General features: G+C 38.4%; 4 protein-coding genes across 6 annotated transcripts; 3 read left to right on the forward strand and 1 right to left on the reverse strand.

The window, feature by feature from the left end:
* Positions 1-5,715: 5,715 nt before the first annotated feature.
* LOC142182671 (uncharacterized) lies at positions 5,716-21,071 on the forward strand. Of its 3 annotated transcripts, XM_075257105.1 has the most exons (11): positions 5,757-5,853; positions 6,679-6,759; positions 7,025-7,133; positions 7,233-7,338; positions 7,722-7,865; positions 9,698-9,756; positions 14,423-14,490; positions 14,579-14,630; positions 15,595-15,756; positions 15,846-16,442; positions 20,696-21,071. In XM_075257105.1, the coding sequence occupies exons 4-11, from the start codon at positions 7,308-7,310 to the stop codon at positions 20,909-20,911; spliced, it is 1,329 nt and encodes a 442-aa protein (XP_075113206.1). In that variant the 5' UTR covers positions 5,757-5,853; positions 6,679-6,759; positions 7,025-7,133; positions 7,233-7,307; the 3' UTR covers positions 20,912-21,071. The 3 variants fall into 3 exon arrangements, with proteins under 3 accessions (XP_075113205.1, XP_075113206.1, XP_075113207.1); XM_075257104.1 differs by lacking the exon at positions 6,679-6,759 and having other exon boundaries at positions 5,716-5,853; XM_075257106.1 differs by lacking the exon at positions 6,679-6,759 and having other exon boundaries at positions 5,768-5,853; positions 7,768-7,865.
* A 425-nt stretch (positions 21,072-21,496) lies between these two features.
* On the reverse strand, positions 21,497-33,826 carry LOC107782079 (uncharacterized). The gene is made up of 13 exons (XM_075257107.1): positions 33,285-33,826; positions 32,270-32,419; positions 31,312-31,482; positions 28,827-28,970; positions 28,617-28,722; positions 28,258-28,406; positions 28,045-28,170; positions 27,582-27,725; positions 27,267-27,354; positions 25,859-26,232; positions 24,370-24,690; positions 23,183-23,401; positions 21,497-21,848 (listed from the first exon to the last, which is right to left on the reverse strand). The coding sequence occupies exons 1-13, from the start codon at positions 33,519-33,521 to the stop codon at positions 21,705-21,707; spliced, it is 2,373 nt and encodes a 790-aa protein (XP_075113208.1). The 5' UTR covers positions 33,522-33,826; the 3' UTR covers positions 21,497-21,704.
* A 1,023-nt stretch (positions 33,827-34,849) lies between these two features.
* LOC107782077 (uncharacterized) lies at positions 34,850-43,122 on the forward strand. Its single transcript, XM_016602906.2, has 8 exons — positions 34,850-35,060; positions 40,177-40,257; positions 40,343-40,431; positions 40,521-40,595; positions 40,716-40,810; positions 41,107-41,202; positions 41,441-41,593; positions 42,723-43,122. The coding sequence occupies exons 1-8, from the start codon at positions 34,935-34,937 to the stop codon at positions 42,830-42,832; spliced, it is 825 nt and encodes a 274-aa protein (XP_016458392.1). The 5' UTR covers positions 34,850-34,934; the 3' UTR covers positions 42,833-43,122.
* Positions 43,123-45,824: 2,702 nt separating this feature from the next.
* LOC107782078 (protein SULFUR DEFICIENCY-INDUCED 1) lies at positions 45,825-49,699 on the forward strand. Its single transcript, XM_016602907.2, has 4 exons — positions 45,825-46,097; positions 47,334-47,546; positions 48,474-48,629; positions 49,050-49,699. Exons 1-4 carry the CDS (start codon positions 45,975-45,977, stop codon positions 49,446-49,448), a joined length of 891 nt encoding a protein of 296 aa, XP_016458393.1. The 5' UTR covers positions 45,825-45,974; the 3' UTR covers positions 49,449-49,699.
* The last annotated feature ends 22,390 nt before the right edge of the window (positions 49,700-72,089 follow it).

The raw sequence follows: 72,089 nt of genomic DNA on the forward strand, positions 1-72,089 counted from the left end.
TTCCTCAGCGTGTATATGTATCCCTTTACGTTGGGTCTTGTAAGTCCTGCTTCTCTATCGATAGACCTAGTGATTCTAGATTTTTGCCGAGAATATCGAGTGACGCTCGGTCAGATTTATCCTTCTTTTTGGAGAATTGTCTATTTGCTTAGACATTTTTCGAACATGGTTGAGGGGATGTATTTCACCCTTGATCACCTGGTCAGGTTGTATAGTCCTTGACTCTATCGAGAGGGCTTAGTCAAACTGCGACTTCGATCTGCCAAAGCATTTTTCGCCAACACTGACGAAGATAAAGATCGAGGGTGGATGAGCCACTTCGTTCGAGTCAGAACTTTGGACCTCATCCCTGCCAAGAAGATGCCATTCCCGGAGGAATGGAATATGAGGCATAAATGTTGTTACACCGAGCATGTTTTATCATCTGAATGTCCTTTTGTCTTCTTTCGAACTAATTCCTTTATTGTTTAAATTGTTTTTCTCTGGTTGCTTTAGCCACCGTGTGGTTCCCTGGTGTGGTCAACGACCTCCTGGGTTGGGTTAGACTTTTAGACTCCGTCTTTCCATATGACAAGTGCACTTGGCGTGATCTGGCCAAAGCTCGATGGGAAACCAAAAATCATGGTACGCCCTCACCTAAATTCCTTATGAATGGATTTCTTGGCGGTATGTTTGACATTTTATGCCTGTGCAGGCCTCGGGGAAGCCGTTTCAATGAGACCGCCTCCTCCTGGCGATGAGGAGACCTAAAGGCCCCCCAAAGATAGGAAGAGAAAAAAAGGAGATGTAGGCGGAGTCCCTGAAACCAAAGAGAACTAAGGCGCAAAAACCCAGGACTGATGCAACGGTCCTAACATCGGTAGAGGCTGAGAGTCTTCGTGCTGAAGACAATGATGGCTGCCCACTGATACGTAGTGGCCAGATGAAGCTCTGATGCTTCGACGGTTGTCGGGCAGAAGACTGCCGAGTTAGAGGTTGCCGATGCGGTCCCACCTCATATTGAGGAGCCCCTCAAGAAGGATTGGGGTACAGTCCCCGAGTCGATCACTGAACAGGATACAACTTGTGCTGATGATCACTTGGTTGAAAACTTTATCATTTGGTGAAGGGTTGATGGCACTGCCCTCATACGGTGTGTCCACGGCCTTCCAAGTAAAGCATTGTATCTCATGTCACCTTCGATGACATGAAACTTGGTATCTTGGATTGTACCAGCCATGTTGACCAGGAGGATGACCTCTCCTTTCATTGTCTCACTCGCCATGTTGAATCCATTAAGGACTCGAGAGGCGGGTACGATCTGGTTCGAGCAGCCCGAGCTTCTTCACCACCCTCGACCTGATTATGTTGGCCGAGCTACCTGGATCCACAAGCACACGTTTAATTTAAAACTTATTTAAAAGAAAAGAAATACCAGTGCGTCATCATGAGGCTGAGACAGGGTCTCGATGTCCTCTTCGCTGAATGCAAGAGCATCTTCTGGTATGTAGCTCCGAGTTCGTTTCTTCCTGGCGATGGATATTTTCATTTGATTGACAACGGGCCCCTGTGGGTCATCGACCTCTCCAACGATCATGTGGATGACGTGCTGTTTTCGCCTCTCTTTCCCGAAATTGATTTTTAGCCCAATCATTGAGGAACTCTCGAAGGAGCCCTTCATTGATCAGTCGGGCTACCTCTTCTCGAAGCTGCATGCAATCTTCGGTCCTATGACCGTGAGTGCCGTGATATTTGCATACCAATTTAGGGTTCATTTGTGAAGGATTTGATAGTATGGGTTTTGGCCACCTGGTATCTTTGAGTTTTCCTATGGTTAATACAATGTCCAGACATCGATGTTGAAGTTGTACTCGGATAACCTAGGTGCTTCTACCGGCCCAGTGTGCCTATCGAACCCAACTTTGCTTATGAGTCCTCGAGAATTTTGACTTCGACCTATCATTTGATCTGCTCGAGGTGCATTACACCTCGGGGCATTTCTTTGATCTTCTACATATGGCTGATATCTTTCCTTGTTTGATCTCGATTCTTTTTCTGTAAACCTTTGTTCATTTGTTAAGAGCCTGCTAGGGTATACTAAACCAGAGCGGGCTCCCAATTGGTCGTCCTCGACCCTGATCTTTGATTGATATCGGTTATGCATATCCGCCCACGTCACAACGGGATACTCAATCAAGTTCTGCTTTAGTTGCTTCGAGGCTATCGAGCTTTGCTCGTTCAAGCCCTAAGTGAAAGCGTGTACTGCCCAGTCATCGGAGACCGATGGCAATTCCATTTGCTCCATCTGTAAATGAGATACAAATTCCCTTAGCATCTCGTTCACCCTTTGTTTAATCTTGAAGATGTCGGACTTCCTTGTAGCAACCTTAATGGCACCAGCGTGCGCCTTTACAAAAGAATCTGCCAACATGGCAAACGAGTCCGTCGAGTTCGGGGGTAGGTTGTGATACTACATCATGACCCTCTTTGACAGTGTCTCTCCGAATTTCTTCAGTAGGACAGATTCAATTTCGTCGTCTTTTAAGTCATTTCCTTTTACGGCACAAGTGTAAGCAGTTATGTGCTCATTGGGGTCCGTGATCCCATTATACTTTAGGATATCGGGCATTTTAAATTTCTTTAGGATGGGCTTCAGAGCCGCACTCGATGGGAATGGTTTCTGCACGAACTTTTTTGAATCTATACCCTTTAGAATTTGGGGTGCGCCTGGGATCTAATCGACCCTCGAGTTATAAGTCTCTACCTTTTTATCGTTAGCCTCTATCTTCTTTTTCCCTGACACGATTCTTTTAATCAGTTCCTCGAGCATTTTTATGATTGAGGGGTCAGTCCCTGAGCCGCTTTCATCGGGCCTTTCTAGCACTGGCTCGTGCTGCATGTTTACTGGTTCGGCGGTGTTAGGGGTTCTGTTCTGGATTTGAAGCTGAGCAATAGCCACTTGTTGTATTTGCAACATTTCAAAAATGACTTGGAGGCTGACTCCTCCTCCTTCCACTCCTCGTGCTTCTTGGCCTCCAGCTTGGTCTTCCATGCGTCTGTTCCTTACGGGGTCTGCGCCTGCTTCCGTGTTTAGAACATTGTGGGAGCTGATATCAACTGGCTCCACGTTTGGTACTCCCTCAGGGTTTACAAGTGGTACACACAACCCATGCCGTTATTTTCTCCAAGTTTTTCACTATTGTGAAGAGGTTCATTTTGTGTGTTATACATGATTAAGCCTGAAATCAAAGAATCATTGACAAGAAAAAGTGTGAAGAGTAACGTGTGTTATCAGAAAACTAGCACACTCCACCAAAACAATCACTATTATTTTTAGCCCCATGGTGGGCGCCAATTTGTTTACCTCGAAAATGGTAATTACAATTATATTTGATTTTGTGGTTCTAAAAATACGTGATTTATCTTAACACTAGTTGTTCTGCAATAGATGCTAAGTGTAAGTAAAGAAAATAAGAAATGCAAACCAATAGGATCACAAGGCTGGGCCTCGAGCTGACTGGAGCATGGCCTCGAGGTTTAAAAAGGGTTAATAGCAACGAACAATTGATGAAGAATCAATGATAATGAAGGCCTCAAAGATGGCCCTTTACGGTTAATAATGAGCAATAAGTGAAGAACAATAAATGAACAATGAATGAACAACGAAAGAATAAGTAATAAATGTGAAGAATAATTGTGTTAGCTAAAAGAATGTTGTACTATATTCAATATGCTGTGTAATAATCCGAATCCTTTTACAAGATGACAAGGGTCCCCTTTATATAGAAGGGGGGAATCCCAACATAGTACATGTCTAATAATGATGAGGAAATGCTACTGGTACAACTGTATAATGACTTATTACGTACTTGTAATATTCTTGCAGACCTGGTCAGCTCTAACCACGTGTCTTTGGGAGCTTTCCCGCTTTTTTATGACGGTCATCGATTTGTTCTGCTCCGAAATTGACCTTCGATGTGCTCCCTCGAGGGAAGCACCTCGGGGGCATACTTCAAATTCTCCTTCGAGCTCCTCGACGCTGGGCATGAAATGTCAAAATAACCTCAAAGTTGAACTCTTACGATTTTTGCCATATACAGCTGGAACTCCAGTATATTATGGTGGAGTTCTAGTATACTTATGCTGGAACTCCATTATATTATGCTAGAGTTATAATATACTTTTGCTGGAACTCCAGTATAATATACTGGAGTATTTTTCGGATTTTAAACAGTGTTTTCGTTCAGATTTATCTTTACATGAAAAGTGACTAAATTTCGATTACTTTTGAAAGTGTGACTATTTTTAAATGACCACTTGTAAATTTGGCTATTTTTGAATTTCTCCCGTGGCTACATAGTGTCATTTCTATTTTTTTGATAAAATAGCACGGTATAGCCAGTTTTCGGACTGGTCATCCAAAAATAGCCAGCGTTTACCAAGTCAATAAAAAATAGCCACTATTTTACTGCAGCAGAGACCGGTCCAGCATAATATACTGGAGTTCGGTGCACCTGTGTATGAACTCTAGCATATTATGCTGGAGCAGTATACTTTGCTGGCTCCAGTATAATATACTGGAGACTGGAGCACCGGTGATCCAAACTCCAGTATATTATGCTGGACCGGCATACTTGCTGGAACTCCAGTATAATATGTTGGAGTTCAAGTATACTTATGCTGGAACTCCAGCATAATATACTGGCGAATTTTTATCTTGGAACTCCAGTATAATATGGTGGAGTTCAAGTATACTTATGCTGGAACTCCAGCATAATATACTGGCGTATTTTTCGGGTTTTGAACAGTGTTTTCGCTCAGATTTATCTTTACATGAAAAGTGGCTAAATTTCCATTACTTTTGAAACTGAGCTGTTTTTGAACGACCACATTTACATATGGCTATTTTTGAATTTCACCCCTTTTTTTCCCAACATTGGGCGTAGATGTTAATCCAGCAGATTTGGGCCCAGACTAAATAGGCCGAATAAAACTGTCTGCAAACTCTCAAAAACAAGTGTGAAGCAAATTAATTGCTGCTGTTGGGGGTGGCAAATGGGCGGGTTGAGCTGAATTTGGGCGGGTCAAGATGGGTTAGGTCAATAAATGAGTCATTGCCCAACCCAACCCAAAGTGTACTTGGGCTAAGATGGGCTGGGTCAAGATGGGCTAAACAATAGGTCATAACCCAACCCGTCCAATTTAACCCATGTTTTAGAATCATGCTCATCTTGTATAAAAAAGCCTTTTACCTTAAAATGTGTAAGTTAAAAAAAATTTGCGGGTGGGTGGTGCAAAAAAACAAAAAAAAAACAGAAAACATAAAACTGAAAGTTAAAATAAATAAATTTTGAGGGGTTTGCGCGGGGGAGGGGGGGGTTAGAGGGGGTGCAGAAAAATAAAAAAAATAGAAAATTTAAAATACAAAAAAGAAAAAGTAAATAATTTTTTGAGGGGTTTGCGGGGGTGGGTGCAGAAGAAAAACACAGAAAATTAAAAATACCAAAAAGGGTAATTTTTTTTTTTGAGGGGGTTTGTCGGGGAAGAAGGAGGGGAGTGGGTGGATGGTGCAAAAAAACAAAAGAATAGAAAATTAAAAAGTATAAAAAAATGTAAAATTGGGGCAACTAAATAAATTTTTACCTAAGTCGGATAAAGATATCTTTTGTTTTGGATAATTTTCATGTGTTGTATTTGGGCTGATTAATGAGTTAAAATAAACTACAAAAAATAATGGGTTAAGTTGCCCAGCCCAAGATAAAATGTTTGTAACCAACCCGAGTTAGATGAGTTTGAGGTCAAATTGCAATCCCTAGCTGCTGCTCCTGCTTCTTCTTCTGCTCCTCCACGTAGCAACATAGCAAGCATGAACAGGTACCGCAATTTTCTTTCATGTATTTTTCAGAAATTTAAAACAAATTGATCTGTTTATAACTTACATATAGAAACATTCAATTTGTATTACAGTTAGTTTAAACATACCCCATATGAATTTTATTATCAAGATTGTTTTTTTTTTCTTTTCCTGAAATTTATGACAGTTAGAACTTCAATATAGGTATTTGTCTGTGATTACTTTCCATTCTGTGTTTTTTTATGAAGTAAGGTGTTTCATTAAAAGAAGGCATTGGGAAGATGCTATAGTAGAACCGTACAGAGGAAGTAAAAAGCAGTTAGATCCATAACAATATATCAAGCTATAATTAGGGATCTAACAAAGTCCAAAAAATGGTCAGTACTAATTACATGGTTTTAACTCTGTCCAACTAAAAAGATTGAGTAAACATCTAGCTTTGAGGGAGTGATTTGGAGTTGAGATATCAAGTTATTCTGTGTGTTTTTCTTGTAATGTTTTTCCCAAGTTTGGAATTTTAGGCAGTATTTGGATCAGCTGCATATTGGTGTGTGTGTGTGTGTGTGTCATTTTTCATGGAAAATGTTCTCGGGAGTTGGGGAAAATGTTAAGATAATTGTAAGAAAGATCTTTTCTGATAATCGTATACCAAAATAATGACTTCCTCGTGGATTTTTTTTCTTTTTCCTGTTTATGAATGTTAGAACATCAACATAGGTATGTGTATGCGTTTTTATGTTATTGGTATGCATACTTCTAATCGTGTGTTTTCTTGAAATTTGTCACTTGCCTTTTCTTTCTTTTTTCTGTTTATTTTTAAAAATTCTTTTGTATATTCTTGTAAGGTTTTTTCAAAGTTTGGAATTTTAGGCAGTATTTGGAAAGGCTGCACGTTTGGATATGTGTATGTGATTTCATGTTATCGGGTATGCATTCTTTATTCTGTAAGTTTTTTCGGAAAACTGTCAATTGTTTTTTCGTTCTCTTTTAACAGGAGATTGAGAATTTACTCATGAAAGAGTGCAGTGTTGTTTATATCACTGTTTAGATCAACTCCAGTCTCACATATTTATTCCACATTGTTGTTGTAGTACCCATAGCAATTTTAAAAGAAGTACCATTTAGTAGGTGCTGACAGTGAAGTATACAACATTTTGTCATATTTGATCATTTGTCATATGCCTGTAATAGGCTATCTGTTGCCAGAAGAATTGCGTCGAACATTCATGGATTCAGATCTGTGCACAGGACTTTATGCAGTAATACAGGTGTTAAAATTCCTGGTTTGGTCAGTGAAAAGGTACATTCTTGTACTATGATATATCAATATGTTCTGCTTTCTTATGGTTTTCGTGATTGACTTTATATGAATTTTGCTTTTCAAAATTTCTTATGTTAGGAAAAGTTCTCTTTGACCGAGCCTGAGTTAACAGATGACATACCCCAATATGATATTGCTATTGTTGGAGGTGGTATGGTCGGGATGGCTGTAACATGCTCCTTAGGTAAGTACGTTTCGTTTAACCTCTTTGGAATGGGAAGTTTTAACGCTTAAATACTGCTGAAGGTGTTCTCTGCTATAATAATTGAAACTTGAGATGGTCTAGAAAATCCTTTATTAGAAATTCCAGTCGTATGCTCGATTTGCATTTGCTACTCTGTTTTTTCCTTGAAAGCTTGCCCCTGCTAGTGATTACCTGCAATGTTAATCAGCCTGTGGTAAATAGTTGACTAGTCTATATAAAGTAAGTTTATCAACTGGGGACAGCAGATGAATTAATGGTAACAAATGGTCCTGGTTGTATGCGAATTATTTGAGTATCTAGTCTACCAAACTAAACAGTGTTTCAACATGATAACTCTTCATAACTCGTAAACTATTGTGCAGCAACTATGCCATTGACAAAGCAACTAAATGTTGCCATCATTGACAGTAATCCTGCTTTGGTGAATAATTTTCACATCAAGAAAGAGGACCCCCCAGATCCACGGGTCAGTACGGTCACACCTGCAACCATTTCTTTCTTCAGAGGTATCCTAGTACTTATCTTTCTATATTGCTTTTGCCGGAGGTTTCTGTCTGTACTTTAAATGGTTTAATCTGTTGTCTCTGTCATTACATTAACCGGCTGCATATAGAAGGGAAGATTTCTTTTATATGCCGAAAATGCTGATGAAATCCTCATACTGGTAAAGCAATTGAAAAATGTTCAGTAAAAGATGAAAGACCTGTGTTATGTTTATTTCTTGGCGAATCAGAAGAAGCATATGTGATGCCTCCTGTGTTTCTTCTCAGTTGAAGTTGGATAAAATACTCCTCTGTCTCCACTCGTTGGATCTATGTCTTCACTCCTTTTCTTTCTTCCGTTAAGGTTTACTCTCACTGATTTTACAGGAGAACAGAGTCGAAAATGGCAACAATTTGTATGGGTATTAGATTTGAATTTCAGTGCTAAACATCACAAAGGGTTCAGTCTGTCGATAAAAAAACATTATGCTGATTGATAGGTGATCTTCCTAAATCTGTTGGGGGTCGAAATCTAGTGGTTTTGTCTAAATATGCTTGCTAATTTACCGCCATGAGGGTTCATTTGCATCTTAGATGCTCTTTTTGCTGTTATTGGCTTAGACGAACATGGTCGATTACATCAACTAGCTTGATGGTCCAAGGGGTGACAAACGGATCCGAGCTAATTACCTAGAATCTACTCGAGGTTACCTATCAGGAGAGGTTAAACTTGTCATATACACACTTGTTACCTTGTGGATAGTTGGACAATCAAGTACTGAGCCTATGTTTCTGTGGAGAAATTGGTTTTGCCCATGATATATCCATAAAATTCTGTGTGTGTAACAGAAAAAAAGTCGAATGGCCCTAAACACATCAAGAAAAAGACACAGACTTTGAATGTCTTACTAGAAGTGTTTATGGGTCCATCACGTCTATAAAATATCTTCTCTATAAGTTGCCTTAGGCCCAAAGCACGGGTTCATGGTTGGCGCTATGATATATAACATGTGGGGTGGTTGCCGTTCTTGGTTAACCATTTTGTGAGAGTCTTCCTTGTTGACATATAGAGTTGATGGACCTTGTGAGTTGTGAACTTGCCACCAATCAACTACTTGAATTTTATTTTTCCAGTTGAAAGAGAGCCCCTTTCACCTGCTTGAAAACAGTAGTCAGTTTTCACAAGTCATCAGAAAAAGTAAAATGACTCGGACTTTTGGCTCCTACAGAGGCCTCTTTTTATGCAGGCAACACACGCATGTGAACAGATATCATGCTGCCAAGAAACTTATGCTGCGGTTTGGGAATTAGGAAGTAAGCGAAAATGAACAATGGAAGGAGGAAAATTTGAAGAATAGAGAGAACTTGGTCGGGCCATAAACAAGATTTTATCCTCTCTCTGCTTTTCTTCTTTTTCTTTTGTTGAACTAAGCAAGGAAGAGAAAATTTTCCACTTCCCTTTATATTAATTTCCTCTGCCTGCATACCAAGCATAGATCTATGCTTTCCGTACAACAACTCCAACTACGCCTTGGGACTGAGTTTTACCTGACTATCTTGAGCTTTGCCATTGTTCTCATGTGTTCACAGCCTTCCCCCATGGTTTCTTAACTATATATGTCTCGTTTCTCGCCATCTTTGCATACCATAACCTAAAGATAATATTACCATTACTTCATATTTAATTTAGTTTATGTGGAAAAGAATAGTGGACCTATTAAGGAACTGTGTGCCATTGGTCCTTGGGGAATTATCGGTTATCAATAATCCAGTGTACCAGAAGTTGCTACAGTCTACTTAAACATGTTTGATTTGCATGAAAACTTCATAACCTGTTGAATTAAACTATGTTACAGATATGGGTGCATGGAAGTTTGTTCAACATCACCGTCATGCTTACTTTGATAAAATGCAGGTAATTTTGTTAACTATGTTCATTCTTGTAAGTTCTGTTAGGAGTAATTTATAGTATTTTTACAACAATTATTGTAATGCAAATATTAGGGACTTGGTGTTGATATAAATACCTGAAAGCACCATCACCTAGTATTAACTCTCTACAGTCATTTTCTTTATCATATGCAGGGGAAGGTTTAGTTTAGTGCAATATATATCTGTTAGTTAATCCATTTATGTGTTCCTCAAGTTCTTCTCTTTGGAGCACTGCCATTTATATTCTCATATTCATGCATATCGGAAGTTTATTACAGCATAAGGAGTGTATCATACCATACCGCAAGCGTGCTCTTTGACTTCTTTTTTCTGTCTCCCTAAATAACTTTCAACGATGTGAGTCAAGTAGCAGATTTTTCAATGTGTACAAGCTTGCGGTCTACTTTTTCAAATTAAAGCGATTAAGATTTACACATTTATGTTATGGATCTGTTCCTAATGTATGCTAAGGAAATGTTTTTATTTGGTTATTTGAATCTTGTTCTCTCTCTCTCTCTCCCTACTCATCCTTGTCATGGTATGGCAGCAGACAGTAACATGGATAGCTTTTAACTAAGAGACACTTAAAGTAAATGAAAAGTACGTCTGAGCTAAAACTGTTAAATTTGTCATGCTTTACTTCTCAGCTGCCTATGGACTTTCAACCATCAAGATATCCCTGTTTTCAGTACTGTAAAGGTTGGACGAAAATTGCTGCTACCAATTTCTTGTTCTCATGTATTTATCAAGAAAAGTCTTCATGTTTAACCTAGGAAATTGTTGCTTCTGAGTATTCAAATTTGTCTTTGAGGGGGATGAATGACCCAAACAAAAGGGCCATCATCAAGGTGGGAGTTAGAGAGTGGGGTGCCAATCTAGTTTGTCTTCAGGAAACCAAAATGGAAGTCGTGTCGGACGCAATTGTTAGGAGTGTTTGGGGAGGTAGTTGGGTAAAATATGATTGGGTCCCATCAGCGGGAAGTGCAAGGGGTATTTCTTATGTGGGATGATAGAAGTTTGGAGGTAAAGGAGGTCAAGAAGGGAGGCTTTTCCTTAGCGGCTCTTGTAAAAGATAGGGTGACTGGGGTGGAGTAGGGATTTTGGGGAGTGTACGGACCGGTAGGAGAAGGGTCCAAGGTACTTTTCTGGGAAGAACTAGCAAATGTTATGGGGGAGTGGGACATTCCATGGGTTCTAGGGGGAGATTTTAACACTATTAGATTTCCGGAGGAGAGAATAGGCTGCAATTTGATTTCGAGGGCCATGGAGGAGTTTTCTGACTTCATCAATGATCATCTTCTTATTGACCTTCCTCTGTCAGGGGAAAGGTTCACCTGGGCCAGGGCGGAGGATTTCAACTCAAGGTCAAGACTTGATAGATTCCTGATATCGCCCTCATGGGACGAGCTAGTGCCAAATGTGCTGCAGATTCCTTTACCTAGGCTGACTTCAGATCATATGCCTATTTTGCTAGATGGGTGCAGAGGAAGAGGAGCACACGCTCCTTTTCGATTTGAGAACATGTTGACAGTGCCAGGTTTTGGAGATAAAGTGAAAGAATGGTGGACAAGCTACGGGGTGTCAGAGACACCTTTATTCCGCCTTTCAAAGAAACTCAAATTGCTCAAGGGAGATATTATTAGATGGAATAAGGAGGTTTTTGGGAGGGTAGAGGTTAAAATGATGGAGCTTATGCATGAACAGGGGGAGTTAGAGAGAGGGGAAGGGGTGAGAGAGTTAGATGAATCCGAGAAACAAAGATTGGGGGAGATTAAAAGGGAAATAGTTGAGTTAGCAGTAGCTCAGGAGGTTAGTTGGAGACAAAAATCACGGGCGCTGTGGTGAAAGGAAGGAGATTTAAACACCAAGTTTTCCACAGGGTCGTGGTTGCAAATCGAAGGAGGAATTTCATACAATCTGTAGTGGTGGATGGGTGAGAATGGAGGGAGAGGAAGAGGTCAAAGGGGCGATAGTGGGGTTTTATGAAAAATTGTACAAGGAGGAAGCTAGCTGGAGGCCTACTTTAGAGGGAATAGAGTTCAACCATATAGGGGAGGGAGACAGTGTGGCTAGAGAGGGCTTTCGAGGAGGAGGAGGTGCACGAAGCTGTGTCGAGTTGTGCTGGTGATAAGGCCCCTGGGCCTGATGGTTTTTCCTTGGACTTTTCCAGATTTTTTGGGACACCGTTAAGGAGGAATTAATGGAAGCCATTGAATACTTCCACTTGAATGGTGCTTTCGAGAGAAGCATCAATGCTTCTTTTATTACCATTGTGCCTAAGAAATATGGTGCAACTTCTATCACAGACTACATACCTATTAGCCTAGTGGGGAGCATTTACAAGATTATTTCTAAAGTGCTATCCAATAGGCTCAAGAGGGTTCTTGACGTGATAGTGTCGTCCTCCCAGAATGCGTTTGTGGAAGGAAGGCAGATCCTGGATGCAACTTTGGTGGCAAATGAATTGGTAGACTCCAGAAGGAAAAATAGAGAACCTGGCTTACTATGCAAGTTGGACCTTGAGAAGACTTTCGACCATGTGAATTGGAATTTCCTGGATTTCATCATGATGCAAATGGGATTTGGGGCTAGATGGAGGGGATGGATCAAGTACTGCATTTCCTCAGTCAGATTTTCTGTTATGGTTAATGGTAGCCCATGTGGTTTCTTTGGCAGCTCCAGGGGTCTCAGGCAAGGTGACCCACTATCACCCATGCTATTCATTTTAGTGATGGATGCTCTGAGTAAAATGATGGATCGCGCGACATGCGGAGGTTTCTTGCGAGGATTCTCAGCTCCGATCGGGGTGCCCAGTGCACGAAGAGTCTCTCATTTGCCTTTTGCGGATGACACACTGGTTTTCTGCGACGCGGATATAGAGCAACTGACCTACCTGAAACATGTACTGCAGTGGTTCCAGATAGTATCAGGCCTAAAGATCAACCTTGGCAAGTGTGAGATTTTTCCAGTGGGTGACGTTGCTAACATTAATGCTTTGTCTCTCGTTCTCAAATGTAAGGTGTGCTCTCTCCCCACTAATTATTTGGGCCTCCCTTTGGGAGCTTTGCACAAGAATACTTCGGTTTGGAACCCGGTAATCGAAAGGGTGGAAAAAAGATTAGCAGGATGGCAAAAATGCTACTTATCAAGAGGCGGTAAGGAAGTGCTTATTAAAAGCACCTTATCGTCCATGCCCACGTATTACTTGTCCCTGCTGCAAGCTCCTGTGAGCGTCGTAGAAAAACTGAAGCGGCTTTAAAGGAATTTTCTTTGGGATGCGGCGGATGGAACTAGAAAGTTTCATCTGGTGAATTGGCAGACAGTCACTTCCCCAAAGAAGTGGGGAGGAGGGGGTCTAGGAGTAAAAGATCTTAGGGTATTCAATACAACTTTATTAGGGAAGTGGCTGTGGAGATTCGGGATAGAAGATCATGCTTTATGGAGGGAGGTCATAGTAGAAAAGTACGATTCCACGAGATGGGGCTGGAGGACTAAGGCAATCACATCACCTTTTGGGTGTGGCATGTGGCGAAGCATCATGAAGAATTGGGAAGACTTTAATGAAAACATCACTTATAGGGTGGGAGATGGAAGGAGAATCAGCTTTTGGAATCATAAGTGGTTTGGAGAATACTCTGAAGGTCTCTTTCCCCAACGTCTACAGAGTTTCGAGCCAGAAGGAATTGATGGTCCAACAGATTCGTAAGGAGCATGAAGGGGGCATAGTATGGGACCTCTCATTTAGAAGAAACATGCAAGATTGGGAGATTGCAGAACTCCAAGATTTGTTGGCACTGCTATATGACCAACATAGGACACACACTTCTAGCGACTCTTGCAGATGGGGGCTGCGTGGAGATGGTCTGTTCACCGTCAAGTCTTATTACCAGAGCATGCTGGTGAGAGATGAGGCCAATTTTCCATGCTCATCAATCTGGATTCCTAAAATGCCCATGAAGGTGTGTTTCTTTGCATGGCTAGCAGCGAGAGGAGTGATCTTGACTGCTGAAAATTTGCGGAAGAGAGGAATTACAGTTGTTAGTTGGTGCTACATGTGTAAAATTTCAGGGGAAGAAGTTGATCACCTATTACTACATTGCCCTGTTGCAACGGGCCTGTGGAGAGCAATCTTGTGCTTCTTTGGAGTTCAATGGGTCATGCACTGTTAAGGAAATGCTATACAGCTGGGCCGGTTCCCGTCGAAGAAGAAAGCAAAAGGCGTGGAAGTTCGCCCCCTTAGCTCTCATGTGGATAGTTTGGGGGGAGAGAAATAGGAGAGCTTTTGAGGGGATTGAGTCTAGTTTTTCTCACCTTAGGAATAGTCTTTTATCTTTAACCGTATTCTGGTGCACCCATATAGCACCTACGTGTATGGAAGATTGGGCTTCTTTTGTAGAGAATCATGTTCTGTTGTAAATTCTCTACTTTTTTTGTATACTTCTTGTACATGGGAGTTCTATCCCTTTTGATTAATACAATTTACCTTATCAAAATTTGTTTTTTGTCTTTGATGGGACTATAGATTCTAATAATTGCTAAATGCCTTGATACACATTCCATCTTGACATCTGAACTGTCCTCATTCCTATGGGATTCAGTCATGGAATTTTTTCTGACTTTTGATCCCTCAGCAATTTATTCTTTTATAGGTTTGGGATTATACTGGTCTCGGCTATACAAAGTACAATGCAAGAGATGTTGATGCAGATGTTCTCGGGTAAGAAGTCCTTTTATTGAGGTAATAGATTTCTTTCATAATTATGACGCTTTTGTTTCCATATGATAGCTGCTTGTGTTTCTTTTAGGTGCGTCGTGGAGAATAAGGTGCTACACAAATCCCTGTTGTTGTGCATACAGGTATTTGAGCATGCAGACTAAAACCCTATTTTGCAGTTAAAAAAGCATGTTTGATTCCTGTATTCTTGAGATTGCAGCTGCAGTCTAGTGGTCACAACTCCACTGATACATTAGTGTTTGCTAGGAGTTTGTTTAATCTTATCAGAGATTTGTATGTCACTAGATAGTAGAGAGAACTTCTCGTGTCAGATAACCTAACTTGTTGAATATTGTAAGACATGGTTTTAAATGGAGCGACATGGATAGTGAGGAAGGATTCATATAATCGACCTCGATTAGCTTCGGACTGAAGCGTAGTTGTTGTTGTTAAACAACTTGCTGCAAATCTATTTCAAGGAAGTGGGCCTTTTATCTTTGTATACCACCTCACACCATGTTTGGGTGCTTTTCTGGAGAACCATATTTTGTGTAGGCTCTGTCTTTATATACGTGTAACCAGTATCTAATCCATTTGGATTATTACAATTATTACTAATTAAAATTAAAGAAAACTTGTTTCAAGGACATTTTAGTGGTGATGGTGTATGATGTATCAGTATCTGATTCAAGGCGTTTCTTTAACCAGTGTGGTCCTGAAGTTCCTTTTACACGTGGTTTTCTGTTGTACCGAATATTCTTGAGATCATTTCGTAATTCCGTACCTAACATGTGCATCTCAGATCAAAATTGTCCATGTTTATGTCGTTGTGAGAGTGAGACTTAGACTACTTTGGTATAGAAACCCAAAAGCCCAACTACAAAGATGCTCCAACTGGATTGTTGGTGTTACCTGAAAACTGTGTAGTCATTTTTACCATCAGAATATGAGTAATTAGATTGGTGTGACAGGGGAAGCTAAAGATTTTATTTCTTGTTCTAATTTGTGCTTGTTAGTATTTAATTGGAACTCCGTGGCATTCCCTATTTTAATTTTTGCCTATGACTGCCTAGCGACAATGTTTGACTAGAGGTGAAAATTTGGCAGGATACAGATTTTCAGAAGACAATATACTCTTCCAGGTTAAGTTCAATAACCTTCCCCTCAAAGTCTTCAATGCCAAGTTCCAGTGGCACATCATCATCCGCTTGTGGAAGTTCAGCAAGGTTAGAACTGGATAATGGGAACAGCATATATGCGAAGTTAGTGGTAAACTCGACTTGTTTTATATTTCATGTAATGTGAATACTTTGAAGGATCTCTTCAGTACAAGTAATGAGTTAAATAACATGTCACAGGTTGGAGCTGATGGGTCAAAATCATGTGTTAGAGAGCTGGCAAGAATACAAACGACTGGATGGAGGTACTCACAGAGCGCAATCATCTGTACAGTAGAACATGCAGAAGAGAACTACTGTGCTTGGCAAAGGTTTCTTCCTAATGGTCCAATTGCACTTTTGCCCATTGGTGAAAATTTCAGCAATATTGTTTGGACAATGGACCCCAAGGAATCTGTTGACCGGAATTCAATGTCAGAGGATGACTTTGTAAAAGCAGTGAACCACGCACTGGACAGTGGATATGGTCCTCATCCACAATCCAAATTATTCGAGGGTGGAAATCTATTTTCTTGGTTCAAAGCTGACGTCCCATCAACACATGAGGGCTTTGAAGTTCCACCGAAAGTTACTAAGCTAGCCTCCCAGAGGCTGGCCTTCCCTTTGTCTTTAATGCATGCTAACAGCTATGCGTCAAAACGTCTCGTTCTTGTTGGTGATGCAGCACATACGGTTCATCCACTGGCTGGCCAGGGAGTTAATATGGGATTTGCAGATGCTCTGTCTCTTTCTAAAGTCATTGCTGAAGGTGTTGCTGTCGGATTTGACATTGGGGAGGTATGTCCATAATCCTTCCTTTCTCTCTAAATATTAATAGCAAAAGTAAATGGCTTAAGTTTTCCTTTCTTCTGGTATAGTCTAGAATCACTTAGAAGATTAAATTTTCTTTTCCTTCAATTTGCTCACCGAGTGTTGGCCGGTTAAGAACTCACATATCCAGAAGATGAAAGTAGCGGAGATGAGAATGTTGAGGTGGATGTGCGGACATACTAAGATGGATAAGATTAGGAATGAAGCTATTCGAGAGAAGGTGGGCGTAGCCCCCGTGGAGGACAAGATGAGGGAAGCAAGACTCAGATGGTTCGGGCACATTCAGAGGAGGAGCACTGATGCTCCGGTGAGGAGATGTGAGCGACTAGCTGTGGTGGGCACGAGGAGAGGTATAGGACGACCCAAGAAGTATTGAGGAGAGGTGATCAGGCAGGACATGACACGATTTACTGAGGACATGACCATTGACAGGGAATTGTGGAGGTCGAGCATTAAAGTTGTAGGTTAGGAGGTAGTTGTGAATATTTCTTCGGCGCATCAGAGTGAGACTTGCCAGTAGGTTTTAGTTTTAGGATGTTAGTGGTTTCTACTGATGCCGGTCTTTACCTACTGGTTATTGTGTACTTTCCATCTATTTCGTGTTTTATTTTTATTGCTGTTATTTTATTATGATTCTATTGATAGTACTTTTTTTTTTGTTGGCAATCCGCTAGGCAAGTGCCCAGGGCTAGTTTTTTATTAATAAAAGAAAAGAAAAATACAACAATTAGGAAGAGTACAAATAAGGGGTACAATAGCACCTGTATTGTTACCCATATGCCTTGGCTATATAATCACTCCTCTGCGCCTCACAATGCCTTATGATGACAGCGTCATGTAGAGGATTCATGGGGTAGTTGCTGGCAAAGTCTGACAAGGGCGTATAATCTCATAGCCGTGTGGATATTTTCCAAAGGCATAGGACCAAGACAACACTAACCGGGCTAAACCTTACCTTACTAATCCTATTGAGGCAAAGAAAAAGCCTCACCTACTAACAAGCATGTAAAAAATAAGAACTGGAGAATACCAAATATTCAATGATCATCACAGAGTTTATAACATACTCTGTGATGATGTTACAAATGATAATACTTATAAAATGATAAAATAGAATGTAGTAGGAATTAAAATCTTGTCCCTTCTTTTCCAAACTTGTAAAATCTTCAATTTGTAATTCTTTGTTGTTTTCCTCACCCGTGTTCAAAATGTATTCAAAAATCATCATTTCTTTTTTGAACGGTTGGACCTCGTTGATGTAGTTGGGGCAGCCTTCTTTTGTTTGGCAACTCTCATTGGAGGTCGCCTAACATTTAAAAAATCACTAACCTTCTCGTCCCAACTATTTTCCCTTGTATGAGTCTTCTTACCTTTGCCGCTATGCATTGGTGATAAATCACCTTGTATTACTGCATGTCCACGACATTCTTGCAACATTTCATCTTCCTCTCCTTCTTCATAAATGTCCCTTCCAAAGTTTACTGTATTTGGCAGGTTTTGGGTAGTGTTTTGAGTCATCAGTACATTTGCATCTTGTGCCTTTGTCATGACTGTCTTGTCTTGATGTTGTTGAACCCTTTGCACATTATTTCTAACCTTGCTCGGCTGTCCAGTGCTGTAAACTTGAGATGGAGTTAACAAATTAAGAGGCTTAGAAGTTACCAATGCGTCCAGAAGCTTTCTATCCTCCAAAGATATAGTTGGAGTGGTTGTAACAATTTGTTGAAGTTCTTTCACAATTTGAATTTGCTGCTCAGCTGTTGCATTCAACTGTTGCTGCTGTTGTCCAGTCTGATTTATTACTGGAAGAGTACCAGTTGTACTACTCGACATGGTCTGTTGCTGCCCAGGCGGATTAGCTGTTGTAAATTCTTGCAACCTTGTTCCATTTGTCTTCACACCGTTGTGGTGATCGCTTTCTTTCCTTGTTTTGGATATATCCTCACCCTCCATACGTTCAACATTGTCATGTTCATCTCCAGTATCCCTTGAATTCTTCCCCTGCCCTTGAACTCTATTGACACTTTGTTCTTGTCCATCTTGCTCCTGATCCTCGACTGGACCTTCTTCTTCACTTTCAAACCCAAACTCTCCTTCATCTGACTCTTCCTCAGTTTGAGCACACCATACTTTTCTAGTACCCAGCTGTATTCTCTCATCAGATTTGTTCAGCTCGCCTGTTGCATTAGTATCAACTGTTTGCGACGGGATTTCTTGACACGATTGATTGGTAGTAACACGTTGTCCAAAATTCTTGTTAACCCACTTTGATGTGGATTCCTTATGTAGAGCTGCCTCATTCCTCACACTGCCTTTATTACCTTCTTGTGATATCCCATTCCCAGCAGTTGTTGGATTGAACCTTGGAGCTGCTGGATTTAGTGTTTTACCAGTACGAACAGAACTAGGCCTTGGACTTCGATCATTACCTTCTGCAATTAGCATCAACTTATTATTATCCAGCTTATCTCCCCCCTTAGTCTGATCCACACTAGCCATATCATTAATATGAGTTTGCCTTTGCAGCATATTAGCATCCTCATGTCCCTCTTCCTGAAGTTCCAACAATGCAAATTTGTTTCCCAGCTGCACCTGCTGCCTTTCATCTTGATTAACTGGGACTATTTCTTTTCCAGTAGTTTCTTGATCATTCTTATTAGTGCGATTATCTCGCACCTCTTTCCATTGTTCCTTTCCATTGCCATTCACGTTACCCACAACTTTGCCACTCGACAAAATTAGCAGAGGTCCATTTTGGTTCGAAACAGTAGCCAAATTACCCTGTTTCTCAGAAACAAAGTCCTTATTGGCTTGAACCACAGGTTCATCAGTACCCTGTTTCTCGTCTGATTTGTGTTCCATTAAATTTGGATATAGCCTCCGGCACTCTATCATATCATGGCCCTGCAATTTGCATTCCTTGCAATATTTTGGCACGAAGTCATACTTGATTTTCACCCATTCAGTTCTCGCAACTCCAGTAGCCTCATTCTCAATGTCCATACGCACTCTCTTCGGCAAATCTGCTTGTAGGTCAACAAGTACCTTCACTCTAGCACAACTAGGCCTTGTTTTGTTTATGGTTGCCAAATCCAATTGTTGTGGTTTTCCAATAGCCGAGGCTAGAGAAAACAAACATTCTTTCACAAAGTACGTGGGCAGTAAATGTGGAAATGAAATCCATGCCATCGCCATAGGTGTTTCTTCTCCAACTTTGAAATTTTTATCATAAATGAGCTGTCTCATTTGGTATTCATAACCATCTTTTGCCTTAATATAGTAGGTGCTTTTTGACGTGATTTTCTGAAAATCCTCCCTCAAAGTTAGACGAATCAGTACATGTTTGTCTCTCAAAAATCCGATATTACAATCACCTTTAATACCACATTGTACAGGGATTAATCGACGCAATTCTTGGAGATCTGGCCATCCGTAAGAGAACTTACCTAGCACAGCATACTGTAGACCTTCAATAATATTCATTCTATCCACCTCTGATTCTGTAAACTTGACAAAAGGTTGTCCATGTAAGAAAGTAGCTGGTTTGAAAGGAATTGGCTCTAAGCAAAATGCTTGTTATTGAAAAGATTGAGAAAAAGGCCAACTAATTGGGAAAAGCTATTCAGCAATAAAAAAGACACTTGTAAAGTAAAGCATGTGCTATTGATTTTCATCTATAATAGTGGTAGCAAAATGGTCAAAAGGAAACGGTTACCTACCCATATTATCCATTGGATAATGAACTATTTAAAAACCAGTCAACTATGGATAAGAACCATATTATCTACTTAGAAAAGGGATAACCAATGGATAACTAATGGGTTTAACTTTTACATTTGTAAAACCTCAAATTGGTGGTTCCTCAAGTTTGGGAGACTAAGAATTCTCCCAAAAGTGATCATATTCCAGAAGCCATGGATAATATAGATATCTTATCCGCTGGATAACCCGTTTTTTATCCGTATTAAATATTGGTCGGATCGGATAATTTATCCGTTTTTGCATTACCCGTTTGACCAGCCCTATCCAACCCGCCCGCCTGGCTGTTTGCCACCGCTAAATTCTACAATTGTATATCAGTGTTTGCTATAAAAGTTGTGTCACTTGTAATGCAAGTATTATTGGCCTTTACGTTCTTTGGGCATCATTTTCCATATTGCTCGCTTTTTAATTTTTTCTCCATTGCATGATTGCTTTAATACTAGTCTTGATCTGCGCAGGTGACTCTTTTAAAGAAATATGAATCAGAGAGAAGAACTGCAAACATTACAATGATGGCAGTCCTAGATGGTTTTCAGAAGGCATATTCTGTTGATTTCATGCCAATAAATGTTCTAAGGGCTCTTGCATTCAATGGAGCACAATATATCTCGCCACTTAAACGGAAGATCATTTCATATGCTTCAGGCAACCAGTCTCTTCCTTTTTTCACATGATGTAACTGTTAGATTTTGCCTATGATATCTGGTGGGCATGTCATAAAACTTTTGTTCTTTTACATGTATAAATAAATTCAATAAGGTCTGAAGTGTTTAACAGTGAGTTTTTTTTTCTCCCCATATTCTTGGGGTTTTACTGATTTCTTATATTTTCTCTCGTTTAAGCCTCTTCTTTCCTGTATACATCGTGCACTAAATACTCCACAATCTGACAAAGAGGATGGTTAAAGGAGAGGTACGAATCTGCACTGCACTAAATTAATGTTAGAATGTATAAGGATCAATCAGATATTCCTGTCAAATGCTCTGGAATTGAAATTAGGTGCATGTCCTCCGCAGTTTCTATAGGATCCACTCCAGTTTTACTAGAAAAACGTATATATTCTTTACCAATTTGTGGAACCTAGCGGGTTAATATAAAGGTTCAGACTCGTAGTAGGTGATGAGAATTATAATGTAGCCAAACCCATAGGCATACCACAGAATACGAATCCTAAAAGGAGTGCAAATTTGTATTACAATTGCCTACTTTGCCACATTTATAATTCAATAACTTACGTTATATGGACCAGAGAAATCACATAGGGGAATTGCTGTTAGTATCATATTCTTTCAATGTATTATACTTTACATCTGTTCTGATATATTACAGAAACTATACTAGTCAGTATGATCGGTAAACCCACAAGGGTACAATAAATACATTTTTGCTATTTCTACATACTCTCAAGTTTGTGACTCATGTATGCACAATTCAGGAAGTGGAAACTGTAAAGTTAGAGTATCAGAATTACAAAAGAGCATCTCGTATCAAGCGTGCCATTACACGAGAAGAAAGTCTACTAAGAATCTCGGGAAGAACCTTAGCCGAGAAGCCTGGAAGAACTGGGAGAATCTCCTGGATCACTCTAGGAACAGTTGCTCCCTCCAAACCCTGAGAAAGAAATATAGTTATGATTAGAGGTGGCAAAATGGTTAAAAGAAAATAGTTATCCACCCATATTATCCATTAAGAAATGGGTTGGATAATGAACTTTTTAAAAACGGGTCGAATATGGATAAGACCCATATTATCCACTTAGAAAATGGATAACCAATGGATAACTAATGTGTTTAGCTTTTACATTTGTAAAGCCTCAAATTGGGGGTTCCTCAAGTTTGGGAGACTAGGAATTCTCCCATAAGTGATCATATTCAAGAAGCCATGGATAATATGGATATCCATATTATCCGACGGATACCCATTTTTATCCCTCTAAAATACGGGTCGGGTCAAATAATTTATCCCTTTTTGAATTACCCGTTTTCGACCCGCTCATATCCGACCCGACCCGTATGTTTGCCACCCCTAGTTATGATGCTTTTACAGTAGATAACCTATATTAAATAGCAGCACTTTAGTTAACTTGAGCTATTTTTGTCCAAGATCCGGTACACCTTACATATTCAACCGATGTTGCTTGGATCCTTGGCGCCGCACCCATGTCAGATCCCCCAAAAAGGCATTACTTTTGGAGAATCCAACACACATCCGGCGGTATTTTTTGAGAACCCGAGCAACATAGTATATACAACATCAACAAAACGAAGTTACTTTGAATCTAAGTTCCCCATGAGTTCGAATTCAGATATACTGTAATATCACTAATTAGCGTTTTAGATCAGTAAGACTTAAAATATTGTTTTAACTTCTCATGCATATATAATCCATTTTCCATGGCCAGTGTACTCTGGTATATATTTTGTCTTTTTCTTTAACCTGCTTGTGAAATGTTATGATAGCCCAAGCTAGTTATGGTTTTTAAACCAATAAATTATCAATGAAAAGTTGACTCTAGCACACTCAGAGGAGCTAAGATTTCAGGAGACACATCTAAAACATTTATGGGAGTAGGAAATCTCAGAAATTTCTGTCAGCACATGATTTTAAACATCGGCTTTGATGAGTCTGAAGCAAGAATCCTAGTCTTCGGGGATAATGTCTCTCGCACAATATCACTATACACTACCACCCACAACGGCCACAACCACAAACAAAGAATTCTTTTCCATGTAGATACCAAGGTTACCAATTATCAATTCATAATGAAACAGGACCTTGGTAACATGATTTAATGCTTAACTAACCCAACTTGTGCAGAGCAATAGCAATTTGTCTGCCCACAGAGGTAAAAACATCGGAGCAAACCTCTTTTCTTGTGTTGTGTGCTGAGAGAATTACTTAATTCTTCCTAGGAGATAACTTGTCATAGAATAAAATTGAAATACCTGGTTTGATGCAGTCCCAGCAGTTAAGAATTGAACAACTTTTTGAACATTGTTTAATATGACTCTGTCCTCCTCAGTTACTGATGGTACAAGTGCAGCAGGTTTAATAGGTACGAAAGCAGGAACCATACTGAATACTGGAATTGCATTTTGAATTCCAAGGAATGCCATTATTTGCACCATCTGCTCCCTTGTTAATGCATCGATACCCTTCACTATCTGCTTGCATGAGAAGAAAATTATGTTGTTGAAATCCCAGACAAATATGGTCCCACTAAATATTATCATATAAGAACAGATGGGACTTTTGACAGCACTTTCTTATGATCTTCTGATAACCGAGACCGGGATTTCTAATATTGGTTCCGTATTATGCATGAGAGAGAAAATGGAATCAGCTACTACACAGAAAGCATACTGAGGAATATATTTAGGTAATGGTTCAGACATACAGGACAAGAAAGCAAGTGCATCTACTAGACATTACAGCAAAGCAAGTGGTCAATTGAAGTACATTTGCAAAGCAGATGCTACTCATATCACTACACTCAAATCAAATTAAAACTTCCAAAGTCACAAATGACTATCTTACTTTTCTGTCCTAAAGGTGTATTCACTTTCCTGAAAGGGAAAAGTTTCCAATATACCGTTCAATAACTTTTCGGAATCCTAGTAAAAGAAAATGTCAATTGGACTCACTTCTATGCAGAACAGGGTTAAATTCCTAAAGTAAATTTTAAGCACCCAAGGGTGTGGCCTAGTGAATGAAGTGGGTTGAGAACCATGAGGTCTCAGTTCAAATCCTAGCAGAGGAAAAACGCTAGGTGATTTCTTCCCGTCTAGCAAGGATTGGTGGACGAAATTATCGGGTAACTGAGTCGGTGCGAGATAGCAGGTATCTCGTAAAATTAGTCGAGGTGCGCGCAAGCCGCAAACTAACCCCGAACGCCACGGTTATAAAAAAAAAGATCCTAAGTAAATTTTATCTCCAGTTTTGAATCTGCCATTAATCAAAAACTACAACAAAACTTTGACTATTGCCCTAAAATCATGCGTAGTCAAACTACTACACTAAAAATGGGTCAGGAGCATGAATGTCTGATTAGAATATGAATTAAGTATGCGACTAGAAAGAACATCATCTGTCAAGGAGACAATAGTGACTGTTCTCAAATCTGTGCACATACCTCATCCAAAAGGAATTCACGGAAAAAATTTCCTTTATCAGAGAGCAGAAATGCTAATGCAGCTCTGGTTTGAACTCGCTGATCTGCCTGATAAGCACTTGAAGGAAAAGGAATAATGCTATTTGTTTGACTTTGCAGAATGCCAAGCTCTGCCATTCTCCCATTCAAACTCTCCCCACCTCCGCTCTTAGCTGCAGTTATGAAATTCTCAAATGCTTGCATGACATCTATGAATCTTTCAGCATCAAACACACCAGATTTCCCATATATTGTGTACCGTAAAGCATTCCGTAACCGTGGAGATTCATCCGTTAGCAGTCTCTGCAGAAAAGGAAATGCACATAGTATAAACAATGAGAATACAAATTATCTAAAAGTGATACCTGAAGGAAGGAACTAAATTTTGCAGAGCTAAATCATTGAATAAATCTCCTCCAAAGTTTAATCTTCCAGATGAGTTATAGGAGTGTCATTTATCACAAGCGGTGTAGTAGACAAAGGTCCATGCTACTACCTTCGTATAATAGTTTGTCATTTTAATGAATGACAGGGACACAAATTCATCTTGTTGGACGGGAACATGGAACTGACGAACAGGTTCAAATAGATTCACTAACTCCAACAATTTCATGGACTCACATGACAACAAATGGACTGAAAACTTCAACATTACTATTAATATTAATAAAGCATACCATAATATTTGGGGCACTAAAAGGAAACTATCTATTGAACATCTCAATCTCACAGTAAAATTCAGGAGTCGAAGAGTCTGTTTCAGCAAAGGTCCTCTATCATAAAGTGATTCATATGTTATACGTTTCTGCTGTCTACCTACAAAAGTTAATTTGTCACAAGATAGTGACCCCTCCATCTCAAATTGAATATCCCACCATTGATCGGCATGAGTGTCAAGAAGAGCTAAAAATGTATATTATTCTAGTGTTAAAAGGCACAATATGTGGTGTTTGGGAGTGATTTTCTAGCTTGTAAAGAACAGAAAGGGAAAAGAGTCATGAAAAACAAAAAATATGGGTCCCATGTAAAATCTTTATCTCATAGAATAATAATGGCTTAAGGTTTCTTCCATTGAAAATGACCAATTCATAAGATGGACAAAAGAGGAAGATGCAGAACACATATAGGACCAAAGGAGTAACATATTGGGAAGTACTTCCTGCTTATATTAGTACCAGACTTAAATGAGCTCTACAACCCAAATTTAAACTATTTTGAGTAAAGCAGGAATTGTATAAGCAGGATAAAGACATTATCAATGGTGTTCGACAGCCTCCCATGTAAGACCCAAATGCATAACCAAATTTAGTCTTCAAGATTAGTATGTTGCAATTGTGAAACAATGCTATCAGCTAACATTGCAATACGCTTGCAAAGATGGCAATCGTTGTTTCAAGCAATTATAGCAATCTGAATCCATGTAAATGAAACAATATGAGGATAAATGAACAATGGCACAGTATGCGTGTACCTGTGCTATATATGGATAAGCTTCATCCACAATAGCAAAATCAGAGTTTCCCACCAACGCAATGCCCTCCAGCACGCCTATTGCTCGAATTATTAAAGCAAAATAGGGTGGTATTCTAAATGGATAATCAAATGTTATTTGTGCCAAATCTGCTGCCAGCTCTTGAAAGTTGAGATTTTTTGCTCCCCCACCTTCAAGTGCCTGATCAAAAACTTTGGCAAGCACAGGCAAAATGGGTTGCAAATTGACCCCTTCGGAAATGAAACCTAACTTCACAAAATCCTTGACTATGGCACCATAATCTCGATGAATAAGGTGAGCTATGGCTTCGATCATACCATATTTCTGATCATCTGTTAATTTTGTAACCAAACCTGCCAAAGCAAAATAACACTTATGTCAACCTACAGCAATCAAAGAATAATAAACTGATCAATAACAAAGGAAGTAAGCACCTTAGGCTGTTCTGCTCCCCTATCCCTTCCCCTACCCACCACCCACCACCCTTCTCAAAAGAAGAGAGAATCACACACAAAAAAAAAAAATGCAAGGTAGATATTCAACAGTTGAAAAACATGAAACTTCTGGAGAAATAAAGAAACTAATTGTTGCACAGGTGGTAGACGTTTAAGGTCGATATAGATACAATAGCTTCACTCATCAGTTACCAGCAGTGTATTAAAGGAATTGCAGACATAATGTGCACTAGCAGAGAATGAAACTAATATCCAACCTTGTAGAATAATTATTAATTTGCAAGTCATGATAAGAAGAATCAACAATAAACTACTGCTCAGGAAATTCCCAGATGAACGTCAACTTCCATGTCCTGTAAATCCAGGTTAAGATCTTCCATGCAAGAGAAAAACTGGGTTACGCCTAACCAAAAAGGTTATACACTAAGCAAGATATTTGCCTACAAAAATGGTATACTGATCAAGGCAGGTGAAGTATCATGTGGTACTATGCACATGAGCGTGGACCCTCAACCTATTAACTCGAGTACTCAGCAATTGGACATTCTCTATGACTCTTCCATTACAGCATCCCAATGAACAGCAACTTAAAGTGCCACGAAGCCTTTTTTTCTTGTTCTCTGAAACGGTAATAATTAAGTGCCATGAAGCACTAAAGAGCCAATGACATTGAAATGCTTTCATGTCGTTCTTGTTAAATGGGATCTCACAACTGTAGCTCATACAGACACAGATGGATTAACAGCTGGAGAAGTTCAGAATCTAGAGCAATGTACGACCGTGTAACAAGTTGCAAAGGCCAAATCAAATTGAGTTCCAAGGAAACTGAAGGTAGTTTGTCAATAGAGTTCTTCATCAAAAAAAAAATAAAAAAATTCATGAACTACTCTATAAAATATAGGGGAAAGAGGATGCCAGATGAACCTTCTTACCAAAGTCAAGTATAGCTAGCTTTCCATCTGGCGTACGTATTAAGTTCCCTGGATGTGGATCCGCATGGAAGAAACCAGTGTCAAGCAACTGGATGCCAAAAGGACAAAATATAAGATGGAGAACAAATTATAATTGTCAAGAGGGATATCTGTAGAAAAAGTACTAAATAGCTCAATCTGGAGAAAAAGAGGATAAGGCAGTAAAAACCAGCAAAATCAAGGAAACAAGATCTAAATGTTTTTTCAGGATATGAAACTCAAAAGTTTAGTTAGATATGTTAAAATAAAAATTGTTCAAGAGTTTAAGCATTGCACCTGCTTAAGGTAGCATATGACTCCAACATTTACCAAATCACCTACATCACTTGCTGTGCTTTGTGATAGCTTCTCTCCATCAACCCATCCTGTTGTGAGAACCTTCCTTGAAGTATATTTGCTATATGTCTTAGGGACAACAACCTGTAAAAAGGTTTCCAATACAGGTCACAACATTGTTAGAGACAGCAAGCATCATAATTTCCTTTTAAAGAAATCTGTACTTTCAATTCGTTAAAGATATATAGACATATATGTACCCTTCTGCGAGTAAGTTCACAGACTTCTCTTTATCAAAGGTAATAAATTGCACATTGCTGGTTAGAGACAAAGTTCCTGTTTCTTATTCCCTGGAGAGATTGGAGGGTTATCCTCCTCTCTTTCTCACTTAATTTATTTTCTAATATTTTCTGGTGCTTATTTGTTTGGGGCACTGTGGGGTTGACATCAGAATTGCAGATACCTGAGGAAGGTCTTTTTTCATCATCTCAGCGAAAAGTGTTCCATTTTCCCCCTCATTCACATAATCAAGTTCTTCGAAGAAGCGGGCAGCCCATTCGTCCACCAATCCAACCACATCAATGGAAATCTTAAAAGCAGAAGCAACAAGCATTATTTCTTCCAGACCAACAAAGATAACAAAATAATGGAGAAATAGTAAATGAATAATCAATACCTGGGGAAACTTGCGAAGAACTAACCCCAAGTTCCGTATGATGAATAAATCAACTGTCACTGTCTCAAGGACAAAAGGTCTCTGTACTTTAACAGCAACCAAGTCTCCATTCTCTTTCAGCCGACCCTTATACACCTGTCCAAGGGATGCTGCCAATGCCATAATGAAGCAAAAGAGAAAAGATTCTTAATAAACTAGCGACTTAACATTTTAAAGAAGAAAAAAGTACAAGAAGAAGCTCTCACATTTAAGTTAACCCAACAAGAAGAGGATGATTGAGGAAATACATAGTGAAAATGAAGAAACAATTCAAAGAGCATTATCCAAAAAGAGAGTTTAGAGATGATAACAAAGATTACCAGCAGCAATTGGGGATGGAGAAAGCTCAGAATAAATGTTGTTCCACGGCTCTCCCAATTCCTCCTCAATAAGGGCCATAGCTACATCATCTGGAAATGATGGAACCTGAAGTAACCATGAAAACCTAAAGGTTCAGAAGGTGACAGTAAAGCTTGTTTTCAATTACACTATTTTGTCATTCGACAGTAAAGAAATATGTCAAATCTGACCTTATCACAAAGCTTCTGCAGCTCAGTCATCGCAACAGGTGATAGTATATCTGGCCGAATACTTAATGCTTGCCCTAGCTTTATGTATGCTGGACCCAGCGATGTTACAATCTCCCTCAACTCAATTGCTCGAGCAATCTCATTCTAATGATTGGGAAAAAAGCCATAGTCATGGGATGAGGAAAACAATTTAAAAAAATGTGGTACCATTTTAAATGAATGCATCAGAGCTCTATTTCAATGTTCACCAAACAACTGTTCCAACTCATTGAACTCTCTTTGATGACATAAAGAAGATTACCTATTTCCTAATGGAATTTCATAATGTTAACTAGTTCTACTAAAAAGTTACAGGGTCCCATCACATCCTGGTTCCTGGTTTTCTTTTATTTCCTACATTAATAGAGGGGCAATGACTCGAGCGGACCAAGCAAATTCGTTAATGTCACTGGTCTATTCCGCTTTTAGGAAATAGGAAGGCTCAAACCAAAATAATTACTGCTTAGCGACCATTTAAAAAAGAACGAATTTGAGCATTATTGGTGTTAGGACTCTATCAATTAGGGGTCGTTTGGTAGGGTGCATAAGAATAATGCTGAATATGGTGTATTAGTAATGCTGGTATTAGTTATGCTGACATATTTCTTATCTATTGTTTGGTTTGATGTATTAAAGCATTACACAATTTCTAAAAGAATTGTTTGTTTACAAAAATGCCCTCAAAACCAGTCCATCACTCTAACTTTTTAAAAGAAACATATGTTGAGAAATGTTTTTATATGAAAAAGTTTAAAAAAAATTATTTGATTTGTCTACCTATATTGTAATATAGAACTAAATATTTATTTATAAAAAAGAAAATATGCTAAGTATTTATTTATTTACTAGGGAATAATTTTATTTTTCACAATTTGGATTATTTAAACTTGCATTAATATGATAACAAGCATATTTTAATAAAGCATAAATTTTGAAGGACAATTTTGTCTTTAACTAAGCTAATGCATGCATTAAAATCCATTGCATTGCTAATACCATGGTTTTCTATGCATTAGTTATGCATAGGATAACACCAAATAGAATGTATAACTAATGCTTGCATAACTAATGCATAGGTTCAAAATATCTACCAAACAAGGTATTATTAATACACAAAGCTAATGCATGCATTATTTTATCTAATGCATCCTACCAAACGACCCCTTAGTGTGTTACACCATGTTCCCGCCTTGTGACATGTAAAATTCTGAATTACAATTTAACACTTTAACCTAAAAATTCATTTTGATTTTCATTTCTTTGCCACGATCACATTTCTCAGTATCAACATATCCTTGTTCTTGTTAGGTCCCGTAGAGAACATTTACCTTCAATTACCAAATGAAGCTATGTAGAGAGGAGATTTAAAAAGAACACAAAAGAAGCTTAAAATGTTTGAATTTGAATGAAGAAATGACATCAGTAAAAGGTCGAAATATTAGCTCCTTGTCAATCATCCAATCAAGACTACTACAAAAATGGAAGAGTGTCAGACTTCTATTCAAGCACTGGCTGGCAGCTAATCTTCAGGAGGGGCCTCAATGACTGGGAAGTTGATGAATTTTCTCAATTGATGCAATTATTGGATAATGTAAGATTGGAGGAAAACAGGAGAGACTCATTAATCTGGGCATCAAGTAATGATGGTATTTTCACAGTCAACAGTTGTTATAGCTTGTTACAAAAACAACAAGGGCTTTATCAATCAAATTGGCCATGAAAAGCAATATGGAAGTCAAAAGCACCTATTAAAGTAGCCTGTTTTGGCTGGATTACAGCAAAGGAAGCTTTTCTAACTCAGGAGAACTTGAAGAAGAGGGGTTTTGTTCTATGTAACAGGTGTTACATGTGTGAAGAAGAGGCAGAAACAGTCAATCATCTACTCATCCATTGCAGAGTGGCAAAACAGTGCTGGGAGCTCTTCCTAAATATATATGATGTCAAGTGGGCAATGCCTTCCAGTGTAAAGAGTTTGTTGGAGACATGGCAACAACAAAAAGTGGCAAAAAGTCAACAGATAATATGGAGAACAATTCCTCTATGTGTGTTCTGGACAATGTGGTTGGAAAGAAACAGGATTTGCTTTGAAGGGGAAAGGCAGCATGTATCCAGGATTAAAAACAGATGCTTATTAAAGTTGTATTTCTGGTGTAAAAGACATGTAATGGAAAATATGGATTTTCTAGAGGAGCTAGGAGGAATGTAGTTGCTTTGCTGTATTAGTTTGGATGTTTGTAATTTTGTACCATCTTGGTACCTTTTAATAAAATCTTACCTTATAAAAAAAAATCCATCTTTCAGAAGCATAGTGAACCACACAGCACCCACAGGTATAGGATTTCAAAAATTATACCGTTACGAACAAATTAAACTACATGCTCGTATGTATCTCTACATGCAATTCACTAACTCCAGGAAAAATGGATAAGCACCTAGTGCAACTTACCTCTTTAACCTTCTTATTTATCACGTCCCAGGCAAGACGCGAAAGAAAACCTCCAGCAACAGATGTTAGCTGGACTATACGGGTAGCAACAGCACGTGGCCGTTTACCCCAATATGCAGAAATGCTCTTAGGATCATAAACCAAGGGCAAGAACTCACTGCTCTCATCAACCTGAAGAATTTAAAGATAAGAAACATATTACAATACATGTTGTTTTGCCAAATGACATCTTTTCCAAGCCAAAAGAGAAAGAACTTTAGATAAAAGGGAAATATCCATTAATATTTTTCCAAGCCAAAAGCTAAAAATCTTGAGATACAAGGAAAATATCCGTTCATATTGAAGATCCAACTCCTTGAGGCAGCTTTAATGATTCAATCAACTTGGACTACAATAACCATATTAGTATAAATTTAACTGTAATAGTCTTCACATTTGTGGAACCATAAATGACTGCAAAGCACCTTCTTTTGTATATAATTACATGAAATTCAGAACATAGTTGTTTCCAAGAGAACTAGAGATTAGGTACTATATGAAACCACACTAGAAAAAATCTTGATTCCAGAGACCATCAAAAACTAGTGCTTTTTTCCTCTGTAGGGATAGTCATCAAACTCCATTGCTTCTATAATATTTCAATCGACTATTTGATGGCAGGGAGAATCAACACCTTATGAATGTTCATCAATTGCACTAAATAGCTAGTTTCCCCTAGGCACAATGACTTGACTAAGGTCAAATATCCTACACTAATGAACCTGCCCACAAAAATTCATGAATGATCAGTTTCCTTTGATCTCTCAAAAGACACATCCACATCTACAAATTATTAATACAGAGACTTCATGTCATCTTCTCATCACAATAAGAATGTGAAATTATCATCACCCAAGACCCTTCACAAGCATGAAAGTTCGAATAAATATACTTTGATAAGGAAGTCAAATAAACGGACCTCCACTAGACGAAGCTCAATGTTATCATCAGCAAACAAGGAATCTTTCAGGTTTTGACCTCGAAGCCCCCTCATGAGTATGGCTAAGTCCTCATTTTCTTCCATTTGTGCTCTCACTCTTTTGATCTCTTGTGATACATCCTGCATTCTCTGCAAACCCACAAATATAAAAGTTCAATCAGCTATCAGCCAAATATCAGTATACTACTCACACCTACAATTCCATCTGAATAAACCATGTAATATTTTCTTTCTTATTACTTTCCAAAAAATACTATATGACTCAATAAACTTCCATCTAATCAACTTTTTTCTTGTAGATATCAGTGGAAAGGAAAAACTTTTTTTTTTTGGCCAGAAAGAAAATCTTCTTATTGCTGAATTAGTTAATTATTTTTCCATGTAAGAATACTAAGTTGAGTTTATTACCTTTCTTAATCCAAGTGTCAAATGTGAAATTTTGTCAAATTAAATAAACAGCGGGAGTACTGATAAAAAAATAATAACAACAAGAATTAACAAATAAATAATAAACATACACTAGTGAAAGTGGAGTAATCTGCAGCTTATTTTATTTCTCTAATTTTAAATTATTCTACCACTTCCTGAGCAGCCAAACAAAAATTAAGTCGGCAATCAGTCAAACATCAGTATATAACTCACTCCAATAAACCTATTTCAATAAACCATGCTTGCATGCTTTCTTATTACTTTCCAGAAAGAAACTATATAGAACTCAGTGAAGTTTAAACTTTATAAATAAAAGAAGCATTTTTAACAATCTTTTGGGTTGATATCAGCTTTAAAATATCTTCTTCACACTGAATTAGTTAATTTATTTCCATAGTAGAAAAAGAAGTTGGCTTCATTTCACAAAATTGAAGGTACATTTATTAATTTAAAGGACAAATGTGGAAATTTGTTTAATTAAATAAATAGGAGTAATGAATATTCTTTATATCGTCAGTGTCTAAACTTTAACTCATAAATTAAAAATTGAATTTGCATAACCTACTGTAGAAGTAGAAGCACCATTGACTGGCCTAGGAACGCCGTTGACCGGCTTAGAAGTCGTCTTTGACTCCGACGGCTTAGGTTCCGTCGCAATTGCCCGAACGGCGCCGTTTTTTCGCCGAATCCTCAACTTCTTCGATGACGATGATGATGAAGAAGAATAGAGACCACGAGAAGGCAGTGAAGAGCGACGCAGAGGATCAATTCTGCCGTAGACCAGCTGTGAAGCTGCGTCCATTATAGCAGAATCAAAGCTTCAAAAAATTATACAAAATGTATATAAATATACAAATGTATATGTATGTATAGATTTTTTTGTGTGAAGCTTGAATGCACAGAATTTATCAAATTTTATTTCACTGTAAGAGTGAAGAGGGAGATTGTGGGGGAGTAATATGGTAGTTGAAAAGGCAGACGTGGAAGAATGTGGAACAAGGAAAATTTGTTTGGAATTGAGGGACTATAGTGCAATTTTATTTGGCGGGATCTATGTACTATTCTCCGCCGTTCGTTTTTTTGGAGGATTTGCTTTTTTGGTCCTTTCTTTGCATTTTTGTTGATTTTTTAGTTCTCTATTTTTTTATGCCACATTATTTCATGTGGACAACAATTTACCCCTTTAAATAGTTTTTTAATTTTTTTTTGTCTTGCCTAAATTATGGTGAGAAGTTTGATATTTTGTTGAATATTTGCTTCAAATTTTGGCCAAGAGTGTCACCTAAAAAAGTGAGATGTAACTTCAACAATGTAACCCTTTTTTCCTATCGTCTTATCACATCAACAACAAATCTCTACAACAATAAATAAAATCAAATAAAAATAATTAAACTATTCAGTACCATTCACTTATTCTAAATCCAACATGATGCAAGTACATATGACTCGTCACTATAGGGGCCTATCATAAATATTTTTCTCATTTCTTATTCTTCTTTTAATTTCATTCATGCATAGTTACTATTTCACATTTTATTTACCTCCGCTATTCATCTATCACCTTTAACTACTTTGTGATTATTATTTTTATTCGTGGATTCAAGCTATATTATCATTTCAAAGTAGATTTAAATTATTCAAAATAGTGAAAAAATTAATTTTGGCTGTATTTTTTGTGGTATAAGTATTCGAGACTACTAGACGACGAAAATAAAAAAATTTACTTACTATTGTTCTTTAAAATATTGCATAAATCTTTATGAGCAAAGTTACCAACTAAATGCAACATAGTCTTAATACTATTATCATAAGAAAATATCAATTAAAAACACATACAAATTTTATTAAATAGGTTAATGCCTCTTATTAAGATACTCTCACGTATTTTTTAAGCTAAGCCAAGCCGCTGAAATGAAAACAAAATTAAAGTTTCTAAACACGTCAAGTTACATCCAATCACACCAAAGTACAAGCTTTTAAGAACATGGCACAAACTTTTTCTGCATGCATTTATCTAGCCAAACAATAATGACTCTGTCAATGCACCAATCCTCCTAAATAATACAGTAATAGTAATAATAATAATAATAATATATTTTAAAAAAAGAGAACTCTTATATTTCTCATGCTCTCCTTTTTTTTTATCCTTCTTTTACCTAAGGTTTGGCCCTAAGGAAAGAAAGCTCCAGAGAGAGATTTGCTGTGGTGAGGGAAAATGGATAGGTACCAGAAGGTGGAGAAGGCAAGAAGGGTAGAGGAACCGATAAAGGAAAATGAGATCAGAGTCACTGCTCAAGGTCTTATTCGTAATTACATTAGCTATGCCACCACTCTTCTTCAGGTACTTCTTTTTTTGCTTAATTTCTTCCATTTGTTGCTTGTTTTGAGTGTATTTTCATGTGGGATTTTGTAAAGATTACAACTTTATGATGTTTTCTTTTTGCTATGTTTGCGTGATTGAATATGAGTGTATTTTCATGTGGGGTTTTGTAAAGATTTCAACTTTATGATGTTTTGTTTCTGCTATGTTTGTGTAATTGAATTTGAGCTTAGTTTCATCTGGGGTTTAGTAAAGATTTTAACTTTATGATGTTTTCTTTCAGATTTTGTGGCTTTTGGAGTGTTGAAGTATTTTCAACATTTGAGTTTGTAGTATTTTTCCTATCTTGTAAAGTTTCTATTTTATTACTTTTTTTTCCTTTTTTGCTTAATTGTTTTTCCATTTGTAGCTTGTTTTGAGTGTGTTTTCTTCTGGGATAAAGATTTCAACTATATGATGTTTTTGGTTCAGTTTTTGTGGCTGTTGACATATTTTCAAATTTGAGTTTGTAGTATTTTCTATATCTTGTAAAGTTTCTATTGTTTTTGGTCCCTTTTCTTTGTCCTTTTACAAGTGTGGTGAAGAAGATAAAAGAAACTTTTTTTCCCCCCTATATTTATGTTTAATTATTTGAGCCTAGTTTCATACCGAGATTAGGAAAAGTTTCAAATTGATGTTGGGTTTTAGTTTCTTCTTTTATTCTTGGTGGCATTTCAGTGTTGAGTTTGTTTTGATAATTAGGGAAGATCAGTCCCAAATGGTTAAAGATGGATTTTCTATTAGTTTGTAGTCGTTTCCAAGTCTCTGATAATTAGGGCGTAGGATTCCAACTCAATGTCTAGACTTGATAGATTTTTGATATTGCCCTCCTGGGATGAGCTGGTGCCCAATGTGCTGCAGATTCCATTACCTAGGCTGACTTCGGATCATTTGTCTATCTTGCTATATGGATGCAGAGGGAGGGGGGGCGTGCTCCTTTCCGATTTGAGAACATGTGGTTGAAAGTGCCAGGATTTGATGACAAAGTGAAAGAATGGTGGACAAGCTACGGGGTATCAAGGACACCTTCATTCCGTCTTTCAAAGAAGCTTAAATTGTTCAAGGGAGATATTATTAGGTGGAATAAGGAGATTTTTGGAAGGGTAGAGGTTAAAATGAGGGAGCTTATGCACGAATTGGGGGAGTTAGAGAGAGGGGAAGGGGCGAGGGAGCTAGATGAATCTGAGAAAGCGAGATTGGGGGAGGTTAAGAGGGAAATAGCCGAGTTAGCAATAGCTCAGGAGACTAGTTGGCGGCAAAAATCGAGGGCGCTCTAATTAAAGGAGGGGGATTCGAATACCAAGTTTTTCCACAGGGTTACGGTTGCAAACTGAAGGAGAAATTTCATAGAGTCCTTAGTTGTAGATGAAGTGAGGATTGCGGGAGAGGAGGACATAAAAGGGGCGATAGTGGGGTTTTCAACTGTGCAGTAGATGTCCATTATGTGAAGAGCATCCGGAAGAAGTTGGCCATCTCTTCTTGCATTGTAGGGTCACCAGGTAGCTGTGCAATATGTTTCTGGTAATTTTGGGCATGAGTTGGACCATGCCAAAATCAATTGTTGAGCTCTTGCAAGGTTGGAGCAGAGAGGGAATTAGTAAGAAATCTCTAAGAACTTAGAATACCATACCTCAAGCCATCTGGTGGATTGTCTGGCTTGAAATAAATAATAGAATTTTTGAAGGCACATCGAGCAATATTCACAGCCTTAAACGGAGATGTATTTTTTTTGTTAGCTTTTTGGTGCAATCTGGTAATTGAACATGATGTAGATGGAATGCTAGATACAATAGTGGGTTTGCACAACCTGTAATTATGCCTGATGCACTGGCTTAGTGCATAAATTTATAATATCTTTAATTAATTATCAAAAAAAAAAAGTATCAATGCTTCTTTTATTACTATTGTGCCTAAGAAAGAAGATGCATATTGTATTAGAGACTACAGGCCTATTAGTCTCGTGGGGAGCATTTACAAGATTATTTCTAAAGTGCTCTCCAATAGACTCAAGAAGGTTCTTGACGTGTCTGTTTCGTCATCCCAGAATGCGTTTGTGGAAGGTAAGCAGATCCTGGACGCTGCTTTGGTGGCAATTGAACTTGTAGACTCCAGGAAAAATAGAGAACCCGGCTTACTATGCAAGTTGGACCTTGAGAAGACTTTCGACCATGTCAATTGGGAGTTCCTGGATTTCATTATGATGCGGATGGGGTTTGGGGTAAGATGGAGGGGATGGATCAAGTTCTGCATTTCCTCAGTTAGATTCTCTGTCTTGGTTAATGGTAGCCCATGTGGTTTCTTTGGCAGCTCCAGGGTTCTCAGTCAAGGTGACCCCCTACCCCCACGCTATTCATTCTAGTGATGGATGCTCTGAGTAAAATGATGGATCGTGCGGCAGGCGAAGACTTCTTGAGAGGATTCTCAGCTCCGATCGGGGTGCTCAGTGCCCAAAGAGTCTCTCATTTGCTTTTTGCGGATGACACCCTTGTTTTTTATGATGCCGATATGGATCAGTTGACCTACCTGAAACAGGTCCTGCAGTGGTTTCAGATAGTATCAGGACTCAAAATCAACCTCGGCAAGTGTGAGATTTTCCCGGTGGGTGAGGTTGCTAATATTGGTGCTTTGTCTTATGTTCTCATATGTAAGGTGACTTCTCTTCCCACTACTTACCTAGGTTTTCATTGGGTGCTTCGCATAAGGATACTACGGTTTGGAATCCAACGATCGAAAGGGTTGAAAAAAGATTAGCAGGTTGGCAGAAACGATACTTGTCAAAAGACATTAAGGAAGTGCTTATTAGCACTTTATCGAGTATGCCCACCTATTACTTGTCCTTGTTGCAAGCTCCTGTGAACATAACAGAAAAGTTCACAAAAAAACTGGAGCGACTTCAAAGAATTTTCTTTGCAATGCGGCGGATGGAACTAGAAAGTTTCATCTAGTGAATTGGCAGACAGTCACTTTCCCATAGAAGTGGGGTGGACTTGGAATAAAAGATCTTAGGGTATTCAACAGAGCTTTGTTGGGGAAGTGGCCGTGGAGATTCGGGGTAGAAGAGCATGCTCTAAGGAGGGAGGTCATAGTAGATAAGTACGATTCCACGGGAGGGGGTTGGAGGACCAAGGCAATCACAACACCTTTTGGGTGTGGCATGTGGAGGAGCATCATGAAGAATTGGGAAGCCTTCAATGGCAACATCACTTACAGGGTGGGACATGGAAGGAGAATCAGCTTTTGGAATCATACGTGGTGTGGAGAGGATACTCTGAGGGTTTCTTTCCCCACGTCTTTAGAGTTTCAAATCAGAAGGAATTGATGGTCCAACAGATTCGCAAGGAGCATGAAGAGGGGGTAGTATGACACCTCTTATTTAGAAGGAACATGCAAGATTGGGAGATTGCGGAGCTCCAAGATTTGTTGGCACTGCTATATGGGCAAGACATGCCCTAACCATCTTGTGATTCGTGGAGATGGTTTGTTCACCGTAAAGTCCTTTTACCAGAGTATGTTGGTGAGAGAGGAGGCCATTTTTCCATACTCCTCGATCTGAATTCCTAAGGCTCCCATGAAGGTGTGCTTTTTTGCATGGCTAGCGGCGATGAGAGTGATCTTGACTGCTGAAAATCTGCGAAAGAGAGGAATTACACTTGTTTGTTGGTGCTAAATGTGTAAAAGCTCGGGGAAGAAGTTGATCAGCTTTTGGTCCTTTGGTTTGTGGAGGGCAATCCTGAATTTTTTTGGTGTTCAATGGGTGATGCAAGTAAAGGAAATGTTATATAGCTGAGCCGGTTTCCGTAGAAGAAGAAAACAAAAGGCGTGGAAGTTCACCCCGTTAGCTCTCATATGGATAGTTTGGGGGGAGAGAAATATGAGAGCTTTTGAGGGGATTGAGTCTTCTTTTTCACATCTTAAGAATAGTCTTTTATCTCTGATCGCTTTTTGGTGCACTCATATAGCCGCTGCTTGTATTGAAGATTGGACGTCTTTTGTAGAGAATTATGTTTTGATGTAAATTCTCTACTTTTTGGTATACTTCTTGTATACAGGAGTTTCTTCTCCCTTTTGATTAATGCAATTTACCTTATCAAAAAAAAATGGTGAAAGTTGAATTGAAGAGTCTAAAGTTGCATTCTAATTCATCTTACCTAAGTTTGTTAGTTCTGAATTTGGCATATGGAATTTCTAGGTTACAATATTTTAAATTTGAAGGACTAGACTTCTCTGGCTGTCTAACTTCAAATACAGTAGCTACCAAGATTCCAGTTAATAATAAAAATGGACTACTTTCTATAGGTCATTGAGCTCTAAAATGATGTATAAGAAGAATGTGCAGACTTGATACTTCTAAATGAATCGTAAAAACAATCATAACCAATTGGAATAGTCAAAATCACCACCAGATGTTGGGCCGGTTCCTATGTTTTACAACGAGTAACTGTGGGAAATACTATTGAAAGTTATTAGGCCTTGAGGCAGGTGATTTGGAATTCCACACTCTGATTTTCATCAAACAAGTTTTGTTTTTCCTTGTGGCTACGTGGTTTCTCAATTGCACGTCAGTGTATCTCTAATGCTACGTTTGGGCACGTGTTACATAAATTAACCTGAATAATCTTTTTCTGAGCCTGATCCCCTTGTGAACTTGTTTAGTCATGCAGATGCTGGTCAAGTAAATTAAATCTTGGCTTGTCAGGGTATTCTCCCTATCCAACGTAGGAGAGAAACTACTCATTATCAATATCTACTTGGAGGCTGCTAAAAATGGCATTCCTTCATTTATTTGCATTTGCATCAACTGTAATCTATGTGGCTATGTCTTTTTCTGAAAACGATATCAGTGAAGGGAAGGGAAAGCTCTAGCTAAACATGTATATTTTTTGTCTAACTTTTCAGTTGGTGACTTTATATTGCCTCCTTGTGCAATTTTCTTGTTATACATTGTTGCTTCAATGCACAAAGTTTCTTATTTTTCCTTTTCTTTTTCTCAAATTAAAATGCTGCTGAAAATTATTTGCCTTAACTCAATGTTATGGGTATGTATATGTTATTCTGCATTGCATGACATTCATAGATATATCTCTACTGTCATGTTCAGGACCAACGAACAAAGGAAATTGTTTTGAAGGCAATGGGACAAGCTATCAGTAAAACAGTTGCCATTGCAGAGATTATAAAGGTATTGTCAGCGGGATGCCATTTTAATTTGCTAAGTACAGGATTGACAGCTGATTTTATTTGCACGATTTGTATCTGTAAAACAGAAGAGAATTCCCGGGTTGTATCAAGATACATCTATAAGCTCAACTACCATAACTGATGCATATGAGCCCATTGAAGAGGGTTTACAACCGTAAGTTCATGTTATTCTTGTTTCTTGTTCCTTCTTATATGTGCTTCAGTTACAGAGAGTTGATTAATCTCTTATGTATGCTTGAGTAGCTTGGAGATGACTCGTCAGGTCTCCCTGATCACAATTACTTTGTCGACTGTAGAGTTGGATAAAAGCTCTCCCGGGTAAGCTTTACAAACATTATATCTTTGTTTTGGAGGGTTCCTCCCCTCCATTTTTCTGAGGAAAAGATTTTGAATACACTTTATATGTTCTCTAACTTGGGGTGAATGCTGCGTATCTAGCTACCAAGCCCCGTCTGATTTTGACCCATCAAAAGCAGACAACCAACAACTACAGCAAGCAAAACAAGTGTATGTTCCTTCAGATGGTAATCAAGGTAAACACCGTTAATGTATGAGTTGGATTACATATTACCCGTAATTTTGCTGCTTGTTTTCCTTTTTTCCCCCTTTTGATTGATTTGGAGAATTTTGAGATTTCACATGTGGATAATTGGCATTGCGTCATTCAGCAATTAGTTTTCCAAGCACAAATCCTGTCCTTAGCAATTGTGAAGTTTATCATTTATGTTTCATGATTGGATTGGAGCTATATTTCATCGTTACACTGCAACCAATATTTTGCAACTGTTTTAATGTGATTATTTTTTTTCTTACAAAACATGATATTCAGATTCATATGGTGTACGTGGTAGAGGTCGAGGTAGGGGCAGAGGCAGAGGGCGAGGAAAGGGACGCGGCTGGGGTGGTTATGGAAACTACTACCAAGGTATTGATTCGTATATGTTTTATACATAACTGATTTCATTTTTATGTTTTTTTTTAATTACATAGGGGCTAGGGAATGGGAAGGGGAAGGGGGATGATGATTCAAATCCACACCTTGTGTGGGGAGACTCATGTCGGTTCCACTAGGATATTAGCTTTGTCTATTCTGTATTTACTTTATCTTTGAGGTTAGATTTCTTCCTCTGGCCTGCATTCTAACTAATACATGCTATTAGCAGATGATGGCGGATATTATAATCCAGGTCGAGGTGGTGGATTTGCAGATAATGGTGGAAATTATAATCTAGGTCGAGGTGGTGGATTTGCAGATAATTGTGGATATTATAACCCAGGCCGAGGTGGCGGTAGAGGTAGAGGTTGGGGATACCGTGGTAAGTTCTAATTCAATGCTGCCATAATATCTCAATGCTTATATATCGAGACTAAGAAGATAATATAACCAGTGTTGTCAAAGGTTCGCTTAAAGCGCGCTTAAGCCTTAAAGCGAGACTTAATACACGTTGAGCGCTTCGCCTCGCTTTGGCGGCACTTCAGTGTCACATCAAGATTCTAAGACATACTTTTCCTTGCCAATGAGTGTAATCTTGAAAAGGCGACACTGAACAATTGATATTTCACTTTATCATAATTTTTTTGTCCATATATTTATTATTCATGCTTATAATTATTGGTCTTGGACTACATATACACATTTTTACTTTTTCTCCAGTTGCGCCTTTTTTCATTAAAGCCCAAGCTTTATTTGCGTTGTGCGCTTAAAGCCCCAATGGGCCTTGGAGCTTTTTTGCGCTTTTCGCCTTTGATAACACTGAATATAACCTGCATGATACATGGTACTAAAAGAAAAAATAGTTATAATAGAGTTCGAAGTTGTTTTACAAAGAAATCAAATTTGTCGCCTACATTGGGGCGGAGGAGAAATTTTGAAAATTTACCCGACACTTATCTCTAGGTTTTCTTGACTTCTTTTTCATGTTACAAAAAGTTTTTGTATAGATTTGGTAGATGACACAAGTAAAATGGCAGCCCGGTGCACTAAGCTTTCGCTATGTGCGGGGTACGGGGAAGGGCCGAACCACAAGGCTCTATTGTACGCAGCCTTACCCTGTATTTCTGCAAGAGGTTGTTTGACTTGTTTCCATGACTCGAACCCGTGACCTCCTGGTCACATGACAACAACTTTACCAGTTATGCCAGGGCTTCCTTTTATTTTGAACATTCTTTTGGATAAATGGCATCTTTAGTTTATAACTTGGCTGCTAATGCTAAAAGCTAAAAGCTAGTGAATTTTTCTCTTTCTAGTCGAGGCCAACACGAATAGTAATGGCTTTTTGTTTATTTTTTATCTCTGTTCTATCTTTTGTCAGCAGGTGTTTCTACTCCTAGTTGCAGAAACAACACATTACCTGTATTTCCAATTAAAAAGAGAATAAGTGAAGTACAACAAATGAAACTGTATGTCTTACATCTCTTTACTTTTGACGTTTTGGTTGTCAACAGGCACGGGATATGGAAGGGGCAGAGGTGGAGGCTGGGGTGGTGGCAGAGGTTATAGTCGTGGACGAGGCCGAATGGGTGGTCGGGGAAGGGGTGGTGGAAACCAAGACTAATCTGTTTGAGCTTAAACCTATAGCTTGATAGCAGAACCACTGGTGTAGTATGAAACTTTTTGGGTGAATTTTCATGCAGTTTTGTTGATGTTACTTGGCAAAGGTTTTGTTGTTTGGTGTTTTCTTTTGCTATAGCTGGAGAGCCATTTGTTGGCTCTTATATTCCCCATGATTCATTTTGTTCTTTTGGTGATGCCCTGTAATAAGTTCTCATTTTTCCAGTGTATATAGACTATTTACTTCACTTTCCTCTCATAATTAATACTACATTTAAATCTTTATGTTTAAAATGTCAATATTATCAAATTCGTTGATTTAGGCTAATAATTAGTCTCCTTCTCACTTCTAATATTCATCTAGAATAAAATGTAACGCAAAAATATAGATAAAAGAAATACTCTTTCCTTTAAATTGAATGCCTTATATTTAACATTGGCAAAATACTTTACCACCCTCCTAAACTTGACACGGATTATTAGTTACAGTCTTAAACTATTTGTGGTCTTAATTAACCCCCTCAACTTGGCCTTTTGAGAGCCATTACCTCATGGACATTGATGTGGCAAAGAGTGTGGGTGCATTCGCTTGCCATGTAGATTTTTCTGTATATGTGACATTTTTTTTGAAAACTAAAATATATTTTTACCTTTATAAGTATGTTACTTTTTTAGATAATTTTTTTCGAATACAATTTATAATAAAACTTGGATAGAACTACATTATTTAGGCTAAAAATTTTATTTGGCTAAAAATAATAAAGTTTTAGTTAATCTTTTTTTTTTGAATTTGACTTGATATTAAAGATTTATACAATTGAAATAAATAGTCAAGTCATCTAAAAAGTTATAAAAATACATAGTTTGAAATTAATTATTTTGGCTATAATTTTTTTTATATAGCTCTAAATTAGGATGCTCTCTCTCTATATATTTTTGTTTACAGATTTTACATGTAAAAAGGTAAAAATACACAGTTAAAATAAATAGTTATTGCATCAAAAGACGAAATAAAAAAAAGTGTACAATTGCAAGAGATAACATATTCTATGGATACACTCTTTTTATTTCTTCTTTTGATGCAATGACTATTTATTTCAATTGTATATTTTTACTTTTTTCAAGTAAAATCTGTAAAAATATATATTTTTAGATCACCAAAATTTAGAGCTATATAAAAAATTATAGCCCAAATAATTAATTCAAACTATATTTATATAACTTTTAGATGTCTTGACTATTTATTTCAATTGTATAAATCTTTATTGTCAAGTCAAATTCAAAAAACGATTAATTAAACTTTATTATTTTTAACCAAATAAAAGAATTTAGCATAAATAATGTAGTTCTATCCAAATTTATAAATTGTATATTAAAAAAAATATCTAAAAAAGTAACATACTTAAAAAGGTAAAAATATATTTTATTTTTAAAAAAATGTCACATATGCATAAAAATCTACGTGGCAGGCACATCCACACTCTTTGCCACATCGACACCCAAGGGTACTGGCTCTCAAAAGGTCAAGTTGAGGGGGTAATTAAGACCACAAATAGTTTAAAACTATAACTAATAATTCGTATCAAGTTTAGGGAGATGGTAAGGTATTTTGCCTTTTAACATTCAGTTCATGTCAAAAATAATGTTAACCTTTAGTACCTGCAAATTCTATCAGGTATTTACATGAAACTGACTCTTTCTTCATTGTATACTACCTCCGTTCACTTTTACTATAAAAGTGGACTAATAAAAGTAAAAATATATTTTTAGTATAATGAACAAGTAAAAGTGAACGGAGAGTCTGTAAATTTTCTTTGGTTTGATCTTGAAAAGAAAAAGAAATAAAATAGAGCAGTCAAAATGTATTCGTGGGGTTTCCCAAATAAATGCTAAACAATGGACAGAACTCAGATTCAGAGTCATAACTTTTGTAAAGGACTGTACATTTTTCACCTTTTGAGGTAAGAAAGAATCCCAACCAATGTCTAGCTAAAACCAGTAAAATTCTCCCTTTTGCTAAACTCTGTGTAGTGAAGTTCTCTTTGTCCACCCCCCCCCCCCCAAAAAAAAATAAAATAAAAAAGGAATAAATACTATTATCAACATTGAAAAATTAATTAAGTAAAGGTAAAATAAAAGGGGAAAACTAGAGAAAGAGGGTAAATGAAATAAGAAAACAAAAATAGAATTCTTGTTTTCATGACTGTTTACCAGTTACACAACATACAAAGTGCAATTCCACAAATGAGGTTCGAGGAGGGTAGATAGTATGTAGCCTTACCTTTACCTCGTGCAAGTAAAAATGTTGTTTTCGATAGAAACTCGGTTCAAAGTTAGCATGCACAATCACAACAGTATAGAAAAACGATATGCAGTAGTAAAAAAAAAAACTCAAAAAAGAAAAATGCTAACAACAACGCGATAATAATAAAACCAAAATACAGTATGGTCGGATTGATAAAAATCACATAATTTTTAGGCCGTCTCTAATGTACCAGACGACTCTCAACTTTATCTTTGAAAATAGATGTAGCACAATTTTACACTAAAGATAATCAGAATAAATCCAGATAAATAAATCAAACCCTACGAATTCAATGATATTTGCCACTCATCTAATTCAACGTATGACCAATAAAAATTAGGTTTAGTGATTATTAATAGATTAAAAACGAAGGCGTTGAATCCAACAAATATCTAGTAGATCAATCCCATTTATTACAAAAAAAAATCACAGTAAACTGTTTTGCGTAATCTGCAATTTAGAAGTTTAAAACCGAAAACCTAAAAAGACGAAAAGAGAAAAGTCTCTCCCAAAGCAGAAAGCAGACGCAAAATGGAAATAGAAACTGACACGTGTCCATATTACATACGTGGCGAACAAATTGTCGGAAAAGCCAACAAACAAATGAACTTAGACTGTCTTCCGTCTATGTTCATTTCGTCCTCTGATCCAATACTTTAAAGCATCTTATTTTTCTCCTTTTCCTCTCTTAACTCTTACCTCCATTGCTGAAAAAAACCTCAGCTTTTTCTTTAATAGATCTTCTCCTCTTCTTTATTAATTCTTCCTTTTATATTTGATATACATTATTTGTTCCATAAATTTGATAGAAGAGAGGGAATTATTGTTATTAATAATTAAGATGATCAAGAATTACAACAATGGAATATGCACAAAGAAAGGAGAAATGAAACAAGAGTTTTATCATGTTATTCATAAGCTTCCTCCTGGTGATAGTCCCTATGTTCGAGCCAAATATGCACAGGTAATTTATTTCTCATAATAAATTGTTAGTCTTTATTTTCTATATTTATTCTTGAGGATATATATCACAATGAAAAATGTAATTACTACGGTAGTAATTATGTGTGACATTTTAAAGGCCATAGCTTTCATAATTTGCATTACTTTGAGTATATTTTCTAACTTTTTCAATTTTTTTTTTCTTCAATTTATAAAGGGTAATACAAATTAGAGCATGCTTGGTGGCTGACCCCACCTATATTCCCCCTTACCAAACTTGACTCTCTGATTAAAAGGTCAGTCCGGTGCATTAAGCTCCACCGGGACCACAAATGATCTATTGTACGCAATCTTAACCTATATTTTTGCAAGAGTCTGTTTCCACAGCTCGAACCAGTGACCTCATCATCACATGGTAGCAACTTTACCAGTTATTCGCATCCAATTGAATTGTGGATTTTAAAGATTAAATTATCTAGTTTAGCGTAAACATGAATACAACTACGTTTTTTCTCTCGGAAACAACATCTCTACCTTCCCGGGGTAGATGTAAAGTATACCTGCATACTACCCTCTCCAGACTCCACTTATGAGATTTCACCGATTTTTTTGTTGTTTTTTAATTTGCTCGGACACGGTTGCGAGTGTCCGACACGGGTGCGAATCTAGAGGTCGGACCTTCGAGATGTAAATTCTAAGATTCGGTGACATGGATCTAGTTCGAATACGGGTACGAGGATCCGGCTAAAAATAATTCAAAAATATAAAAATATATCTAAATTATGAGAAATTTTATGGAATACTTATGTATAGTTTGTAAAGTGTGGATTTCTTTTTTATTCTCAACTTGTAGATAAGTAAAAGATTGATTTTCTAGATAGATATGCTATTTTCTTCAAATTTACCCTAGTTTTGGTTCTGATTTCGAGAATCAAATCTTGAATTTTTTCGTCCGTCGCGGTCAAAGTACCCAAAATTATTTGACCAAATTCGGTACAGATCCCATACCCACACCCATACTAGTGTCGTGTCGACACGGGTGCGGCACTAAACTGCCATCTCGGAGCAACTTAGGTTGTTTTATTGTTGTTGTTGTGATACTACAAATGAATTTGTAAGTGATACAACAATAACAATATACCTCAATCCTAAGCCAGTTGGGGTAGACTAATAAATTTTATTAGTTCACTTAAACTCATTTGACTCTTTAATTAAGTGATGGCAAATGAAACAAGTTTAATTATGATGTTACTTGCAGCTAGTAGAGAAAGATCCAGAGGCTGCTATAGTTCTATTTTGGAAGGCAATAAATGCAGGAGATAGAGTTGATAGTGCCTTGAAAGATATGGCTGTGGTTTTGAAACAACAAGATCGATCTGAAGAGGCTATTGAAGCTATAAAATCATTCAGAGACCGATGCTCGAAACAAGCACAAGAATCATTAGACAATGTTCTCATCGATTTATACAAGGTACTAAATGCATACTAGTTGATACATTGTACAACAACAGGTTAGACCAGAGTATAATTTCACAAGTGGGGTCTGGGGAGGCTAGTGTGTACGCAGACCTTACTCCTACCTTGTGAAAATAGAGAGGGTGTTTCCAATAAACCGAGGGCTAGTTGTTACATTGTGATAAAAAAAAGAAGATATTTTCTTCTTCAAACAATTACATGATCTGGTGGAAAATGATTTTTCTTTGTTGCTGTTTTTCTGACTTACAGCAACAATAATTCCTATATAATCCTACAATTGGGGTATGGGGAGGGTAGTGCGTATCTGAAAGGTAAAGAGGCTGTTTCCGATAGACCCTTGGCTCAAGGCAAGATGAAGCTGTTTTTCTGACTTAATTTACTAAAATCCAGTGGAGAAGTTGCTTTTGAATGTGGTAAAAGAGAATATGGATATCTAGTTAGCAGTCAAATTTGTCAACCTGTCCATTACTGTTTATTTTTTTGTTGTTAAGCAAGAAAGTATATGAGAAACTTCGCACTAGATGTTCTAATTTCTGAAGTCTCCAATTTCCATCCAAACAAACATGATTAGAAAATCTCTATCGTGCAATAATTTTGTAGATGACAGAGATAGAAGGAAAAGAGTTGCGACTTAGTTTACTGTTTATGCTTTTTCTATATGTTACTCCAATCCGTCCATATTATTTGTCTTTTAAAGTTTTTATGCACCCATTATGAAAGATATTTAAATATTTTGTACAAATTTAGTTTGCTAAAACGACTAATATCGGGAACCAGAGGTAGTATTGTTTTTCTTTTCCCGTTCTTGGTAAATCTTAACGGTCAGTTTAAAGTTAGAGTATTCAAAGAATTGATGGTAGTATGTTTTCTTGCAAGAGTTTCCTCTTTGTCAATACACTAATTGATTTGTTGAATGTTGCAGAAATGTGGAAAATTAGAGGAGCAGATTGAACTGTTGAAGCAGAAGCTACGAATGATATATCAAGGAGAAGCATTTAATGGTAAACCGACTAAGACTGCTCGCTCCCATGGAAGGAAGTTTCAAGTTACTATCAAGCAAGAGACCTCCAGGATACTGGTATTTTCAACTATACCCTGATTTTCACTAGTCGTTTAACTTCTGTACACTGATAATGTGAAAGAATTTTAACACTATCAAGTTATCTGAAAGATACCTAAAGGTAACGATCCATAAAAAGTGGAATTAGTAGCCTATAAAATAAGGAACGAGAAATACTGAATCTGATTAATTCAACTTAAAAAGCTTTGGAATAATTAGAAACTACAAAAATGATTCGATTTAGTTAGAACAACAAAGGGCCATTCATCAAGTCTGTGGGTATCGCAACAGGTTAAGTTACACTGATGTTGAAAACATTCTTAAAGCTTATGTCAGTGTATACAAGTTATATCCTTTTTCAAAATATTAGCTGCTGGTTTTTATTGTATTCTTATTGCTGTAGTCTTTTAACAAATTTCTACATGGATCATTGTGTAGGGTAATTTAGGTTGGGCATACATGCAACAAACCAACTATGCAGCTGCTGAAATTGTTTATCACAAAGCTCAGCAAATTGACCCTGATGCCAATAAAGCCTGCAATCTATGTCTGTGCCTACTAAAACAAGCGCGATATAGTGAAGCAAGGTCGGTTCTTGAAGACGTTTTACAAGTTAAAGTCTCTGGCTCAGACGATCCTAAATCAAAGAGTCGTGCAGACGAACTATTGAAGGAATTGGAACAATTTGGATACACTTCCACTTCTCCCCAATTAAACTTAGAAGATGCATTTATTGAGGGTCTTGACCAGTTGATGAACGAGTGGACCCCCTTTCGATCGAGGCGACTTCCCATTTTTGAAGAAATTTCACCATGTAGAGATCAATTGGCTTGTTGATCTCTTCAATAGTGACTTTAGTTGGTTTTTTCATGTTTGAGTAGAGTCATACTTGTTAATGAAGAATAGGCACTTTTAGTGTATATGTTTGTGTGTCGAATGTGAGTACATGCACATAAGTTTGTCACATAATTGGTTTTGTACCAATTTGAATACCTGTCCTGCGTAGTTTTCCTTTGTGTTGTGAATGATGGATACTGGTATTCTTTTGAAGAGTAATTATACTCCTTGTATAATTGCTTCATTTCCGGTTGAAACTAGATCATGGACCTCTTTTTGATGAGTGTATGTAGTTAAATTTTTAAATAGTCAATATTCATATTCTGAAACTTGAAAAAACATTAATTCTCTTTACTTTTAACACCTTAGCTTGTGGAAAAGGATAAATTAGAACGCACACTAATGAGACTGCATAAAGAAAACAGAGTTAGATTAATGTCACGATCCGGATTTTCCACCCTCGAGAGCCGTGATAGCGCATACTGGTGAAAGCTAGGCAAACCAACTTAATCTAATTACTTAACCTTTTCCAGTTTTAAACCATTATCAGTGATGAGTAGATGTCATGCAAATAAAAAAATAATTAAGCGGAAGACAAAATCTGATAATTAATCTTAATACAAACTACGGAAGTCTAAATACAACTCTACCCAGAATTTAGTGTCATAGCTTCACAGACGGTCTAAGAATACTACATACAAAGTCTGAAAGATAAAATACACACTGTTTCTGAAATGAGTAAAGGAAACAGGATAAAGGAAAGATAGGAGGTGCCGCCAAGGCCCGCGGACGCCTGCAGGACTACCTCAGGTCGCCTGCTGGACTGAAGGCAGCAACCTCACTGCGGTCCGAAGTCTACAATACTGGGATCTGCACAAAAGAGTGCAGAGTGTAGTATCAGCACAACCAACCCCATATGTTGGTAAGTGTCTAGCCTAACCTCGGCGAAGTAGTGACGAGGCTAGGACCAGACTACCAAATAAACCTGTGTAGTTATATCATAAACAGCGGAGATCGCAGCAGATAATTGCAATTAAAATTGGGCAGGGGAAACATGCTACGGGGAATAACAGATAACACCAAAATCCAATTACTAACACGGATAGGGAAAACAAATGCCGAGTTCACTTTCATTTCACATCTCGTTGCAGGCGTGCAACCCGATCCCATTTCATGTATCTCGTTGTAAGTGTGCAACCCGATCCCATTTCATATATCTCGTTGCAGGCGTGCAACCCGCTCCCATTTCACATATCTCGTTGCAGGCGTACAACCCGCTCCTATTTTACGTATCTCGTTGCAGGCGTACAACCCGATCCCATTTCATATATCTCGTTGTGCAACCCGCTCCCATTTCACATATCTCGTTGCAGGCGTGCAACCCGATCCCATTTCACATATCTCGTTGCAGACGTGCAACCCGATCCCATTTTAGATATCTCGTTGTAGGCGTGCAACCCGCTCTCATTTCACATATCTCGTTGCAGGCGTGCAACCCGCTCCCATTTCACATATCTCGTTGCAGGCGTGCAACCCGCTCCCATTTCATAAATTTTCGTGGCGGCGTGCCACCCGATCCCATTCACAAATCAACAACAATCACAAAAGAATTCCGGCAAGGGAACCATTATATTTCAACAACAGTCCGACAAGGGAATAGTAATATCAAGACAACATCCCGACAAAGGAATAATAATATCAAGACAACATCCCGACAAGGGAACAATAATGATAATAACATCCCGGCAAGAGAACAATAATGATAATAACATGTGAAGCGCAATAAACCACAACAGAGTCATAACAATTACAATACAAGACTCACGGGCATGCTTGATACCGACGTATAGATACTCGTCACCATGCCTATACGCCGTACTCCATAATTAACACATAGCAGATAAGACACGACTCCTAATCCCTCAAGCTAAGGTTAGACCAAACACTTATCCCAATGCCACGAACACAATTCAAACCTCTACTATCGTTTTACCTCGTGATTCCACCACCAATACACTCATATCTAACCACAAGTTACCTAATTACATCAATAAGTGCTAAATGAATCAATCCTAATGCATGAAATGAGTTTTTTTTAAAGTTTTACCAAAAAGTCAAAAATCGCCCCCGGGCCCACATGGTCAAAACCCGAGGTTCGAACCAAAACCCGATTACCCATTCCCCCACGAACTCGAATATATAATTTGTTTTGAAATCAGACCTCAAATCGAGGTCCAAATCCCCAATTTTTAAAAAACCTAGATTCTACCCAAAACACCCAATTTCCCCCATAAAAATCATTGATTTTGAGTTGACATCATGTGAAAAGATGTTAATGATTGAAGGAAACGAGTTAAAATTGATTTATAATCAATTTGGAAGAAGAGTTGTCTTTGAAAAATCGCCCAAGAGTGTTTTGGTTTTGAAAAAGTGTGAAAAATGAAAGATCTTCGGCTAAGTTATAAAATTGCAGGTTGCAGATATGGGAATTGCGACGAGGGTTCGCAATTGCGAACCCCGACCTCTGCTATGTTCGCATTTGCGAAGGGGTTCTCGCATTTGCGAGTTGGGAAATGTGAACAAAGGATCGCATTTGCTATAACAGGCCCAAAACGGGCGTATTGCATTTGCGAAGGAAATCTTGTATTTGCGAGGAAGAGCTGGCCTGGGCTGTTTCGCATTTGCGAGCCAGGCTTCGAAGCCTGCAGGCCTGATCACACTAGCTAAAAACCTGCAATTCACCAAGTCCAAAATCTACCCCGTGGCCTATCCAAAACTCACCCGAGCCCTCGGGGCTCCAAACCAAACATGCACACCAACCTAAAAACATCATACAGATTCGCTCGTATATTCAAATCACTAAAATAACATCAACAACTATGAATTTAGCATCAAAATCATGAAATTTCTTAAGAACTTCAAATTTTCCATTTTTCTCAAAAACGATCCGATTCACGTCGTTTCAAGTCCGTTTATTACCAAACTTCACAGACTTATCTTAAATCATATATAAGACATGTACCGGGTGCCGGAACCAAAATACGGTCCCGATACCATCAAGTTTTAAACACTTTTCATACTCATAAACAATTTCAGAAAATAATTTTCTTTAAAAATTCATTTCTCGAGCTTGGGACCTCGGAATTCGATTCCGGGCATACGCCCAAGTCCCATATTTTCCTACGGACCCTCCGAGATGTCAAATCACGGGTCTGGGTCCGTTTACCCAAAATATTGATCGAAGTCAACTTAAACTCATTTTAAAGGCAAAATTCATCATTTTTCACATATTTTCACATAATACCATTCCGGCTACGTGCCTAGACTGCGCACGCAAATTGAGGTGATGCTGAAAGAGGTCTTTAAGGCCTCGAAACGCAGAATTCATTTTAAAAACAAGTGATAACCTTTTGGTTCATCACATTCTCCACCTCTAAAATAACCGTTCGTCCTCGAACGGACATAAGAAGGAAGTACCTGAGTCGGGGAAAAGATGGGGATAACGACTTTGCATATTGGACTCGGACTCCTAGGTTGATGCCTCAGCAGGCTGACCTCTCCACTGAACACGAACAGAAGGAAAACTCTTCGATCTCAACTGACGAACCCGCCGGTGTAGAATAACTACCGGCTCCTCCTCATAAGACAAGTCCTTGTCCAATTGGACAGTGCTGAAGTCTAACACGTGGGATGGATCGCCGTGATATTTCCGAAGCATGGACACATGAAACACTGGATGCACGACTGATAAGCTCGGTTGAAACGCAAGTCTGTAAGCCACCTCTCCCACTCGATCAAGAATCTCAAACGGGCTAATAAACCTAGGACTAGGCTTGCCCTTCTTTCCAAATTTCATCACGCCCTTCTAGGCGACACCAAAAGCAATACCCGCTCACCGACCATGAATGCCAAATCTCGAACCTTACGGTCGGCATAACTCTTTTGCCTGGACTGAGTTGTACGAAGCCTATCCTGAATAATCCTGACCTTGTCCAAGGCATCCTGAACCAAATCCGTATCCAATAATCGAGCCTCCCCCGGCTCAAACCATCCAACCGGCTACCTACACTACCTACCATATAAAGCCTCATAAGGAGCCATCTGGATACTCGATTGGTAGCTGTTGTTATAGGCAAACTCTACTAAAGGCAAAAACTGATCCCACGAGCCTTCAAAGTCAATGACACAAGCCCGGAGCATATTCTCCAAAATCTGAATAGTTCGCTCGGACTGCCCGTCCATCTAAGGATGAAACGCTGTGCTCAACTCAACCCGTGTGCCCAACTCTCGCTGAACTACTCTCCAGAAATGTGAGGTAAACTGCGTATCTCGATCCAAAATGATAACACGGTCACGCCATGAAGATGAACAATCTCCCGGATATAGATCTCAGCTAACCTCTCGGAAGAATAGGAGACTGCCACAGTAATGAAATGTGCTGACTTGTTCAGCCTATCAACAATAACCCACACTGCATCGAACTTCCTCTGAGTCCGTGGGAGTCCAACAACGAAGTCCATAGTGATTCGCTCCCACTTCCACTCGGGAAGTTCAATCCTCTGAAACAAACCACCAGGCCTCTAATGCTCGTACTTCACCTGCTGACAGTTCAAACACCGAGCCATATATGCAACGATATCCTTCTTCATTCTTCTCCACTAATAATGCTGCCGCAAATCCTGATACATATTCGAGGCGCCTAGATGAATAGAGTACCGGGAACTATGGGCCTCCTCTAAAATCAACTCTCGAAACCCATCCACATTAGGCACACAAATTCGACCCGACAACCTCAAAACTCCATCATCCCCTAAGCAAGACTGGAATATAAGCAAGACTGCCCATACTTGCTGACTTCCTGCTCAAAGCATCGGCCACCATATTGGCCTTTCCCGAACGATCTAAGATGGTTATATCATAGTCCTTTAATAGCTCTAACCACCTTCTCTGTCTCAAATTTAGCTCCTTCTGCTTGAACAAATACTACAGACTCTTGTGATCCGTGAATACCTCACATGCCACGCCATACAGATAATGCCTCCAAATCTTTATCGCGTGAATGATGGCTACTAACTCCACATCTTGAACCGGATAGTTCTTCTCATGGATCTTCAATTGCCGTGAAATATAGGCAATAAACTTGCCATCCTGCATCAATACCGCACCAAGTCCAATACAAGATGCATCACAATAAACCGTATAAGGCCCTGAACCTGTAGGCAAAACCAACACCGGTATCATAGTCAGAGCTGTCTTGAGCTTCTGAAAGCTCGCTTCACACTCGTCCGATCATCTGAATTGGGCACCCTTTTGGGTCAACCTGGTCATCGGGGCTGCAATAGATGAAAACCCCTCCACAAACCGACGATAATAGCCTGCCAATCCCAAGAAACTCCAGATCTCTATAGCTGATGCTGGTCTAGGCAATTTCTTGACTGCCTAAATTTTCTTCGGATCAACCTGAATACCCTCTGCTGATACAACATGACCCAGGAATGCAACTGAACTCAACCAGAACTCACACTTCGAAAACTTAGCATACAACTGACTATCCCTCAAAATTTGAAGAACCACTTTAAGATGTTGCTCGTGCTCCCCCCGGCCGCGGGATAGATCAAAATATCATCAATGAATACTATCACGAACGAATCCAAATAAGGCCTGAACTCTCGGTTCATCAAATCCATAAAAGCTGCTGGGGAATTTGTCAACCCGAATGACATCACCAAGAACTCATAATGCCCTTACCGAGTGCGAAAAGCTGTCTTAGGGACATCGGATGCCCTAATCCTCAACTGATGGTTGCCAAATCTCAAGTCAATCTTCGAGAATACCTTGGCACCCTGAAGCTGATCAAATAAATCATCAATCCTCGGCAATGGATACTTATTCTTGATTGTAACCTTGTTCAACTACCGGTAATCAATACACATTCTCATCGATCCGTCCTTCTTCTTAACAAACAACACCGGTACACCCCAAGGCGAAACACTAAGTCTAATGAACCCTTTTCAAGAAAGTCCTGCAACTGCTCCTTCAACTCTTTCAACTCAGGCGGGGCCATACGATACGGCAAGCCAAATCAATACAAAAGTCAATATCCCTGTCGGGTGGCATACCCGACAGGTCTAAAGAAAATACCTCAGAGAACTCACAAACAACCGGCACAGAATCAATAGGAGGAACCTCGGCACTAGAATGGCGAACATATGCCAAATAGGCCAAACACCCCTTCTCGACCATACGCTGAGCCTTCACATAAGAGATGACACTACCGGTAGAATGACCAGGAGTCCCTCTCCACTCCAAACGAGGTAAATCCGGCAATGCTAAGGTCAAGTCTTGGCATGACAGTCCAAGATAGCGTGATAAGGTGATAACCAGTCCATCCCTAATATGACATCGAAATCAACCATGTCCAAAAGAAGCAAATCTACACGAGTCTCAAGACCCCCAATCGCAACTACACATGAACGATAAACTCAATCTACCACAATAGAATCACCCATCGGTGTAGACACATAAACAAGAGCACTCAAAGAATCACTAGGCATGACCAGATATGGTGCAAAATAAGATGATACATAGGAGTACTACGTAGATCCTGAATAAAATAAAACTGAAGCATCTCTGCTACTAACCAGAACAGTACCTGTGATAACTGCATCGGAAGCCTCAATCTCGAGCCTGGCTGGAAGAGCATAACATCGGGGCTGGGCCACACCACCCTGAACTACATCTCTAGGACGACCTGCTATTGGCTGGGCTCCACCTCTAGCGGCCTGAGCTCTACGTCTAATACCTATACCTCTACCTCTAGCACCTCTACCCCCACATCTAGCTGGCTGGGCGGGCTGTGGAACACTTGGTGCCTGAGCCATAACACAGAAACCCTGCTGCTGAGAACTACCCGATGCTCGAGGGCAATATTTAGCAATGTGCCTCGTGTCGTCACAAGTAAAACAAGCCCTCGGCTACTAGGGCTGACGACCCTGGAAACTCTGAAGCGGCGGTGCACTGATAGGAGCTGATGGTGCACTGTAAGTCTGCTGAACAGAATACTGCATATGAGAACCACGGCCACCTGAAGCACCGTGAGAAACCTGAAGTGCTGACTAAAATGGCCTAGGAGGATGGCCTCTACCATACGAATCTCTACCTCCAGACGAGGTACCATTGAATCGGCCTGAATGACGAGGCCTCTTGTCAGACCCCTGACCACCTCCCTGCGATAGAACCATCTCAACTCTCCCGGCCACATTGGCCGCCTCCTAGAAAGAAATCTCACTCCCTGTCTCCTTGGCCATCTGAAGTCGAATAGGCTGGGTAAGTCCTCAATGAACCTCCTCACCCTCTCTCTCTCGGTGGGAAGTATGATAAGAGCATGACGAGCCAAGTCAATGAATCTGGTCTCATACTGAGTAACAGTCATAGAACCCTGCCGGAGACACTCGAATTGCCTCCGGTAGATCTCTCTCTGAGTGATGGGGAGAAACTTCTCCAGAAATAACTGAGTAAACTGCTCCCAAGTCAAGGCTGGTGATCAGGCTAGTCTAGCCAAACAATAATCTCTCCACCAAGTCTTGGCGGATCCAAACAAGCAAAAATTAGCAAAATCGACCTCATTGGTCTCCACAATCCCCATGTTCCTGAGAACCTCATGATAGCTGTCTACATAATCCTGGGGGTCCTCAGAAGATGCACCGCTGAAAGTAGTAGTGAAGAGCTTGGTGAACCTATCCAACCTCCACAAAGCATCAGCAGATATAGCTGCTCCATCACCAGTCTAAGCTACAACACCCGGCTGAACTGCTCCAACTGGTTGAGATCTACCCCTACCTCAACCTCTAGCACGGCCTCGGCCTCGCCCTCTGCCCCTCGTGGGAGAAGCTGTTGGGAGCTCGAGCTGCTGGTCAGTGGATGAGGAAGCGTGTGTTCTCGCCATCCGTGAAAGAACAGGGTAAAAATTCGATTAGCTTGAGAAACCAAACCGCACGACAGGAAAGAATAAATGGGAGGTTTTTCCTAACTCTGTAGCCTCTGGGGATAAATACAGATGTCTCCGTATCGATCCCTTAGACTCTACTAAGCTTGTCTATGAACTGTGAGACCCATGTAACCTAGAGCTCTGATACCAACTTGTCACAACCGGAATTTTCCACCCTCGAGAGCCGTGATGGCGCCTACTGGTGAAAGCTAGGCAAGCCAAATTATTCTAATTACTTAACCTTTTCCAGTTTTAAACCATTATCAGTGCTGAGTAGATGTCAAACAAATAGCGAAAATAATTAAGCGAAAGACAAAATCTGATAATTAATATTAATACAAATTGCGGAAGTCTAAATACAACTCTACCCAAAATTTGGTGTCACAGCTTCACAGAAGGTCTAAAAATACTACATACAAAGTCTGAAAGATAAAATACACACTATTTCTGAAATAAGTAAATGAAACAGGATAAAGGAAAGATAGGAGGTGATGCCAAGGCCCGCGGACGCCTGCAGAACTACCTTGGGTCGCCTGCTAGACTGAAGGCAGCAACTTCACTGCGGTCCGAAGTCTACAACACTGGGATCTGCACTAAAGAGTGCAGAGTGTAGTATTAGCACAACCGACTCCATGTGCTGGTAAGTGTCTAGCCTAACCTCGGCGAAGTAGTGACGAGGCTAGGACTAAACTACCAAATAAACCTGTGCAGTTATATTATAAACAGCGGAGATAGCAACAAATAATTGCAATTAAAATTGGGCAGGGGAAACATGCTACGGGGAATAACAGATAACAACAGAATATCAAGGGAATATAAAGAAACCAAAATCCAATTACTAACACGGATAGGGAAAACAAATGCCGAGTTCACTTTCATTTCACATATCGTTGCAGGCGTGCAACCTGATCCCATTTCATGTATCTTGTTGCAGGCGTGCTACCCGATCCCATTTCATATATCTCATTGCAGGCGTGCAACCCGCTCCCATTTCACATATCTCGTTGCAGGCGTGCAACCCTCTCCCATTTCACATATCTCGTTGCAGGCGTGCAACCCGCTCCCATTTCACATATCTCGTTGCAGGCATGCAACCCGATCCCATTTCACATATCTCGTTGCAGGCGTGCAACCCGCTCCCATTTCACATATCTCGTTGCAGGCGTGCAACCCGCTTCCATTTCACATATCCCGTTGTAGGCATGCAACCTGCTCCTATTTCATATATTTCCGTGGCGGCATGGCACCCGATCCCATTTACAAATCAACAACAATCACAAAAGAATCCAGGTAAAGGAACAATTATATTTCAACAACAACCCGACAAGGGAACAGTAATATCAAGACAACATCCCGGCAAGGGAACAATAATATCAAGACAATATCCCGACAAGGGAACAATAATGATAATAATATCCCAGCAAGGGAACAGTAATGATAATAACATATGAAGCAGAATAAACCACAACAGAGTCATAACAATTACAATACAAGACTCACGGGCATGCTTGACACCGACGTATAGATACTCGTCACCATGCCTATACGCCGTACTCCACAATTAACACGTAGCAGATAAGACACGACTCCTAATCCCTCAAGCTAAGGTTAGACCAAACACTTACCTCGATGCCAAGAACACAATTCAAGCCTCTACTTTCGCTTTACCTCGTGATTCCACCACCAATTCGCTTGTATCTAGCCACAAGTTACTTAATTACATCAATAAGTGCTAAATGAATCAATCTACTGCATGATAATGAGTTTTCTAAAGTTTTACCCAAAAAGTCAAAAATCGCCCCTGGGCCCACATGGTCAAAACCTGAGGTTCGAACCAAAACCCGATTACCCATTCCCCCACGAACTCAAATAGATAATTTATTTTGAAATCGGACCTCAAATCGAGGTCCAAATCCCCAATTTTTGAAAAAACCTAGGTTCTACACAAAACACCCAATTTCCCCCATGAAAATCATTGATTTTGAGTTGAAATCACGTGAAAAGATGTTAATGAATGAAGGAAACGAGTTAAAATTGACTTACAAATTGTCTTTGAAAAATTGCCCAAGAGTATTTTGGTTTTGAAAGAGTGTGAAAATGAAAGATTTTAGGTTAAGTTATAAAATTGCAGGTTGCAGCTATGGGAATTGCGACCAGGGTTCGCAATTGCGAATCCCGACCGCTGCTATGTTAGCATTTGCGAAGGGGTTCTCGCATTTGTGAGTTGGGAAATGCGAACAAAGGATCGCATTTGCGATAACAGGCCCAAAAGGGGCGTATCGCATTTGCGAGGAAGAGCTGGCCTGGGCTGTTTCGCATTTGCGAGCCAAGCTTCGCAAATGCGAAGCTGCAGGCCTGATCACGCCAGCTAAAAAATCTGCAATTTACCAAGTCCAAAATTCACCCCGTGGCATATCCAAAACTCACTCGAGCCCTCGGGGCTCCAAACCAAACATGCACACCAACCTAAAAACATCATACAGACTCGCTCGTGTGTTCAAATCACTAAAATAACATCAACAACTATGAATTTAACATCAAAATCATGAAATTTCTTAAGAACTTTAAATTTTCCATTTTTCTAAAAAACGATCCGATTCACGTCGTTTCAAATCCGTTTCTTACCAAACTTCACAGACTTATCTTAAATCATATATAAGACCTGTACCGGGCGCCGGAACCAAAATACGGGCCCGATACCATCAAGTTTTAAACACTTTTCATTTCCAAAACTAACAATTTCACAAAATAATTTTCTTTAAAAATTTATTTCTTGGGCTTGGGACCTCGGAATTCGATTCCGGGCATACGCCCAAGTCCCATATTTTCCTACGGACCCTCCGAGACCGTCAAATCATGGGTCCGAGTCCGTTTACCCAAAATGTTGACCGAAGTCAAATTAAACTCATTTTAAAGGCAAAATTCATCATTTTTCACAGATTTTCACATAATAGCTTTCCGGCTATACGTCCGGACTGCGCACGCAAATCGAGGTGATACCGAAAGTGATCTTTAAGGCCTTAAAATGCAGAATTTATTTTAAAAACAAGTGATGACCTTTTGAGTCATCACAATCAACTATTCCTTTAAAAGTTGGATAAACTGAAAAGGGAAAATGTCAAATATGCCATGGAACTTAACAAAATGGTGTTCGTGCCACATAAACATGCCAATGACGTTTTTATTTTTTTAAGCCACACATGCCATTACCCACTAACGGAACCCTAATACTGCCACATGCCATTATATAAACCCTTCATTACTTACCAGTTCCATTTCCTTCTCACCCCCTTTTACGGGTTGCATATGTGAACCATTTCATTAAGTTCAATGGCATATTTGAGGCATTTCGTTAAGTTTAGTGGCATGTTTGAATCATTTCTCGAGACACCACCACGTCCCAAATGTTCTAACACCCGAAATTTAATAAAAGTACGTACATACTTTTAACTCACACGCTTGTACTTTCTATACCCAACTAGACCTTATTAGTGCACTCTCTTTTAAGCCCCTTTTTTTTCTTAAACAATTTTCATGTCCTTTTTCCAAGAAGCCACTACGTCTCAACCACTATAACACCCCAAATTCCACCATGAAAATATATACATACTCTTAATTCATAAACTCATATGCACTTTTCATACCTAGCTATACCTCATTAGTGTACTCTCATTTAAGCTCGTCTCTCTTTTTTACCTTAAACAAATTTTATGTAGTTCTTAAATCTTTTTAAGAGCTATAAAGTATGTGAAAATTTTGAATGGTGCAGAACAGGATTAAATTCATAATCTGATGATAGGTAAGGAACTCGTGTTTTAGCTACATTTTACACTTTAATTACTACACTTTGATTGCAATTGAGCCAAATTGTTAGTACTTTATGCATATTGCATATGTTATGCTGTGAGGATGTGATTTCGAGTGAAGAAGCAAGTTTGAAGCTAATATGAATGATTTGGAACTCTGAAGTCTGAGTAGAAGCCCAAAGAATTAAACTGGGATTGTGTTTGGGACTCGAGGAGCAAGTCTGGATGCTAAAAATTGAGAAAAAAGTTACTCTTGGAAAAATTGCACTACTGCGCCGCGGGGCACAAGGTGTTAGTGCAAAATTCTTGCAGAGTGAAAAAACCCTGCTCTCTGAACTTTTCCACTGGCACGGTGCATCGGGCGCCGCGAGGTGCGCCGCACCTGTGTAATTTTCTTAGAGTGTTGTCCCACTTCCGCTTCGAAAAGATAGTTTCGTCCGGACCTGTTCCTACATGGTATAAATATATCAAAAATATGATTTTTAGAGGACTGGGATTCAAAGCACAAGGATTAATTATTCTTTCCTCAACTCAACACCTGAGTTTGGATTGAATTCATGTTTTCTTATTATTCAACTTTATTTGTGATGAATTTCTCCATGATTATGGATTAGTCTCCCTTAGGATTTGATGGATATGGTATTTTAATTGATATTTGTGAATTTTTAACTCTAGTTTCTCACTTCCTTGCTCGTTTATGGAGCTTTGAATTGTTTGTAACTTTATTCACCAGTTTATTTAATCGAAAGAAGAATATTTTGACGATTATCTTTGCATTATTGTGCTTGATTTAATTCAGTGATATCAAAGTCCTTTCACTATGATTGTACCATATGTGGAAACTTTGTTGTCTCCTAAATCCTACTATGTTCTACTTTTTAGAATATATGGACTGACACATATATTGTATTAAGAATAATTGTGTGTAGGTTACTATCACTATAAGTTTGGCCTAAAATAAAGTGATCTACTGAGGTTTAAAGCTAAAAGGGCCAAAAGGATACCTTATAAAGTATGGAGTGTTATGTGTAGATATTCGGATGTTATTTCTAGATTAATGATGGGCTAAATTAGAAATACATAAACTTGTGCACCTATTAAATGGGTTATGATTCCCAAATCAGACAAAGGTTTTCTTTCTAACATCCAATCGATGAAAAGAATAGAATGACTTACGTTTTGGTTTGGAAGACCAATAGATTGCAAGACGAAGGATTTCATCGTCTCTCATGAATTCAGGTACACTTTCGCATCCCGTATTTATTCTCGATGATTTAACATGATAGTTCTTAGGTAAAAGATGATAGTTTTCATCTTTAAACTAATTTGGTTCTAACACTACTGGTTTATAATAGAGGTGAGTACGCATTTTGGAAGTTAACTTTGATTCTAGTTAATTAAAATTTCGTTTTGGTCTTTTTCTTTTCTGGTGGAGAGTGTTTTAATTTCTTGAATGTGCCTAAAATTAATTTTACGTGGCCTTTTCTCCACTTGTTCCTTTGTCGTAGTAAGAATAGTTCATTCGAGATGGAAGATGAAATTATGGCCCTTCCTCCACTTGTTCCTTACTGTGTCCTGCATTTGCCAAGTTGTTTTATACTCACCATCAACGAGTCATATTCGAGGACCAGATTGCAATAACCATGAATTATGCACATCATTGGATTCCAATGAAAGCTGCTTTAGCTTCACCTAAATTGCTTGAAGGCGAAAAAAAACTCATGTACTTGAGACCATGATTTTATTCTTCTACTGTCCTTCATAATCAATAAAACTATAGGTGATGATCTAGAAGAAGACAAGAATCTAGAGACAATAGAAAATAGTACTGCGTCAAACTATAGCAATATATAGTCACTCTCCAAGTGTTAATTTTTTCCAGAGAATTTGTTCTGAATCTTCCACATGGTAAGAGGGAAACATGTGAACACTAATGAGTTCTTAGTGTTCACATTTAGTTATTGACTGAAAAATATTGGAATAAAAGCCAAATAGATATACTGGAAAGTACCTGCATAAACAAGTAAATATAAAAGGGCAAAGAAAACAAATACCGAGCAGTGATGGTGCAGTTAATACAATTTTCTAGTGTAAAAAAAAAACAAAACTAGTAAGTCATAACAATCCGTCAATTCTCTTTGAGAAAAATATATTAAATTATTACTATCATTATCTTCATCATTGTGGGTGTCTGCTTTGATTAGATAGTAAAACTACATAAACTTTCACCAATATTTTAATATGTATTTTTTCACCATATTGATATGAGAAAAATTACAAATTATAGTATTTTTCCTATAACTTTTGGATATCTAAATGTTATTTTAAACTTATCTATAATTTTCATACATTATTTCTACACAATTAAATACAACTACAATATCATACAACTTAAATAAAATTTATATACAACATGTCTTTTGTATATTTTGTATTTGATTTATAATAGTAAAAACAAATGGGAATACAACTAATTATGTATTATACAACTTATCTACAACTTTCATATATTATTTCTACCCAGTTACAACTACAATATCATACAACTTAAATACAATTTTTATACAACTATTTTTCAACTTTCATACAACATTCAAATAAAAAAAATATATATAACTACAACAGAATGCAATTTTTCTACAACTTTATTACAATTTCTGTAGTATAATGTATGTCATGTTCTTCTTCTTCTTCTTCTTCTTCTTCTTCTTCTTCTTCTTCTTCTTCTTCTTCTTCTTCTTCTTCTTCTTCTTCTTCTTCTTCTTCTTCTTCTTCTTCTTCTTGCCTAATCTTCACCAAAACACCCTCAAAATTGAGATATAAACTCCAAATAATATTCCCAATTATTTGCATCAACACCCAATCCAAATAAATAATGGTTTTTGAAAACCCAAATTCGAATTCAAAGCTTCAAAGCTTTTTAATGGTGTCAATGGTAGAATTGCTGCTCTCTTTTCCTTTGCTTTACATTACTGGAATTAGGAATTGAGAGATAGAGAGAGACATAGAGAGAAATCCCAATTGTTTGCAATAATACCTAATTCAAACAAATAATATTTTTTGAAAACCCAAATTCGAATTCAAAGGGTTTTAATGGCTGTAAATAGTGGATTTACTGCTCTCTTTTTCTTTGTTCTAGATTATTGAAATTAGAGATTGAGAGATAGAGAGAGAGAGAGAGAGCAGGAGGGAGAGAGAATAAGGATGAGAAATAATTGACTCATAATATAAAGTGATACTCATTTAATTCCTAAAGTGTATATAATTGGTAAATTTGTATATATGCTGTAATTAAATGAAAACTTGAATAGAGAGGGTAATAAAATTTTCAATACTGTATAAGGATGTAAAATTCCTTTCAAAAATAAACTACTCTTTTTTGTTTCTTTAAGTTGAAGCTGGCTCTCCCAATCTGTAACTCCCATCATGCGTTAATATGGTGGGCCTCGACCCATATAATTTTTTTTGTCCTCTTTTATTTATTAGTCTAATGACTTAAATGTCTTAACTTAAGTATCAAGTATTACATATGTAGATCTATATGCATAAGTAAGAAAAATGGTTAATTTTTCTGGTGGATTTTTTTAAATCCCGATTTATGTGTTTATGGGATTCTAAAAATATTATGGACAATAATGTTATTTAAATTCAAACGCATACACATTATTAAGGAAATTGATAGCACAGGAAATAAACTATATAAATGCCTTTTATTTAAAAGATTTTGGACTAATTTAAATACTCATAGCGTGGGTAAATATAATTCGGTGAATTGATGATAAAATATAAAACTCGGAGGATTGAATATTCTAAATTAGTGACGAATTTAGCCTTAATGAGGTAATTAATATGAGATCGATGTTGATGTGGTTACAGATTGATTGAAGAAAGTCATACGGATCGCTCGAGGTGATCAGTTTGGTATTTCATGCGAGTACTGTAAGTAGTAATCTTGCTGCAATTTGTGTTTTCACAACCTGCATAATTTATACATTATTTTGCAAATAAAATGTGTTACTGAATGTTTGAAATTGCAAGTCCTTCATATGATACTGAATAGTTTACTTGGGATGTTTATAATTATTTAAAATGTTCTCACTGTTACTAGACATGTTTTAATGTTACTTGAGATATGATTACCATTATTGAAATTGGATTACATAATTTGATAAGAATTGAAATGCCATGTACTATTTTGAAAATGCTTTCATGTGAATATTCACCGTTTACAAAGAAAAGTATAAATGGGAGGAGACTTTGAAGGACCCCGTAACTGACCGCGAGTTCATTAGATCTGGTGCACCTTGTATTTACAGATTATCAATTATAGTTATAGCCTTCGCTAGTGGGAAGGTAAAACTAGCATACAGTTACAGTTTTTCCCTCGAGTAGGGACCTACAGTTATATTTGACTCCTTTTACGAAGAGGTCCACACAGTGATACAAATTACATGATCCTTTCTTGGAAACCTCTCAAACATAAAGATTTGTTATGAGACAGTGATTACCGAGTTTATTACGATTTGTTAAATTGATTTATGTTAAAGGAAGCACATGAATAGACTAATTACATTCACTGTTTTTGAGAGGGCATTTTATTTTGTGATAGTTCTGATTATTATTATACAAGCATGTTTTCTGACTTGCCAATTAAAAGCGGTTGTGGTTAAGTGTTATTACTCACTGAGATAGCGACTTACCTCCCACTATTTATTTTTACAGAGACAACAGTCGACGCAAGCAAGGATTTCGTTAATTAAAGCTCACATGCTAATAGTTCTTAGTGAGCCCCGTATTTGTTCGTGCAGGCAAGGAGTTTGATTAATTGTTATGGTATTTCCTTTAAACTCTTAGAGTCGCTCTATAGTCATTCTTTTAGTGTTATGAGTATTCTTTCGTTATTATAGACTAATATTGCACTTTCTTATTAAATTCGGAGATAAATTAGTATTTCTGGTTGTTAGTGGGTGGATTACTAATGGTTGAGACTTGTCATGATCCTAATTTAGGTTGTGGCAACATGCCTCATGAATTTGCCAATTTTCTTGTACGGTGACATCAAGAAATTAATAAATCCTCTTTCCATTATTTCAATTTTATTTCAAATTTTCAAGTTTTAACTGTAGAAATATTCTAGAATTTATTAAACTAATCAAATCTTTATATTAGTAAACAAAGTTTTTTACAATAATATCTAAGATAATATATTGCAAACACGTGGCTAACATCTTATTAACTTGAATTAACTCTTACCAATAAAAATAAATATTACTAACATCTGCATCGCTAGGAACTGGTGGAATGGGATGATTGTTCATCAGTGGGCTAGAAACTGCAGTGGTCGGAACTAGTAGAAGCTAGAGGGCTGCTCCTCAGTGGATAATAGGGGATAGCCTGATGAGAAAATTAAAATAAATAAAAGTTAAGTAATGAGGAAAGTTGGAAAGTGGATTAATTATGCTACTAGGATTACTTGGGAGGACAAGCGTCGTCGAGTAACAACTCTCAATTGATCCTCAGAATGAGTATAAAAGCAAGGCATCACCGTGCAAACCTCAGGAGTACCTCTTGTAGTGCGAAATAAAGTATGGGTGCAGGTGATGCTCGTTTATACCGTGAGCAAGCCTTCACCCGCTGCCATCTGGGCATGAGTTGGTGCGTGCAAAGAAAGGACATATCTCCCCCGAATGTGTCACAGGATCTCTACGACGAGCTGTCTCCCCGGAGTGCACATAGAAACAATGCTCCCACCTATGCCACCCCCATCTACACAGTTATTTTGTATTCGTACATCCAAAGATATGCATCCTTAAAGACCAAACTCAATTTATCATGTTAGAGATGGAATTGATATTTATTTCGTACAATTAAACATAAAATATTTTTCACATGAACTTTAACCATAGAGCGGAACTGATGTTATACTTTTCTTAAGCTTAAGCCTAGTTAATATGTAGTGTTAGCGGCGAAACTCCAAAGTAGTACCTGATTGCTTAAACAAGAATGTAAGAATGTTCCACATATGAGTGTTCTATTCATTTTAGGTCTCATTTTAATATTTTTAAAATCATAGTTTCCCTTCTATTAAATAGTAGAAGATGAAAATTTCTGAGTAAATAATAATGTTCTTAACAATTTCAATACTGAATAACCCATAATCACCCCAAAACCTGGTATCGCAAGTGTATGAGCATCAACTAGGAAATAAAATAAAATGCAGCATCTGTCCGGAATACAGATTTGGATAGGAAAAAAAAATATAAATACTCTGAAGGAGACTCTGCTGGCTGCGGATCGTACTATGGAATGCAGCACACCTAAGTCCCCGAATTTACCACGCCGTTGCGCCCACAAGGCCACTAAATATATATGTTCCTGCACAACAAAATATGCAACTAGTGTAGTATGAGTATGTAAACAACATGTACCCAGTAAGTATCCAGTCTAACCTCGAAGAAGTAGTGTCGATGGGTAGACTCCGATACTTACTAATAAATAAAATGCCAATGATATAATTTAAACATGAATTATATAGAACGACTATGAGCTCAATATTATAAAGTAGTAAGCAATTCTTTTATAATTAAGAAATCTCCAAATTTATTTCTCAAATTTAACAATTTATCTCAGGCTAATGAGGCAATATCATTTATTATAGATTCCAAAGCAATCAATTCAGTCATGCGCAAATCATGCCGAGGTCGTACGGACCAATCCAACATACAAATATAAACTGTGCACTGCCAAAGGTCGAACGGCTCGAACCATAGATGCATCTATTAAATCTGCTGAGGCGTTCGGCCCGCTCCATAAAAGATAAATACATTCAAACAACTAAATCAAGAATTTATTAAGGGAAAATTATTCAAGGAAATACCAATTCTCATTTAATGGTCAAGAAAACGAATTTTATCCTTTTAAAATTCTTTTACCAAGTTCAATGTGATTTAAGCAATCAAATTAACAAGAAGGTTGCAAACATCGCAAGTATTGCATGATTAGGGTCCTAGACTACCCGAACTTAAGCATAATAGTAGCTATGTACGGACTCTCGTCACCTCGTGCATACGTAGCCCCCACAAATAGAACCAGATATTGAATTATTTCACCTATGGGGTTAATTCCCTCTTACAAGGTTAGAAAGGAGACTTACCTCGCTCCGAAATTCCATAGCCGGCTCCCAAGCCCTTCTGACAACTCAAACAGATGCCCAACACTCTAAAACTAGTCAATAATTGTGCAAACCCATAAATATATACTCAAATACTCATTATAATCCTATTTACAACAATTCCCAACTCCGCTTGAAAAGTCGATAAAATCACCCTCGGGCCCACGTACCCGGATTCCAAAAACTTTCGAAGATAAACATTACCCATAACCCCACGATCTCAAATATATAATTTATTTTCAATTCCATGCTCAAATTTTTGGTCAAAATCCAAAAACAATTTCTAGGTTTTTCTTCAAAATTCTAAATTTCTACAAATTTTCATGTTTAAATCTTTATACAAACCATGTATTTAACTTATAATGAGTAGGAATCACTTACCTTGTGTTGCTTAATGAAAATATCCCTTTGAAGCTCTCTAAAATTGCCCCAATCAAGTGAAAAATGAGAGAAAAGGAGCCAAATCTCTCTCTTAAAACCATTTTGCCCAGCGACATTTTCGCACCTGCGACTCCTTGGCCGCTCCTGCGCGTCCGCTTTTGCGGCACTTCTTCGGCACCTGCGCCCCTTGCCGCTTTTGCAGCTACTGACCTCGCACCTGCGCCATCGCAAGTGCACAACCTTTTCCGCTCCTGCGGTTCTCAGCAACCTTGGCCCCTTCCACTTCTACAAGCCATTCTCCGCACCTGCGGGCTTGCACCTGCGGCCCTCTTCACGCAGGTGCGATAACACCAAATGCCCAGGTGCTTTATCTCTTCCTCACATTCGATCCGTTGACCATCCGGAATCCACCCAAGGCCCCCAGAACCCAGTCTAATTACACCAACCAGTTCCAAAACATAACACAGACCTGCTCGAGGCCTCAATCACATAAAACGATGTCAAAATTATGATTCACACCTCAATTCAAGCTTAATGAACTTTAGAACTTCAAACTTCTATATTCGATACCTAAACCTGTCAAATCACGTCCGATTGACCTCAAATTTCGCACATAAGTCACATTCGACATTGCAGATCTACTCCAACTTCCAGAATCGGAATCTGACCTCAATATCAAAAAGTTCACTCCCGGTCAAACTTCTCAAAAACCTTCAAATCTTCTAACTTTCGCTAAATGACCCCGAAATGATCTATGGACCTCCAAATCTACATCCGGACGCGCTCACATTACTAGAATCACCATACGAAGCTATTCCCAGACTCGGAATCCCAAACAGACATCGATAACATTAAAATGCACTTCAACCCAAATTTATGAATTTTTTCCAAAATGCTAACTTCCACAATACGCATCGAAACGCTCCCGAGTCATCCAAAACCCGATCCGAACATATGTCCAAGTCTGAAATCATCATACGAACCTGCTGGAATCTTCAAATCCCGATTCCGAGGTCGTTTGCTCAAAAATCCAACCTTAGTTAATTCTTCTAACTTAAAGCTTTCAAAATGAGAATTTTCTTTCCAAATCAACTCCGAACTTTCCGAATTCAATTCCGACCACGCGTACAAGTCATGATACCTGAAATGAAGCTGCTCATGACCTCAAACCGCCAAACGACGTGCTAGAGCTCAAAACGACCGGTCGGTTCGTTATATTCTCTCCCACTTAAACATACGTTCGTCCTTGAACGTGCTAAAAACTGCTCTAGAGTTGTCCGAAATTACTGCTAAACACCTTGTGCACCTACCCGTGCCACCACAATTTAGTTGAGCAAACTAGCTCAGCCACTCTAAAGATTCCCCCTTTTTCTTAGTCAAATAAACCTTAGAGCCCAATTCCAACATCCGAAATTCTCTACCAGGCCTGTTTTCAAGATACGAACACCATATCAATCACTACACTATGCACTAATACATGTTTGCATACCTTTGTTGAATCCACACCATGCACATCATAATCCACATGACCATAAGGACAACCTCTGATAACGATAGTCGAAATTTCGCGAATCTGATGCTCACAACACACCTCATGACTCATATAAGTCCTGTTCCAACTCTTGCAATACTGCCATGAAGGAAGAGATGTGTAGGAATTCATAACCAACTACCGAGTCAACAAATCATTGAGTTTCTCCTCTTGACAAGAACCATTACCTCACTCTGGACCGAATATCGATATTTTCTCTTTAATATGCTTCATACAAATCTGGTCGCACTAATCCTAGGTCCATAACCTCACCTCACCCCGTACAAGCTGCTCAGGCAATAGGCCACCTCAAACACTACAAAAAGTCTTATATAATGCCATAATGTTTCAACAAGCTACAAACTCAAATGTGATACATAACGAATGAACTCTAGAAAGATCTACCCAACCCAAATAACTAATTGAAACAACTGAAAAGATGTTATGAACCTTCCTCAGAAAATGAGAAGAAAAACACACAATAATAGATATAGGAAATTGTTACTTAACATCACACTGTTGCGGCGTGCAACCCGACCCACACATAATACTGTTGCAGTGTGCAACCCGATCCAACAACATGCCCATGGTAGCGTGCCACCTGATCTAACTATATACATGTGGCAGAGTGCCACTCGATCCTCACATAACAATAAATAGGGAAGTACCCATCGAGCCCAAAACACTTATACCTATGAAATGTTCGAACATCAACCACAAGCACGCGAAGTGCATCATACAAATCCTGGGGAAACGGATGGTGCCATATGCTACGAAACTCAAGCACAACTAAGGTGCAATAAATGACCTGCATCTGGAGAGCTACTCTACTATCACAATACCACAAATTTCGCAGGATCTCAATACGAGTGCAAACAATCAAACCGCCTCACAACTCACATGGCACAATAGAGATTACATGGAATGGATGACGATGGGAATTACATCTAAGGCTTGATGACTCCTCCATAAACAACGCTATGCTGAAATGAACACATCCGGCCTGATATAGAGCCCATATTCATATTTAGATCCATCCATGGATCTCAAGCCGATTCTGATCGTACCGCATTAGGCCAATAACCTTTCAGGGGTCCACAATAACCCTTTTTCCATGACACACAAGAACAACCGTCAAATCCGGAACAAATATCCTCAGTTCACACCCAAATGAGTAGAATGCCTCCCAGGCCTAAACTCTCACATTAGCGATAATACCACATTCTCCATACTTAGTTTCAATCTTCAATCAATCAAGTGACTACATGTCGCACTTATACAATATTCCCGTGGGATACGCTCCCGTGAACTTTCGCACCAGGTAACAAGTTTGCACATCCATATCACCAGCCACACTAATGCTACAAAGCGAATCAAGGACCCGTAAATCCGTAAACAAGGCCTCTTACACATGACACTGATCTTAGGTGACTCTGAGACAATACCAGCTTACTCTAACCATTTGAATCCTTTCCTGCTCATCCGAGCTCTTGACATTCTTGTTGACACCAAACTGAATTCTTGATCCTCAACTTTCAAATTCCATGTCGCTCACCGCACCTATCTTACCAATACACGACAGTATAAGAATTTCATCATAACTTCTGAATAACTAATAGAATAAACACTTCATCATATAGAACCCTTTTACTTAGCTTATTTCAAGAGAACCATTACAACACGTGATTAAATTCTCACAACCGCAGAAAATACCAACCTCAAGTAGTGGTCAAAACCACCATAACTCTTCTGTGATCCATCTACA

This window comes from Nicotiana tabacum, chromosome 7 (genome assembly GCF_000715075.1).
Source record: "Nicotiana tabacum cultivar K326 chromosome 7, ASM71507v2, whole genome shotgun sequence".
NCBI lineage: Eukaryota > Viridiplantae > Streptophyta > Magnoliopsida > Solanales > Solanaceae > Nicotiana > Nicotiana tabacum.

What these genes read in the sequence shown, in the direction of transcription:
- LOC142182671 (XM_075257104.1), top strand. An exon ending in GTTGATGCAGATGTTCTCGG is followed by an intron (nt 14,491 to 14,578) that starts GTAAGAAGTCCT and finishes TGTTTCTTTTAG; the next exon opens with GTGCGTCGTGGAGAATAAGG. An exon ending in CCCTGTTGTTGTGCATACAG is followed by an intron (nt 14,631 to 15,594) that starts GTATTTGAGCAT and finishes AAAATTTGGCAG; the next exon opens with GATACAGATTTTCAGAAGAC.
- LOC107782079 (XM_075257107.1), bottom strand. Translation starts at nt 33,521, where the DNA reads ATGGACGCAGCTTCACAGCTGGTCTACGGCAGAATTGATCCTCTGCGT. An exon ending in GTGAATTCCTTTTGGATGAG is followed by an intron (nt 23,402 to 24,369) that starts GTATGTGCACAG and finishes TCATGCAAGCAG; the next exon opens with ATAGTGAAGGGTATCGATGC. An exon ending in CTGGGACTGCATCAAACCAG is followed by an intron (nt 21,849 to 23,182) that starts GTATTTCAATTT and finishes TTTCTTTCTCAG; the next exon opens with GGTTTGGAGGGAGCAACTGT.
- LOC107782077 (XM_016602906.2), top strand. Translation starts at nt 34,935, where the DNA reads ATGGATAGGTACCAGAAGGTGGAGAAGGCAAGAAGGGTAGAGGAACCG. An exon ending in TTGGATAAAAGCTCTCCCGG is followed by an intron (nt 40,596 to 40,715) that starts GTAAGCTTTACA and finishes CTGCGTATCTAG; the next exon opens with CTACCAAGCCCCGTCTGATT. An exon ending in TAGAGGTTGGGGATACCGTG is followed by an intron (nt 41,594 to 42,722) that starts GTAAGTTCTAAT and finishes GGTTGTCAACAG; the next exon opens with GCACGGGATATGGAAGGGGC.
- LOC107782078 (XM_016602907.2), top strand. Translation starts at nt 45,975, where the DNA reads ATGATCAAGAATTACAACAATGGAATATGCACAAAGAAAGGAGAAATG. An exon ending in TTCTCATCGATTTATACAAG is followed by an intron (nt 47,547 to 48,473) that starts GTACTAAATGCA and finishes TGAATGTTGCAG; the next exon opens with AAATGTGGAAAATTAGAGGA. An exon ending in AAGAGACCTCCAGGATACTG is followed by an intron (nt 48,630 to 49,049) that starts GTATTTTCAACT and finishes ATCATTGTGTAG; the next exon opens with GGTAATTTAGGTTGGGCATA.